The 72,089-nt window shown below is 42.0% G+C and overlaps 3 protein-coding genes across 4 annotated transcripts; 1 reads left to right on the top strand and 2 right to left on the bottom strand.

Moving 5' to 3' along the window:
• Positions 1-855: 855 nt before the first annotated feature.
• actc1a (actin alpha cardiac muscle 1a) lies at positions 856-7,011 on the bottom strand. Of its 2 annotated transcripts, none has more exons than XM_084082673.1 (8): positions 6,874-7,011; positions 4,509-4,660; positions 4,004-4,132; positions 3,270-3,465; positions 2,912-3,073; positions 2,412-2,603; positions 1,801-1,982; positions 856-1,289 (listed from the first exon to the last, which is right to left on the bottom strand). In XM_084082673.1, exons 2-8 carry the CDS (start codon positions 4,635-4,637, stop codon positions 1,146-1,148), a joined length of 1,134 nt encoding a protein of 377 aa, XP_083938799.1. In that variant the 5' UTR covers positions 4,638-4,660; positions 6,874-7,011; the 3' UTR covers positions 856-1,145. The 2 variants fall into 2 exon arrangements, with proteins under 2 accessions (XP_083938799.1, XP_083938800.1); XM_084082674.1 differs by having other exon boundaries at positions 4,509-4,663; positions 6,878-6,991.
• A 17,675-nt stretch (positions 7,012-24,686) lies between these two features.
• Positions 24,687-53,414, bottom strand: LOC311062947 (phospholipase B1, membrane-associated-like; the record flags this gene model as incomplete). The annotated part of the gene is made up of 38 exons (XM_084082167.1): positions 24,687-24,974; positions 25,783-25,857; positions 25,974-26,069; positions 26,374-26,478; positions 26,809-26,890; positions 27,258-27,352; positions 30,658-30,723; positions 30,813-30,893; positions 30,993-31,044; positions 34,296-34,401; positions 35,449-35,492; positions 35,615-35,682; positions 36,009-36,067; positions 36,160-36,220; positions 36,500-36,577; positions 36,785-36,853; positions 37,192-37,287; positions 37,895-37,999; positions 38,109-38,190; positions 38,472-38,572; positions 39,000-39,080; positions 39,563-39,614; positions 40,210-40,318; positions 41,117-41,160; positions 41,446-41,522; positions 41,895-41,953; positions 42,745-42,805; positions 42,936-43,013; positions 43,437-43,511; positions 44,605-44,679; positions 45,938-45,998; positions 46,889-46,947; positions 47,047-47,112; positions 47,872-47,952; positions 51,158-51,176; positions 51,290-51,350; positions 52,737-52,790; positions 53,363-53,414. The coding sequence occupies 38 exons, from the start codon at positions 53,412-53,414 to the stop codon at positions 24,687-24,689; spliced, it is 2,973 nt and encodes a 990-aa protein (XP_083938293.1).
• An 8,937-nt stretch (positions 53,415-62,351) lies between these two features.
• Positions 62,352-64,397, top strand: LOC311062946 (dynein regulatory complex subunit 7-like; the record flags this gene model as incomplete). Its single annotated transcript, XM_084082166.1, has 1 exon — positions 62,352-64,397. The coding sequence occupies one exon, from the start codon at positions 62,352-62,354 to the stop codon at positions 64,395-64,397; it is 2,046 nt and encodes a 681-aa protein (XP_083938292.1).
• Positions 64,398-72,089: the final 7,692 nt, after the last annotated feature.

The following is a 72,089-nucleotide window of genomic DNA, read 5'->3' as shown; positions in this document are numbered from 1 at the left end:
GGCACTACCTACAATCTCAATCATCCACTAACTCAATCAGTAGAACTCTCCTGCTGCACAGCACCCACAGGCAACAGCAGAGAGCACACCCACACCAACACAGGAGTAAAGAAGGTTATATACAACACATCCCCACACACATACCACAACCCCACAACCTCAGGGTCGTAACAACTGTAAAAGCCCAAAGAACCACAGGGAACATTCAATTCTGTGGTTATCATGTTAAGATATATAGATATAGATATATAAATATATATTGGTGCAGATGGTTGGGGTATTTGTGTCGGGTCCCAGTATGAAAACGTTTTTTATGTGCCTATAATGCAGGTTCCAGGCTCAGAAGATAGATATTCTCATTTGGGGCCTCAAAATAATCCTTGTGTTGATTTGTATTCCTGTTATCCTTTACTGTTGATATTCTTGCTCAATTTAAAAATGGTGGCATTGAAAATCAGTCAACATAATAGACTGTGAATAATGTTTGCCAATTGCCACAAGACCACTAGATGTCACTAAAACTCTTTAAACATTACAAAAAGAGCCACCTGCCTTCATGGCCTGTTCTGACAATGGTATTACGATACACATTTAACTGTTTTTGTCTTGTAATTAATAAGAAATAGCTTATTTATCTTTTATGTCAATTAGACTATGTACGTACATGGTATAAATTGTGTGTAATCAAAGATTACAAGGTAAAACAAGTGGTTTTAGGGTTTTGTATGACTCAGTTAAGTGCACAACCATCCATAAACAGACCAATGATATAGCCAATTGGTGTTAATAAGCCTACACATATTTTGTTGTGAATTATTTTCTCTAAGGTACACAGAAAGACACAGAGACATAGAATCTTGTCACTTACGCTCACAGGCTATATTTATTACAACAGTACATGTATATACAGTAAACGGCACAGTAGTACAAATGTAGACAGAAGGAAAGTTGTTTTTGGAGTGTTGTCGGTGGTCGGAGATTTTAATTTATCCTCCGACGTACGACGGTGTAACTCGGCGTCTCTTGCCATCAAGAGCCGATTTACAAGCTCACGTGTGAGCTTGTAGACACAACTCAAATTAGGGCGGTTTCTCGGCTCTTGGCGGCAAGAGACGCCATCGCACGACGGAGCGTGAAAGAGGCTTTTAGAAGCACTTCCTGTGGACGATGGATGGTCCTGCCTCGTCGTACTCCTGCTTGCTGATCCACATCTGCTGGAAGGTGGACAGAGAGGCCAGGATGGAGCCTCCGATCCAGACAGAGTACTTCCTCTCGGGGGGAGCGATAATCTAGGAAAGAGTGGAGGGAGATGGAGGTGTGAGTCGGTCATAGAAACTAGAAGTGCATATGTTTAGGTTCGGGGAGTTTATGGAGTGCAGTGCGAATCGATTGAACAGAAAAAGCTGAAGTACACGTATCTCACTGCCTGCAATGTTGCTAAATGTGACATGCGTTGACAATGACAAATAAGATTCAAACTGGCATGAATGTTGGCTGGGGTGCACTTAGTAGATTTGGCAGCAGCATGTATAGGCTGAGGCTCCATCACTATTGTCCCTTCACACCCACCCATGCCTGTGTATACCTTCAACTAAAGGCACAGTACACATGTTTAACCACTTTGAATGGAGTCCCCCAAGGGTTCTGTACTTAGCCCCCTCCTTTTTTCCCTCTACATCAAATCTCTTTGCTGAAAATAGCAAATCTAGAAGCTCACAGCACATTGTAGATCTGCTATTCTTTCTATCATGTGTTGTGTATAGGTTGTGTTGCTTTGTTGCTAATGTGGGGGCAGCTCACCTTGATCTTCATGGTGCTGGGGGCCAGGGCAGTGATCTCCTTCTGCATGCGGTCAGCGATACCAGGGTACATGGTGGTACCACCGGACAGCACGTTGTTGGCGTACAGGTCCTTGCGGATGTCAATGTCGCACTTCATGATGCTGTTGTATGCGGTCTCATGGATACCGGCAGACTCCATACCTGGAGACAGGAAGAGACAAGTCAGTCAGGCACCCAGGTTGCTCACCCACCCATCAATCAATCGATTTTTATTTTATTTAGTGCCAAATCTCAAGTTGTCTCATGACCCATTTTACATATAGTCTTTTGGAATTGTTCCACCTTTAATGACTTGCCCAAAATTGGGATGCCAGGGTTAAAGTGGTCAAGAAATGTGTGTGTATGTGTCATCAGTTCACCACTAGGTGGGGCAGGTTTTCCTGCATTGCAACAGAGCCACTCAACTGTACAGTATGTGTGGGCCTACTGTACATGACACATGATCCCACACAGTTATGACTTGCAGAATATGTCTTCCTCAGAGGAAGTAACTCTAGCTGCTAAATGCCATGTGGAGGTTCATGAAAGGGTGACAGCGGGGTGGGCTGAGGCCAGGGAGGGGTCACCCACCGATGAAGGAAGGCTGGAACAGGGTCTCGGGGCAGCGGAAACGCTCGTTGCCGATGGTGATGACCTGTCCGTCGGGCAGCTCGTAGCTCTTCTCCAGGGAGGAGGAGGAGGCAGCGGTGGCCATCTCGTTCTCAAAGTCCAGAGCCACGTAGCACAGCTTCTCCTTGATGTCGCGCACGATCTCACGCTCGGCTAAGGGGAGGAAGGTTTGAAAAGTTAGCCGACAAGTCGATAAAAGGCCATTTTAACTCTGTCAATAGATCAATTGACATTGGATTTTTCTCTGTATACATTTCTGATTCAATAATTTCAATGAACCTACTGCTCAGACATCCGTCCTTTACGACTTTGCTTCCTTCAACTTAAGCTGCCAATAAACCAAAGTCTAACTGAGTGGAAATTGTCTGCTTCCACTCAAGGAGGAAGCAGAGAACGAGAATAGGGCAATAGCCTTTTTTATGTGATAGTCATTTAGTCATTGTTAATGATTTGTGACTTACCGGTGGTGACGAAGGAGTAGCCACGCTCTGTCAGGATCTTCATCAGGTAGTCGGTAAGGTCGCGACCGGCCAGATCCAGACGCATGATGGCGTGGGGGAGAGCATAACCCTCATAGATGGGAACGTTGTGGGTCACACCATCACCGGAGTCCAGCACAATACCTATACAGCAGGAGAAACAGCACTTCATTAGAGGGAGGCAGTGTGGGAAACATAACAACCTTTCAATAGAAGTGTATACAGCAATTGGTTATCACCCGGGAAATGATGAAATGACGGGTGATGAACTACACAAAAAAGCACCTAGGCCCATGTTTGACACAATGTGTGGCGTTGGTGTACAAAGAGAAAGACTCACCGGTGGTACGACCGGAGGCGTACAGGGACAGCACAGCCTGGATGGCCACGTACATGGCGGGGACGTTGAAGGTCTCAAACATGATCTGGGTCATCTTCTCCCTGTTGGCTTTGGGGTTGAGGGGGGCCTCAGTCAGCAGGGTGGGGTGCTCCTCTGGGGCCACACGCAGCTCGTTGTAGAAGGTGTGATGCCAGATCTGAGCAGCAGAACAGAAGGGGAAGACATGAGTGGGTGAGAGCAACATGATGCTCAAATAAGGCTACTCTACTGTTAGGGCTGGGTGATATGGAAAGAAATCTAATATCATGATATTTTTGACCAAATATAGTGATTTTGATATCGTGATGATCGTGTTATGAAGAAATAAAAATAGTGAAATAGCACATCTATGGGTGGTATTTAAAAAAATAACTCAAAGTATAAAATAAGGCCTAAGAAATTGCACCCAGGAAAACAACGCTCATATAACAGTGTGCATATCGTCTCTGTCGGGTGGAAACCTCATAGGCCTATGTCCAAAACTGTTACTTTTCAGGATTCAAATTTAAAACATAGAAAAAGTAGCAGACCTACAAGCCCAAAAGGCGTCGATGCGTTTGTGTGACACATTAGTATGACGAAGAAGAGCATTCATTTACGGAAAAAACACAAAACAATTAAAATATGGAGATAAGAGGTTTCTGCCCGACAGCAACCATATAATATTGATATATTGGCCAGTTCATATCTCTTACCTTCTCCATGTCGTCCCAGTTGGTGATGATACCGTGCTCGATGGGGTACTTCAGAGTCAGGATACCCCTCTTGCTCTGGGCCTCGTCTCCCACATAGCTGTCCTTCTGACCCATACCCACCATCACACCCTGCACACACACACACACACAACAACAGTTATTTAGGACATACTCTAATACAGGACATACAGTACAGTACCTACATCTCACCCGCTCACCCCATTAAAACTATAATAGCCTACATGTCATTCACTACGAAATTAACATTAACAGCCCAAATTAACAACGCAATTCCTTGCTAAAAGCTAATAGATGAGAATATGTTTTGTCTACATATCAAACTGAAACTTTAAAAATGTAGCTGACATTCTTATCCAAAGTGACTTGCAATAGCATTCAGTAAGAATGGATTCAGTAGCCTGTAAATGGACCTTAAGTCAATCACTAGGTCACCCACTTGACACCTGTACTGTTAGTCTGTTACTGTTACAACAATGAGGCTCACCTGGTGACGGGGACGGCCAACGATGGAGGGGAAGACGGCGCGGGGAGCGTCATCACCGGCAAACCCAGCCTTGACCAGGCCAGAGCCGTTGTCGCACACGAGGGCGGTGGTCTCATCATCGTCACACATGATTGGTCTTTGTTTCGGATGGCCTTCTGCGGGACAGACAGAGAGGAGACAAGGAGGTTAGGGATGATGCCCTAATAGGGTGGGTGTAACGTTTGACACCGCAGCTATCGACATGACTTGTTGTTGATGTTTTGTTTATATATTGCTCGTCTTTTACCTGATTTTTACTTAGCTGTGTGCCATGTTTCGCACCCAAAAAAGCCGATCTACAAGCTCACAACGCATCACACTGTGACATGTTGTGAGCTTGTAGATCTGCTTTTTTTCGGTGGGAGACACAATGTGCAAATAAATCCGGCTTTAGTCTTTATTTTAAGTTTCTTGTAAAGTTTTGCCAAGAGAAAAAAAAAGACTGCAAGCAACAATACTATAGGCTACAATTCTTGAATAATGTCTGTTGTTTTAAACCTACAGAGAACACAACACAGACTTTGCAGTGTTATGAAACGATGCAGCGCTGTGTTCACACATTGCGATAGCCTTATCGTAACTCTGGTGCGTCTCACAACTCGCTGCCAAACCAAAGAGGGACATAGGCCTAGCAGAGCAGCCCTCTAGGCCACACACACACACACATCATTCTATTTTAAGCCTTGGCGGCCCTTGTCATCCCCCCCTCCTACCAACTCACCTCCCCGCCCCCCACTTCCCCCATCTCTCCCCAGGAAAGTTGGGGGCTAGTTAACAGCTGAGAACTGTTGACAAGTGCCACAGAGGATCCAGGGGTCCATCCTCAGCTGTTAGAGAATAGTAACCTCCTGTGTTTGGAGCCTAGCTGTGACCATGTGCTGCATGGTCCTCCAGCCAGCCAGCCAGCCAATCCGGCCCCTGTCTGTCTGTCTGCATCCCAACTGCTACTGTTAGCATCCCCTCCTCCCCGCTCAGAGAGAGCTGAACATGCTATGCCCATTTTCAAGCCAAGCATAGGCTATCATATAAGTGTTCCTTCACTTGAAATGGCTGAGCTACTGTACACTGTGTAAAATCCCCAGCATCGATTTAACTCTGGGAGTATAATAGAAATGGTCCTGTAACTTCTCCCCCCACAAAGATAAGCACTGATGCAATGCATGAGTCTGAAAAATGTCATGTATGTAACCTTGACAAAGGAAGGCCTTGCACTGAGATTACACAGTAAACCAAGCAATGTATCCGTTCGTAACTCTGAGAGTGTACAAATGTGACCAAATGGTTACGGGTCCATTTGGTTACATTTGTACACTCTCAGAGTTAAATTAACAGGCAGGATTTTACTGCAATGATTTTTCGTAATGCCGAGACAGCACTCTTCGGTGAACAACAGTGATAAATCAATGTATCCTTTCTGTCAGCTGTATTTTGAAGATTCCTCTCCACTATGGCCTTCCTTCTGAGTTGACTTGTCCATTATAAATGAATCCCCCAAAGAATGTGTGAGGAGCGTGGCACTCTGCAGCAGTCATGTCACGATCCCTTCTCATACATAATCCTCAAAGAGAACAGGTCACTGTTCACACATCAGCCTGAGCTGTCAGTCAATGACAACAATAGTGTTTCACACAAGGCCGCCACCATTTTGGTCCCTGTCTTTCTTCCACCTAATAGTAAGACTTAACTATGACTGAGAGACAGAGAGAGAGACAGAGAGAGAGAGAGAGAGAGAGAGTATTCTCTTTCTCTCTCCCCTCTTTGACAGTGAGCTCTCATCACCATGTAAATTTCACTTCAAGGTCTCCTCTGCTCTCCATCACTTCCTGGTTCTCTTTCACTGGTATTCAAGAAGCCATCGCCACCTAGCCTGGTAAACCCTCCCTCCAGAAATCTCATTTCCATTTGATTTCTGGATGGAAATGAGATTTCTGGAGGGAGGGTTTACCAGGCTAATCGCCACCACCACGTTCTGCTCTACCAATAGATTGCTGCTCACAATTCAAATGATCTACACAGTAAAATCCGGAGTGAGAGATTTAAAGTACTTAAAGAAGTGTTAAATTACACTTATTTGGATTTAACTGTGATAAAAAGATAAAAAATAATCAGAAGCTTCAGAATTGAGATTCTGCAGTGACACAAACAAAACGTGGTCACAAATCCACAGTGTAGCCGTCATAGATCCTACAAGGACTAGCCAGCCTCGCTGTGGCCTCTCTGTAAGTACATCCATAAAAGTAGAAGACGAAGCACCAGGAGCCTATAGTCCTACAGCACACAGCAGCAGGGACAAAATGCATTCAGAAGTCAGAAGTTGAAGAGACACTCACCAAGTTGGACTGCAAGACTGGAGTTTCAAACCGGGACAAAGCACCATCAGTGAGAGGGGCTCCTTAAATATGCCCCGGCATCCCCATGCTGGGGGCCCGACACTGGGGGGGGTGGGGGCTAGGGGGGGCGGGGAGGTGGTGGAGGGGGGCGGGCTTCTGGAGTTCACACAAGCCCAAATAAGAATAAGCGACTGGGTAAAATGGTTCAGTTAAAGTGGATCCTGTGTCAGGGACACCACTTAAACTGGTGTGACGTTGCCCAGGAGGGGGGAGGGGGGGTGTCAAGAGGGGATTATTATGAAGATCATTTCCACCATGACGTTACAGTATGTTTATATGATCGTTGAAAGCGGTGTTGGGCTGCAAGAAGCAAAAAGGTTAATTAGTTAGTAATCTGTGACATGTGAGATTCTCCCCTATAGCTGAGGAGCTCCATATAAGATCTCCAAGTGACATGCACATTTATAAGGCAAGAGGCAAGGCAAGTTTATTTGTATTTCAACAACAAGTCAATTCAAAGTGTTTGAATAAAACAGTAAGACATCAAGACACAGTGCAAAATAAACAAAAGGACATAAGAACAATAAAAAGTAAAAACAAAATAAAAACATATGAGAGTAAAATTACATTGCACTAACACCCTGTTGATCAGAGCCCCCCTCCTTTTCCCCCTCTACACCAAATCTCTTTGCTGAGAATAGACAGTTTCCAAGCTAACAATGTGTCGCTTTGCAACGTGTTGTGAGTCTGTAGATTGGCTATTTTCACCACACATTTTATTTGCCTATTATGAGTTATGACAAGCCAAGAATAGGGATGTTGGGTTGAAGTGATTAAGACAATTACGGTAGCTAACACTGAAAATAAAACAAAACAAGTTATAATTTAGCTTATGAGTAATTCAATCTAGTGTTTAATTTTAGTTTTTTAATGGCTACATTCCTGCTTAATGTGTTATGAACTGTCTCTTAATATACCCTTTTCTGAATATCTCCTGTTGGTATAATGACACTTAAAGCACATTCACCTTGAATCTGCTCACGGCAAAATCACCCTTTATGCTTATGGAATGCAACATCTCTTTCACACTCAGAGGCCCTGCCCATCATGTCCCCCAAAGATGTGCTAATATGACTAAGCTCAAACGGAGGGCTGAGGAGGTGTGTGTGTGAGAGAGAGTGAGAGTGATACCAAAGGTCACTGAAGGCGGTTGGCTTAAGGAAGCCGTCTAAGGGGCTCTCGGTGCAGTCTAGGAAGAGTGCCGTTGGCTGTTCGCCCAGTGTGTGTGTGTGTGTGTGTGTGTGTGTGTGTGTGTGTGTGTGTGTGTGTGTGTGTGTGTGTGTGTGTGTGTGTGCGTGTGCGTGTGCGTGTGCGTGTGCGTGTGCGTGTGCGCGGGCATGTGCGTGTGCGCGGGCATGTGCGCGGGCATGTGCGCACATGCGCGCGCGTGTGTGTGTGTGTGTATGGTGTTGGGGGGTGGGGGTAGGGGTGCATAAACATGCCAGACAGCTGAGAGATTGGAAGAGGCAAGATTGGGGGAGGGGGGGGCGGGCGGACAGTAGAGACTGACTTGTGGGTGGGCAGGCAGGACGGGGGACGGGGGGTTGGGTGTCGAGCCTACGTCCAGACCCTCCGTCACTCCACAGATCCCTGGGATGGCCCGTGGCAGGCAGCTACGTAGGCACGCAGCTCTCGGCTCCCATTGGCTCTGCTCTCTCCTTTTAGGGACATGGCGTGTGACAGGTGCCGGGTGGCCGTGTGTTGCTACAGGCTGTGTGAGCGCTGAAAAGCTGTGGGCGCCTTATTCGTCACATCTCCCCGCTCTACGGTAGTGCCTGCCTGCACTGAGGCCCTATCAGGCCATAGGGCTGCTCTCTCTAATGCCTCAGTTATACTTAGTTGCGTGCCGGTGTCGTGCTCAGTAAATAGCAGATCTACAAGCTCTATGTGAGCTTGTATATCTGCTATTTATGGCATGCAACACCAGCGTGCAACTAAGTATAAATCAGGCTTAAAGCCTGCAGACCCAATAAGTATGCAAGGACTCCCACCTTCATGCCCACCACCTCCAACAGTTTCAAATATTCCATTTCTAGATGTGTAATCTACCTCAGAGGGACATACTCTGCTAAGCTACTCTATTTGTAGGGCCAGAAATCTGGGTTTCCTTCCTTTTATCTATGTGCCTGTATGATAAAGTCTGCTTTATCATCAGCAAAATCTGCTTATGACACAGACAGATGTATGGGTCAATTTCAGGTTAATCCACTCCCTTTCATTATTAAGATGCTCATATTTCTTTTTTATCACACACTGATTTGACTATGCCTTCCTGTTACTTGACTTGTTATGCGTTCCTTTCCTCTCTATGCTCTCTTCCCTATTCTAACTCGCAATTTTGAGAGCTTGCACACACAAAAAAATATTCCACCCACTCTTTTACACTTAGAATCGTGTGATGTGATAATAAAGTTTATTCTGATTGTTGAGTGGCAAAAAAAAAATCAAAATAGGGAGAAAAAAAAGTTCCTGTATGGAAGTAAAAGTCGCAAAATGGTTGCACAGATATGTGTTGGATGGGTCTGTCTGGCGTCTGTGTACACTAAGTCAGGGGTTCACAAAGTGGGGTCCAGAGACCGTGAGGGTTCCTTGAAGGCAGTTCCAAATGGACCCTTTCATGTCTGTAACTCTGCAAACGTACAAATGTAACCAAATGGACCCTTACGGGTCCATTTGGTTCCATTTGAGAGTTATGAACACACATGGATTATGTGTGAGCATATCTGAACTCAGTGTTGTCCAACAGGCTTCTGAAGGCTTCTATAAATAGGCATTTTTCACAGTAATGCCAGTGGCACAGATAGTCTGTGGGCTCCATCCCTTAGGATTCCCCTGGCCTGTGATCCGTCTCCAACAACAGTTAACCACATTAACCCTGGCATACCTATTTTGGGTAAGTGATTATAGCAGAAATATTTCCAAACTGCAAAAAAACAGAAAAAATAAACTTCCAGGTTAGCAAGAAATAGCCGATCTACAAGCTCACGACACATCGCGACACATGGTGAGAATGTAGACCGACTGTTTAAAATAAGTGTAAAATATGTCTCAACAATGGCCAAGAAAACAATTAATTCCAGATCATAATCACATGCTAAGTGTCACAGGATTGCAGAGTTTGAGAATGAAACTTGAGGCTGTGACGTCTTCTATAAATCAACGACACAAAGTCAAATAGGCCTATTTGTTCGGATTCTTTTCAGCACACATATATTGCTTTGGCAGCTATTTTCCACCTAACATTATACATTATTTATATACACATTATACATTATTTATATACATTTAATCAACTTAATAAGTGTCTGGGGTGCACACAAAAGCCAAAGAGTAGACGTTAAAATGACCCCAAAGTGAAATATCCCTTTAACTTGTTTGATGTCATAATTATTACAAGCATGACACAGCCTATGACATTTACAAATACTGATATTATTTCAAATAATATTATACAAAATAAAAAACCAACAAAGAAAACTATGGAAGATAAGATGAAGTCTTTGGAGGTAAACAGTACTGTGATTGATCAACCTTACTATTCTAGTCAATGCAACACTTTTTTGGCAGGTGGCTTAACGTTATCACAAATCCATTATCAGGCTAGGGTGAATGGTCTTAAATGGGTCATGTTTTTAGGGGACATTTTGACCATTTAAGGACATGTAGGAAGCCTGGGTTTTGTCTATGACAGCTGCCAGTGTGTCAATCCCCTCACCACCACCACCAGCAGCATTAGCAGCAGCAGTGTCTGTCATTGCAGCTGTTTGCAACAAATGCTTAACAACATTCAGTGCTGCCTCAGACAATGGTTTGTTTACCATCAAAGATGTATGCAAAATCCTGAATGTAAATTTAACACTGAGAGTATGCAAATGTAACCAAATGAACTGTTAGGGTCCATTTGGTTACATTTTTTATACTCTTTGAGTTACAAATATATAAATTAAAAACAAGAAATTCTGAAATTCTTTATCATACGATACCCCATCATTTGCTGTTTTCACGTAAAGGAAAGAATATAGATAGAAAGTAAACAACAATAGGTCAGAAATGTCAAACATTCCTAATATGAGTAAATATACTGTATAAATAAGCTGCATGTTTAAAGAAAGAATTGCTAATGTAATGAGGCAGTTGAAATAACATTAATTCTTAATGTTGGATAACTGCTAAATTAACTGTACAGTGTACAGCAGTGGTTCTCGAACGTTTTCATGTCAAGGACCCCCAAATTGATATGTATTTGGCCAAGGACTGCCATCTGAAAATGTTTTGTACCAGGGAACCCCAGAAGAAAAGATTTACGTTAAAAAATCCAATATTATTCAAAATGTTTGAAATTCTTCCCAATTTGTTGTGACACGCTGCAAGCTTGTAGATCTGCTGCTATTTTTGAACAGGCAACCCATACATGGATAAAGTGGTTAAAAGGATTGTGATGCTGCAATAACAAATTTCGCAGGGGACCCCCTGGAACCCACCCAAGGACCCCTGGGGGTCCCCGGACCCCACCTTGAGAACCACTGGTGTACAGTAACTATTATACACAGCAAAATCCTGAGTGTGTATATAATACGTATCCACATGTAAGGGTTAAGATAAAGGGGGTGTATTTTTTAAGTGCTATTTTTTGGTTAGAATTGTGTTATAAAGAGTGTTTGTTCAGTAACAGGGCTCTCCCCGTCTCTCCAGCTCTTTAGTAAATAAAGAACACATTTTCAGGTTGGGATACATACACATTTTATCCAATCAGGAGTTAGAACTCATACAGGATACAGGATAAACAAGGTGAAATTGTAAGTGATGCTGCAAAACTAAAACGAGCAGACAAAATTAGAGCTGGAGCTGATAAATGTGGGTTTTAACCAATCAGGAGAGTGAAAGTTTCACTGTCCTGATTGGTTAAAATTGGTACCCCGGCCTGAACATTTATTTTCTGTTTACTAAAGAGCTGGAGAGACAGACAGGGAAACCCCTGTTGCTGATGATCACTCTATAGCAGTGACTATCTGAATATAGAGCTTTAACCTTTTAACAAAACAAAAACAAATACAACTTCCTTCATTCTTTTTTTGTAACAAAAACAGATCACGTCGAACCCTCTTTAAGACTCTGGATTTGACTGTATATATATAGTGTAATCCAGTCCTCTTTTTCACCAACCCAGCGTAAACGGTTGATGCAGAAGAGAACAGTGAGAAATAACACACCCAGCTGTGTTCTGCCCTTGAGCTGTAAACAGCTGCTGGCTCGCAATGGGTGACAGACTGCATGCTGACGGACACGTTAATCACAAATATTTTTCACTTCCAACAAGGCAATTTGCAACTGTGAATCATGCATAGGTGATGAAGAGGTTGACGGCGGGTGGTGGGTGGGTGGACGGCTGCCGTTTTCTTTATCATTATTATGAGCACTCTGATAGAGATGTACTGTAATGGACATGCTATACATATTCGCTTGTGGTCAGACAGATACATGTTTAGTGGTGGATTGAGAGGGTAGGGGGTGGGGGGCATATTCTTAACCACTTAAGACCTATGCTTTGTCTACAACAAGTACTGAAAATAGCAGATCTACGTGCTCACAAGTCCTGTTTTTTATATTTTGTATCCCTAAAACATGCACCAAAAAAGGGATGCCAGGGTTATTGCATGGGGATATCAAAAGAATAGAGGCATGAATTCCCCCATGTCACCAGCAAATCACACCCTGGGTGGATAAATACTGTACCAGGTGAAAAGCAGTCCAACAAAGTTCAGAGGTGTAATATGCACGTGGTCATTATGGTAAAGAGGAAACAACACAGTTTCAACGAGGTGTTTTGTTTTGTTTGCTTTGTTTACAATGAGTGGCCCTAAGCAACTCCATTGGCTGTTACAATTCTGTGAATAATGCGGCGTGAGGTCATGGAGTGTGTTTTATAATGTGCTGAGAGACAAGAGCGCGAAGTAGGGCTGTGAGGTTCTGCCAGCAATTTCTGATAATGTCAGCTCTATAAATATATGAAGTGCTTTGAAAGTTTCCATGTCAGCGCCCCATTGTCCCTCCCCGTGAGTGGATGTACAGGTGTGCGTGGATAACACCCCCCCCCCCCCCCCCCCCCCCCCACACACACACACACACACACACACACACACACACACACACACACACACACACACACACACACACACACACACACACACACACACACACAATTAGTCTTTCTGTTATCAGAAATGATACCCTTAAAATTAAGTATTTAAAACGTTTTATTTGGCTATAGTAAATACAAAATAAAGGTTACGGAGTAATAAGAGTGATAACTATAGAAGCTATTTGCATGAATATGAATACAGGTGAGCAATGAGATTTTAATTAGCCCTTTGGTGTGTGCTTTGGACACAAAAAGCATGAAAATCATTGGTCTAAAACGTTCAACCGCCAAGTGAAAAGTAATAGTCCAGCAGTATATGGTCGGTTCAATTAGGTCGAAAAGCTTTAATCAGTGAAAAGAACACTACATGAGAAAATAATCGCCTTCATACTCAAGGTAAGTAAGTACTCAAGGTCTTGCTGGGCCTATTATCAGAGGAGAGGGAGTTTGGAGTGAGACTAGTGAGTGTGGTTGTTTCAGTACCAATTAACATTAGTTTTTTTTCCTCTTGGACATGTCTTTTCACTCTTCATACCAGTAACATGTAAGCTTATTGTATGACATTCTGTATAGTAGTTTGTGTATATCTGTCTGTCTCTTATATGTCATCATGATTTGTGTGCATGGGGATCTCATCTTAAACAAGCTCAGTGCTTAATGAGTCTCCCAGATTAGTAGACCTTGTATTGTGAATTTTTTTGTACTTTCATGTACTGATGTTCTCATGTCTTACTAATTAAAGTCAATCAATCAATCAATTGTGAAAAAGGAGATTTTCTGGGGTATCGGCAAATGGTCTACCCTCAACACACCCACCCTACACATAAACCACAGATTCATAAAATAAATACAAGCATGTGACAGTAAAATGACCTTTAGTCTTAAATTCATTTCTCACCATAACAAATACAAAATATAAAAAATTACAAAAAGTGACCAAAAGTCAACATCTAAAAGCTGTTAACACAATGTTAAGGGAGGATATGCATAAAGCTAGAGTTATCCTACACAGAATCCTCATTGACAGCGGTTCTTACCATGATCGATTTGACTGATGGGTGTGTTGTGTTCGCACCTGGACACAATCTAAATCTTGATGAATCACATTGCATCTCTGTATTCAAATCCACTGGTTTCACCTTTTAGGATTATATATAAATCAATCAGTAAACCCCATGACATGTTCTAGAATGAAGGCATCAACTAGGAAGGTGTAACGCTCTGCCCTAATAATAGCATTGCATGCAGTAATTTTCTACATACAGCCATGAAAGTAGTGCAGCATTAGATTACCAGTTGTACAATGATGGTGATCAAGTAGGCTAAAGTCACAAAGACTAGTGTCCTCTATGGATGAATACAAGAAGGGCGAGCGGTAAGAAGATACATATACAGTTGTCAGTTTCAATATGTTTGTCTTTTGTTGTTGTTACGGGGCCAGGCTTCCAGTTTTATGACAATTATTCATCTGCCCCTAACACATACATGCAGACTTAGGTACCATTCTTTGAAACTTTGCAGAAATGTAAAGGGCCATGCGAAAAAAATGGGGCAGTGTGTTTTGGGACGAGCGTTCCGTTTTCCAGCCGGAATGGCTCGGTAATTCTCAATAGACTTATCAGCCGTTGTGGGGGGGTTAAGATTCTGGCCCGGTCAACGTAGTTAGAATTCACCATACGCCAGTGGTACAGGCTGCCCTCTAGTGGCACAAAACTAAAACTAAAACATCAGTGATCAGTGAGAATAAAGGTTTACGCTACTCTATAAATCTATAAATATAGATTGAGGCGTTGTGAGCTTGAAGATCGGCTGTTTTGAAAATGTTTGGCTCTTTCTTATATTATTTGACAATTTGGCCAATTAAAGGTAGGGTAAGTGATATTTTTGAGTATTTTTTGTTTTGTTTTGTTAAAAAGGTTAAAGTACGATAGTAATTATTGCTACAGAGCGTTTGTTTGGTCACAGGGGTCTCTCCAGCTCAAACAGAATATAGTACATTTTCAGGTAGGTGACACAATTTAAGCCAATCAGGAGAGAGCACTGGAAATGTATTTTCTGTTTAATAAAGAGCTGGAGAGACATGGGAGACTCCTTTTACTGAACAAACACTCTATAGCAATGAGTACTATCAGAATATAGAGCTATTTTACACGTATTTTAACAAAAGCAAATCACTTACCCTACCTTTAATATTAGACAATTTTTTATAGTTTTTGTGATGCAGTGATAGTGTTTTTCCTTTCTCTCTTACTTTTTTGGGGTTATTAAAAAGGTCTTTAAAGTCCTTAAATTGTCACTTCACTGACATCTGGTAATTTTTAGTAAAAATACTAAAATTGCTAAAATACAGAAAATGAATGGTCATTAAGTTCATAAGGTATAATTTCTAATTTCATGATATAAATAAATATTTTGGGTCATAATTGATTTCATGTAAGGTTAAAAATGTAAAACATGATGTGATTAAACTTTCTGGGGTGGAACAAAAGTTCGCTGTCTGTCAGTAACACTACACCAGACTATCCCTGAAATACAGTCATACCATGACAGTCATGGAGCCCAGAGTTCCTGATTTTTGATTTTCTTTTACATTGCCAACTCTCACATGTACATAAACGTTCAGGTTTCAAACATAAAGTGCTTACCCAAGTGCCACGGATGTTACAAGGCGATCCGTACCACGATAAGTACCCGTGTCTCCCGTATTGTTCAATAAAAAGCATTTTAATGCCATCCAAGGGCGTATCGTCATAGAGGCCAATGGGGCCATGGCCCGGTCTGGAAAACTCTGCTCCCCCACTGCCCCCACGGGGAAAAAAACAAAAAAATCTACATAACAACATTAGCACGCCTTTGTTTTCAAATCGGGCTTATTTGCATTCGGCCGGATAGTTAATGGGTGGCCATTAAAAAACGTTTTCCCCGTCAAACCGGTTCTCTTGCCAGGTAAACAGTTGTTTTATTAGTTTTATTGTGTTTTATTCACGTCTCTCTCTTGCATTAACGCTGATGGTAATTCTCAATAGACTGTCACTTATCAGCCGTCGTTGCGCGAGCCCCCCCCCCCCCCCCCCCCCGCGAGGGGGCGGGGGCGGGCGGTTTAAGAATCTGGCCCGGTCCACGTTAGAACCCACCATACGCTAGTGATGCCATCGCCGGCCATTTTCTTTCTTTTGTTTTAGTAATATATCAGTGTAATACACCTCCCAACCATTAGTGTCGCATAGTTGAAAGCAACGGACGAAATTTGGAGAAAATGGCTGGCGATCGGATTAAAATACTTTTTATTGAACAATACGGGAGATACAGTAAGTTTATCGTGGTACGGATCACCTTGTAACATCCGTGGCACTTAAGCACTTTATATTTGAAATCTGAACGTTTATGTAGATGTGAGAGTTTGCAATGTAACATTTAACTTAATTTAATGTAAATTGAAAACCAGAACCATAGCTACACATCGGACCCTTATTGATTGACGCATGATTGCATGTCATTGCTGACAGGTGGTGCAAACAAACCTGGTCGACTATGCTCTGTTAACATGCAGTTTATTGTGATATCGCGCTGCTAAAGTTATTTAAGACGTCTGAAACTAAGGACAAACGGTCAAAAAGACATTCTAAGGACTTTAACAAACCAAAGAACGAAGAACCTCTTTTCCACACAACAGGCCAATGAGGTATTCTGTTTTGATCTCACTTTGATGTTGCCGCTGTGTTTGATGGACACTCATCACATTTCTATTTTCTCCATGTCATTGTATTTTTTATTTATGTATGCTTTGGTCTATGTACTGTGCAAGTTGTTGATTGTGTGCTTATTTTTTTTTTTACTCCACTACATTTATTTGAAAACTTTAGTTATAGTTACTTTGATTATTATTACAAAACATACATTAACCACTTCAGCTCTGTATACATTTTGGCCATTTGAAAATAGCCCATCTACAAACTCACAATGCATTGTGAGCTTGTAGATCTGCTAAATTCAAAAGATTTCTATGCATTTGAAAACTTGAAATGGGACATTCTGCATGAGTACATTTACTTTTGGTATTTTAAGTACATGTCTCTCTCTCTCTCTCCAGCTTCCATGTCTGTCTCGGTGCTCTCTCTCTCTCTCTCTCTCTCTCTCTCTCTCTCTCTCTCTCCAGCATCCATGTCTCTCTCCAGCATCCATGTCTCTCTCTCTCTCTCTCTCTCTCTCTCTCTCTCTCTCTCTCTCTCTCTCTCTTGTACTTTTACTAAAGTAAATGTTAAAAAGTCCCAGAGACACTGCCAGGCGCGCTCCCAAAGCGCGTGCATGAGCGCACCCCGCAGGCACAGAACGGGAGCGCGGACGCACCTGTCAATCACTAGTGACTCTGTTTCACTGTGCCTGCAGAGGAGTTTGTCTCCCCCGCGACGGACTCTTTCTAGTATTATTATTATATACTCCTTTCTAATACTATATCCTTAACCTGTGTGCGTCATTGAACAACCGTGAGTTGTGCTTTATGTTTGATATATGTTTCACCATCATTATGGCTGGCATATTCTGTTTTAGTGTAACTTTGTGCCACTGTTTGTGCCATTTAATCTCTGTGGACTGACGCTATTTTGGTTGATTGTTAGGTTAATTCCTGTCATTATAGTTTACCTACATTTACCTATAATCTGCCTACATGCATAATTTATGTGTATTTATGTGTTTGGACACAGAGGGAGTTTGTAATGTCCTTACTGTAGCTCCATGCACGGATGCTCTGCTCAATTAATCACTTGTTGCTAACACCTGGCTGCAATAGGCCTCGTTAAGGGTCCCCTTTGATGTTGGTGCTGTGTATGTGGCAGCGGTGGTTAGAGGGGTGGCCTTGATACCGGAAGGTCCCTAGTTCGATTCCCCAATTCATCACATCAATCATGAATCACCGCTGAATAGCCCTTGAGCAAGGCTTCCATGCAGGGTCCGGCTGGAAACAAGTTTCGTACTTAGTCCGACACCCTGGGTAAACAACAAACTTTGCTTTGCTTTGCTTACCCTGTTTAGCTTATTGACCCATTGCCTGTGTTTTGTTTCATCATGTTTGTGACTGATGCCATGTTTAGTGCAGTATGCAGAACTGACTGTATGTACTCCTGATTTATTTCAGACCACACACACCCAATACCTGTACCTGTGCTATCTGTATGCTGCCCTTTATTAAGCCTTCAGTAAATGGTTTAAACTCCCAAGTGCCTCCTTGTGTTCTGACCGACACTCCAGAGCGAGTACTGACTTTACTATTACCAGCACCTATCCCTTTCCTTCAGTAAATTTAGAATCCCAGACTTTTACTTTTTTTTTTTTTAAACATCTGTTTATTGCAGTTTTTTTCACACATAGGTATTTTCAAAAATCGACAACAGGATTTGCACAGATAAAGGAAATATAAGACAAAACATAAATGAAATTAGAAATACAAAAACAACATGAAACAAAACAGAGACATACAAAACATAACAACAACATACACAACTTAACTAAACTGAATGACATACAAACAACATGAGGCTGATGACAGTACACATCCAAAGGGCAAAACGAACAGCATCAAGATCTAGTAAAATATAAAGGCATACAACAGGTACCACTCCGGGGGCAACACAACACTATATTCACTCAAGTCATCTCATCTAGCAACCCAATAATAGGTGCCCAGATTTTCTGAAATAGGGGCTCCCTATCAGAAAGAGTGAACCTTATCCTCTCCAGGTGCAACACTCCTCCCAGCTCCCTTAGCCACATATTGATTGTCGGGGGTTTCTCTGACTTCCAGGCCTGTAGAATTAACTTCCTGGCTAACAAGGTAGATAGTGAGATAGCCTGGTTTACAAATTTACTGAGGGCCATTCCTGGTTCCACAATTCCAAAAAGAGCTGTCAAAGGGGCAGGGGGAAGTTCCCTTTTATAAGCTTTGGAAAGAAAATCGAACAGCTGACTCCAGAAATTTTGCAATTTATGGCATGTAATGAATTGGTGAGACAGAGTTCCTTGTTCAATGGAGCACTTCCCACACATGGGAGATAATTGGGAAAAATCTTATTCAATTTAGTTGGGGAGAAATGCAGCCTATGAACAATTTTAAATTGGATTAAAGAGTGTCTGACATTAATTGAGCTGCGGTGTATATTATCGATACAATTTTCCCACATGTCTTCCGAAATTTCCATGCCCAACTCCCTTTGCCAATTGTCCCTGTAAGAATGTGAAGAAGGGCTAATCAGGGCCTGTAATATGCCATAAAATCGAGAAACCGCACCTTTGCTAAAAGGCTCAATTCTCATCATTTCTTCCAGCCAGACTTTTACTTTTAACAGAGTATTTCTATATTGCAGTATTGATACTTTTGCTTAAAGTTGTACAGTGCAAATTTCAAAAAAAAGATTTTTAGCAGCCTCTGCTGGTCATTACCGTCACTGCAGGCCGTTTGTTTATTACTGCCAGAATTCCATTCGTTTTCACCGGAAGACGGAAGTGTTTCAAAAAGCGTTCTTTTCATTGTTTTATACGATCTGTGGATCGTTTCTCTTAGCCAGTGGAGCTTTAGTTACCGTGAGCTGTGTTTTCTTTTGCTGTTGTTTTTCATTCTTCAAATCATACAATCTCTTAAAATCAGCGTGAGTTTCCTTTTTGTTAATAGCGTGGTAGTTCCTGGCCAAACAGGAAACCGACGCGGTAGTTACTGGCCAAACAGGAACCCGGTGAATTTCCGCTTCCATTTTCCGGCCAGATGACGTCATTTTCGAGGGAAAGTCAACCCCGACAGCGTTCAATAGAAAATATATTAATAAAAGGCTTTCGGGGGTGAAATTTATGAAAATTATTCATCTGCCCCTAACACATACATGCAAGACTCACATTTCTTTGAAACTTTGCAGTAATGTAGAGGGTCATTCCAAATATCACTGAAACCAATCTTACTCCAATTGGCCAAAGGGGGGTGCTATAGATTGTTTTTGAAAATGCTAACTTTAAACAGGCATAAGTCATGCCTCGTTTGGCCGAAAGTCGTGAAACTGGCTTCCACTTGTGCCTTGACTCATGAGGAACACATCTATCACTTTGACCAGTAAGCTCCGCCCTTAGATTGTCCTCAATTCTGAGCAGTTTGAAAAACACTTAAACTCAGGATTTTTCAGCTATTTGCATGAAACTGTATTATCTGTTTGAGCTCCTTTTTCACTGGTTAAGGTCCGTTGGTCCAATGGCTTCTCGCCAAAGCTACTGCCTTACAACCGCAAGGTCGCCAGTTCAAACATCACTTCAGGCAGACTTCATTTAAAGTGAATTGCAAACAGCATGACGTTATCAATGAATACATGTGCAATTGTTAAAGATGAGATGAAATGCTTATTTGAGATTATGTTTTTTCAATGTATGACATACTTCATTGTGAAAATAGCCGATCTACAATCTCGCAACGTTTTGTGAGCTTGTAGACGGCTACTTTCACTAGTTTCTGTTCCGAGGAGACTTACAATTTCTCCATCGGTAGATGGTTAGGGAACCAGTGATCTAGAGTAGTTAGCAAAACAGAGGCTTGGTTCATCAGGGTCGGAAAGAGTTATATATATCAACAGACGCTGACAGGGTTACCATATGTCTAGCTCAATGAGAAGAAAGGCAGCCTGTGAGTCTGGAGGTCACCGGTTCGATCCCCGTCCCAGATGATGTGTTGAGGTGATCATGATTTGGCATTCGTAGGCTTACGCGTAGTATTTCTTGAGGTTAAGGGTAGGCATAGTTTTACTGAGGTTAGGGTTAGTGAGGGTTTAAAATGCTCATTTATTATTTGCATGGTCTTCTTTCTCTCAAGTTCAGTCTTCTATGTTTTTATGGCTTATTGTGCGTATTACTTATCATTGCTTCTTTCTTTCTTCTCTCTGCAATCGCTGGCCCCGTATTATCGCTGCTTGCAGCTATATTTTTTTGTGTTTTTTTTCTTTCTTTCTTTCCTTTATGTGATGTGTATTGTATGCATGTGTGTTTAAAAAAGGAATACAAATTCTAAGTGACAAAAAAAGAAGGGCGAGCTGTCTGCGAAAGAAATGGGGGCGAGAGTGTTTTGGGGCGAGCGTTCAAAACCTCAAGGCACAGCCTGTATTCATATCCATGCAAAATATCCTCTATAACATGTTATCACTCTCATCACTCTGTAAACGTTTATTTTAATTTTGGTAAAATAGGGGGATCTTATTGAAAGATCAAAATATATATATTTTAGGGTATACAGTCGTTGCCTCTGTATATTGGGAGATAAGTACGCACAGAGTAATGCAATAATGATGTGTGGTTGTCCTAAAATCCCAGTGTAAACCTGGACTTGTCTCACAGCACACCACCAGTAGGCTATGTCTCTGCTAGCCTTTGAGAACCATGCCTACTGGTCTAGGCTTTAGCCACAAGTTGTTGCCCAGGCACCTGTACAGTACACTAGGAAATACACAAGATGGCAGTGGTTGACAGACTGTCAAGTAAACACTACAGCAGTAAACTGCAGTGCTGAACTTTTTGGCATTGGCACTCAGTGCTTCTCATTACATTAGCATTGCAGGGTGTCAGCTTAAAATAGATGCATTATTGAGACTAGAGATAGACTATTAAACAGTGGTTTTAATTGTTCCGTCAGTCTTAACGGTTATTAAAATCATGTTGTTTTACTCTGACAACACACTGAATATTTTGTATGTATTCAGTGGTCAACTCTATCCTATTCTCTGTTGCTCCTCTATGGCAGCTGGCAAGGTGCAGGCCTGAGTGCTTGACTGTTCCTGGTGCCATCCAGGAAAAGGCATGGAGATGAGTGAACAGATTGTTACACCTCCTTCCGTCACCCGCTACACCCACTTCCTTCTCTCTCCACCTTCTCTCATATCTCGACTCTTTCATTCCCCCATGTCTGCCATGTCTCTGCATATGTCTATGTCTGTTTGTGTCCCCTTTATAAGAGTTTGCTTCTCAGTTAATTTGTCCAGGACTCCACCCCGCTATTCTCTCACTGGCTGGCGATTACATCACCTTTGGCCGGATTGGCCACGAGGTCCACACTTTCTAAGAACTAAATTGACTCAGCTGTTGCTTCTCAGGCAATTAGTGAGGATTGGAATACAGTCTCAGTGGCAGAATGAATTCAACAACACAAAAGATAACACATCAAAAACAAAATATAACTGCTCAAAACATGCAATCAAGTAATTTACAGCACACTCACACAATATTTACAGAGAAAAATATACAACAAAAGATATAAAAAACACCCATAATCAAGATTTATCTGTAATTTTAACAAACAGGCTACACAAGCAACTCTGTGTTGAAGGACTGGTGACATTTCTTTTTATGCAAACTGTGAGAGCATTAATTCGAGTTCAAGTTCAGGGTTTATAATATCACTGCGAACACGAAACGAGAATATAAAGACATATTTGTCTCCAATAGCCTAACATACCTTGTAGATCAGAGTAGATTAGTGCATCCACCTGAGACATTTGTCGATTTTTGGGGCATTGAAATGCTAATACTAGAGGACTTGATTTCTGGTCATATGAAGATTTTAACAATGTATTATCTAGACTATAGATAATCCTTCGTAGTGTGTTTTAAAAGTTTAAAAAAGAAACAAAAATATCATTCAGAGAAGGATTAATTTGGATGGTCATCTCATTCCGAGTGCTAGGGTGCAGTCCCACCGAATTTTGATTCTGCCTATGCAGTGGATTCTGCCAATGCTTTTCAAACAATGGGAACAGAGCTATTTTGAGTTATTTTGGCCAAATCCTTTAATATTAGTCTTCTATTTACTATAAAAGTAAAAGCTATACTTAGCACAACCAGCCAAAATGTGAGAATCACCTTTTAGGAATCATGGGTCATTTCTGGTGGCCATTTTGGATTTTCCCTCTTTGGGCACCCATTCTGAGATGGTGAGATACGAGAAGTGCAGTAACAAATGTGGTGCTTTTATCCACCGCATAACCATTTGGCCATAGCCACACTTTTACACAGTAGACTAGCCTACACTAGATCAGTGGTTCTCAAACTTTTTTGGCTCAGGGCACTCCTGTAAATAACTTTTTCATCTTCGGCACCCTTGAATTACTATACATTGTTACTTTATAGAACCTTACATTTATGTCAGGTGTAAATCCTTCTCCCTATAAGATATACAGTATGTCACAGAGAAAACTTGAGAGAATAACCGTTTCCATTAGGACAGATTTGATTCACTGATTGATTGAATACTTTATTAACAGTTTGCAAAATGTACAGAGGTACAGTTATACAATAATGCTAGAAGGATAACACAATATGCCCTGAGGGCTTGTTTCTATTGTGGTCCTGTGTATTCAATTCATCAAGACAAATAAAGACATAGGCCTACAATACCATACAAGAGCTCATCAATACGAACAGTACAAGTATATTTACAGAAAAGCATTGGGGGGTTATTTCTTTTGGTAAGTTAGAACATTTTAAAGTTTAAAATAACTTGATGTAGATCTTCTATTTTTTGCGATGAGATTTGGTGTAGCCTACACTGTAGATCGAAAAAGAACGAACCAAGTAGAGTTGCAACTCGGGTATGTTTTACTAAGTGGCTACACTGAAGTGATATTGATGAATTCCAAATATTATCAAAGTATTCTGCGGCACCTCTGGACTTGTGTCATGGCACTCATTTTGAGAATCCCTGCAATAGATGATGTGACAAATAAAACAGATTCTGAGAAAAAGCACAAGATGGCGCTGTTTGACAGACTCAAAAAGTAAGCAATGACCCGGTATAGGTATACATGGATACAGCTCCAGTAGAGGTACATGGATGGACTGCAGTGCTGAAGTTTTTGGGATTGTCAGTGCTTCTCAATACATTAGCATTGCAACGGGACATTTGATTCAATGTTTCATGGAAAATAATATTATTATTTAATATAGCTTAAAATATATTTATTATTTATTATTATTGAGACCATAATTCAGATGAGGCCAATTAAAACTGGTTGTGGTTTTAATTGTTCTGTTGGTCTTAACAGTTATTCATATCATGTTGTTTTACTCTGACCACACTGAATACTCTCAATGTATTCAGTGGTCCTCTGTGGCCTCTGGCAAGGTGGTCTGGCTGGGTGTAAGATCCTTGTCATTTTGAGTCATTTTGACATGGGTTAAACTCTAGAGCCACTAAAAGATTAGTTTGCTAATTTTATAGAAAGTCTTACATTGCATCATTTAGAATCTTCTCAAAAGACATTATTTAAGCAGTTGATCTGTAATTATTTATTACCCATATGTCAGTAGTAAACATACCTCAAATGTAGCTGGCATATAGCAATTATGTTATTACTTTACCAATAAATAAGACTGAGAAATTAGATACTATACAAAACAGATTCACAATATATAATAATTACCATATAACCTTTCAGAAATTATCTGTGCAGTATTTACAAAAAACACTAAAATAGTTTACATCATAAGATTGACTGTACACAATGCTTGCTTTAAACAATACCTATGTTGTCATTATGTCAGGAGTGTGTCTGCATGCATGCATGCGTGGATGTGAGCATTTTTCCATAGACTCCATTAAAAAGCACTTGCTTTCATTTCTAATGCTTTCTCTTCATATTTCCTCTGTCTGTATGAGAAAAATAGCCAGGCAGCAGCAATTCCAACCAGTAAGCTACTGACGGACAGAACCACTGGCACCCATACTAAAGGGGAAGGAGGACACTGGGGAACAGGGCTGGTTGGCACTGGGTCTGGAGGGGGGCTAGTAATGGAGGTGGTGGTGTCTGTAGGTGGTGCAGCAGTGGTAGGGGTCACAGGTGGACTTGGCATGCTGTTCGTCTTAGTGAAGATGAAGGGCTGAGCCTAAAAGAGACAGAGGAAGGAGCGTTAAAGGTGAAATAGACAACATTCAGCCACTAGATGTCACAATTACAACACCTCTGTTACAGTGAATGTTGAATGCTGGGATCACTCAGTAATATTGTCATAATGGCTGTGTGCACCATGTTGTTTTTTTTCCTGAGCGCAGTGTATGTTTTGAATTGCACAGCATATGTAGGCTATGCTATGCTGGAAACGGCTATGCTATGCTAAGCGCGGCAAGGCACTTTGGTGGACACGGGGCCTTAGTCTTGAGTAGCCAGACCATCAGATATCTCTGCCTGCTGATACGTCTGGTGACATCTAATCTGAGTTCCCAGAAGTTCTCGCCAGCTCTCGCATACATACGGGAGGGGCGAAGGAACAGGTGACATCTAAATCCAATTAATGTGCTAAAACTGGGTGATAACAGTTACAAAATAACAGCATCGCAGAACCAATGAAAAGACTTTAGGGCAGTCCTTCATATTGGGATAGTATCAGGATTGGCTGAGGTTTGTTACCACTGGTTTTCTCTGCTGTAGAAACCCATACATTGAATTTAGATTTCCCCAGATGTATCATCGACTGAGATCTCTGATTAGGATTCATATCCATAGTATTGCAAGTACGTGACGTGACGTGACTGAGCCAATACGCGATTAAAACTCCAAACATGTTTGTACCAGGAATCTTTGCACCACACGGCATAATTGTCAGTGGCAATTTAATTCTTGAGGATACATAAATTGACACTTGGGATCTCGGTGCTGGCCAGTACATCTATAATTATTCTATGGAATCAGCATACCTCAGACGGACAATGAATCTTGGAGCGATCATAAGTGAAGTTGTTGAATGCCTGCTTCCTGCCTACTGGCTCCAACTGTTAAAATGAAAAATAAATATGTACAATTATACAGAAAACAGAGGCTACAAAAACCTCCACCTCCACAAATAGCATTCAATGCATGTTGAGACATGACATGTCCCTGCCATTACCATGTTATTCCACAGGGCAATGGCCATCTCTGCGTGTGCTCTCTCACTGGGATGGAAACAGTCCACGGAGAAGAAACTGTCGTCAGCCTCTCCTTCCTGGTAACACGAGATCACATCAAGATCAGTGATGTAAAGTAAGTACATGTACTCAGGTATTGTACGTAAGTTAAGTTTTGAGGGATTTTTTACTTTACTGGAGTATTTCCAAAGCGATGCGTTGTGAACTTGTAAATCTGATATTTTCAAAGGACCTTTATACATTTGGAAATTTGTACTTTTATTGATACTTTTACTGAAGTATCAAATGTGAGTACTTCTATCACTGCAAAAAATGTTATGTACCTGTTTTCATACACGTGTGTTGCTTCAAGTGTGAGTACAGTTCTGTCTCTGAACTCACCTCAGTGTAAGGGACGAAGGAATTGCGTAAGTATGGTTGAAGGACAACAGTGAAGTCTTCTCGCCCGTCATAGCCATCTCCAGAGACGAGATATTGAGTTTCAGCCTATATACAGTACAAACAGGAAAAAGTCTGATTAAGTACGAATACATCCCGCTATTTGTAGCACTTATTGGTAATACCTGTCAACGCTACAGTAGATTTGAAGTGCTGTGCTAGTCAATGGTGTAAAGTAACTAAGTACATGTACTCAAGTACTGTCTGCACAATGAGTACTTTCTACTCTTGTTACTTAAAATACATTTTGATACCAATACTTTTGTACTTTTACTCAAGTCAATTTTGAATTCCAGACTTTTGTATTTCTACATTGCAATATTAACACTTTTACTTAAGTAAAAAGATTTAGTACTTTTTCCACCACTGTGTGCCTACCTGGTATTCTAGATTGATCTGTTTGATCACTTCAAACTCTGGAGAGGTGTCCTCTGGATTAATGACACAGCCACAGGTGGTCCTGTAATGCAGAGACATTTGATGTCTCATTTGATTCCTCTCTAACACACCACTTTCAACCTGGCGTCTATGTTTTGAGCATGTCATTCTACGTGAACATTTGACATTTCTCCCCCAAAAGTTTCAAAAATAGCAACTATAGCTCACAAGCTTGTCTATTTTCACTACTCATCATACAGCAAAGTGTAGGGCTCAAGTGGTTTAATGGTAGCGAACTAGCCTCATCAGAATCAACTCTAAGTCACCACTGAAATGAGGGTTCATGAACAGTATCAATAGCTAAGTCATGCTCTGGCACCAAAATGACACATTTAAGACAGACAGACAGACAGACAGACACACAGACAATGTGAGGATATTGAACAAACCTTGGAATTAAGCCACAGCCCAAGGTGTTTTTCTTAATGGTTCTCACTGCATCCATCTGCAGAAGCTCGACCAAGTTGACCAAAACCCTTGGTACCTACATACACAGAGAAAGGTATATGGTTGGAACAGTGAACATACTGCACTGGTCTGCATGCATGGACTTAATGTCAACACTACTGCAGTGTTGAAATGCACTTGTGAAATATTTAACATTTATAAATGTATTCATTTATTTTAATCCCACCCAGGATGCAAACCTGCACCAACATTGCTTGTTTAGGCAGAGGATATATTGCGCTTTATGCAATACCTCTCCAAATTACATACATTTCTCAATAGAAGAGCAGGTAGACCAACAACAACCACCACAGTTGTATTAGTTATATTGAATTAACACACTCGACCATACAGAATGGGCAAAATAACATTTTATTCAACATAATAAGTTATGGATAGCAGCTTTAAATATTTTGCTGCACTCTGCATTCCTCCTTTCAGTGTTTAGGCACATCAGCTTACAGCTACATTATAACAGAGATTTAATTTGATTAGTTTCCAGTATTATTATCTTGTTCTTACATTGTTATTGTTAACACAGTCTACAGAGCATGCCACACCAACATGTCTCTGCTTGCACCTGTATGAGTGACAAATAAAACCACTTGAATGTGGTGAATCCTACATTTTGAATATGCCTGCTCAGGGTTTTATTTATGTCCTCCTCTGCAATTAAGTGTATTACACCAGATCATCCACCATGTAGTGCATTTAGTTTTATGGTTGTTTGTACAAAGTGGACAAAATCTGGAAACAAGCTTCGTTTTTTTTGTGTATAATCCACGTTGGCGTTTTTTAAATGGTGACATTGTTGTGATTTTTTAAACTGCCAAAAGTATTCTATTCTATTCTACTTTGGAAGTGTGCCATGAATACACTCCAGCATGAGACGGCATGTTGATGACATCAGGCAGTGTGCACAAGACTTTTGCCGTGATAGGTCCAGTGATTTGGGAGATTAGCCCCAGACACACACAGACACGTATATTTAAATTTATATTTAAACAGTTTTATGCAAATTTTACACACAGCCTGGGAACACATGCTTTAACCAAAGCCTTCAATGGAGATCTCTGTTGATCAATTGATTTCATGGTTAGTCTCTGTGATTGACAGCACAGATGATGAGAGGAGCAGAGTTATTACCATTATCATTAGGACTGGGACAGAAGTATGGACAGAGTGTCTCTGTGAAGGTGCAGCCAGTGAAAGAGTAGAGATGAACTCTGGCCTCCACATCATAAAAGGAGACCAGACCCTCCTCATAATCCACAAACACTCCCACTGTCTGAGGCTTCTCTCTTACAGAGAGGAGGACAGGATGAAGACCATCGGGAGCTGGAACATGGTACTCATTTCCATTCCTCAACCATATAGACCAGTAACCACGGTTGGGTCTCAGTCTGATTATTCCTTTCCTGATGATGGACTCTCTTGCCACTCCTATAGTCCAGTCAGTCTTCGCTTTTACCTGCACCTCATAGTAAAAGCTTCCTGAAGAGAACATTTGTGTTCCTAAGACAGCGATACATGGATAGAATCTCTCTTTGTTGTCTGGGAGATTCCTTTTTATGTTTCCATGACTCACTTGTTTTCCATCCTCAGACAGGATGAGACAGGGATGCGCTGTGTCTGGGTCCAGAGTTACAGCCACTGCATACTGCTGGATCCTCCTCAGCTCAGCATCACGTAGCGTCTTCATCTCTTTAATGAGTGTCTTCTCCAGCTGAGCCAAAACTGTCCTCCCAGTCCCCACATATGAAGACTGATGGACATTGACCTTTGTCCAGTCCTTGGTGGGTCTCCACCCAGTGTTGATGGATGGGAAGTTCTGGAGGAGGTGGAGGAGGTCTTCAATTTGTGTGAGCTGCTTCAGCAGAGAGCTTCTCTTCTTTAACTCAGTGATTTCCTGTTCCAACTCTTTAATAAAGCCTTCAGCCTGTTTCTCTGTTGTTTTCTGCTTCTTTTCAATGACACCGATGAGCTCAGCCTGGCTTCTCTCGATGCAGCTCATCAAAGCGGTGAAGAGCTGCACACTGTCTGCTATCTCTCTGTCTGCATCTTTCTTGCTGATCTCTACTGAGTGTTTGACCTCCTGAATCTTCAGTTGTCTCTCCTTGATCATCTGCTGAACTTCAGGCTCTGTCTTTCCTTCGTATTCTTTTTTCGACGTATGACTCCTGAACTGACGAACCATCTCAGAAATAAATGTATTGACAGTTACTTCTGGTCTCTTAGAGAATATTCTGTTACATAGTGGACACTGACACACATTAGTATCCCAGTAATGTGTGATACAGGTTTTGCAGTAGTTGTGTCCACATGGAGTGGTGACTGGATCAGTCAACACATCCAGACAGATAGAACACAGGAAGTGCTCTTCAGACAGCAGACTGCTGGCAGAGGCCATTTCTACACTAAGAATAAAAGTGTAGAAACGACTTCAAACGGTTGAACTGGGAACTGGCCAGTCGCAAGGGCGCCCGGTGAGAACTCAACCAGTGAATTTACGATACAGACAACTACAGTTCTAACGGTTTGTGTTTCTATTCTGTGTTCACACGCTCTCTCTATGGCTGTAAGGGTTGGTCCGGTCTCTCTCGTCCTTGGCTCTCTCTCGCTCTGTCTGAGTCCGTCTCTGTCACTCTATTTCACAAATGCCCTCACACTCTGTGTTAGCAGCTTTTATGTTGAGCTGTGTCAATTCTCACATCACCAAATATGACATCAGTTTTGCCCAAATATTGAGTTTTGGATTTGTTGCCCCGAAATGGCCTCCAACAACTCTGATTGGAAATGTTGGGTAACCATGGTAACCAGCTCGAGTGGCCCTTTGATACTATCAGAGAATCCACCCTGAGATTGGTCCCTGGCTGAGTCATATCAAAGACTACTGTATACAAACGGGAGCCAATGCCTCCCTGCTTGGCACTAAGGGTTGGATTGGGGGTATTGATGGTATTGACGTCAAAATTAATGACATACATACACATATGATGACATCATCGATACATTTAAATTACATCTGTGACTGTGTACCTTAATTAGCAAGCTCTTTCAGAGCCGGGCCATCTAAAGAGGAAGTGGTCAAATCGAGCTGAAACCTTGCCCGAATATGGAGTCATACGTCATACGATGAAACCTAGCACCCTATTCTGGGGCGAACCTTCAGTTAAAATTGCAGATCTATAAGCTCACAATGGTGTCGCAACGCAACCTATTGTGAGCTTGTAGATCAGTCATTTTTGCCAAAGAGAATTGGTGTATAGAGGAAAAAAGGAGCAGGTCTTAGGGAACTCAAGTCAAATACGTATAGGGTTTAAGTAATTAAACAGCACTCACCTCTTTGTACAGCATGTCCAGACTGACCTTCAGATTCTGGCTAAAGTTCTTCGGTGACAGGTTGTTCTGTGTAAGTACAACATAGTCAGAAGAACTATAGTATATCAGACAGGAATGTACAGTTTGCTGTATGGCCACCTCCACAAAACACTCACCTGATCAAGGCAATAACTGCACAGATCATTTCCTCCCACAAACACTGTCACAAGCTTCCAGTCCTTTTCAAAATCCACTTTCTGTGTGGCGTGCACATTGGGCAAGAGGGCAGATGTTGAGTGGCAAAATTCATAGGATATTCATGTATGAGATGACTCACTCATCGTTCACAATCTCACCTTATGTCCTTTCATGGCCTTGATGAGAGCTTGGACTTGTGCTGGGATGTCACTGGTGAAAGAATACCAGCGGCCATTACGTCAAGGCAGTGATGGAACAAGTATACTCACATGTTTTACTTAAGTAAAAGTATCAATGCTGCAATGTAGATATACAAGTAGAAGTCCCGTATTCAAAATGTACTTGAGTAAGAGTACAAAAGTATTGGCATCAAAATATACTTAAAGTACCAAAAGTAAAAGTACTCATTGTGCAGATTGTTCATTTCACAAGTTCAAAATGTATTTTGAAACTGTTGTAAATGTTTTGAAAATAGCCAATCTACAAGCTCACAATGTGTCGCATCGTGACACATTGTGAGCTTGTAGATCTGCTATTTTCAATTGGCCAAAATATATATAGGGCTGAAGTGGTTAGTGTGTTTTGTAATAACTAGAAGCTCGGCCCTGCTACGCAGGGCCTCGCGTCTAGCCCGCCGCCACGCCCACGTAGCGCCCGCGGCCACTTGGCAGCGCATATAAGTGGCATAGCGTCATGAGGGCCAGTGGGGCCGTGGCTCGGTCAGTGAAGACCCTGTAGCGCGGATGATATGTGGCATAGAGGGGCAGATTTGAAATCTCCAGAGGAAACGTCCGTGGGCTACCATTGGTTCAGCGATGTGTGCGGCGCCCTGCGGGCCCTCCTCCTCCACCAATGTGCAGTATTGAGAGCCCTGACGTCACAACATTTGGAGCGATGGGCACTGCACTCTGGTTGGTTAGGGTCCACCTAGGGCCCAGGTAGAAGCCAGTTAAAGCCTGCATGGGCAAACCCAGTTAGGACCCGCCTTGGTCCCACATAAACGTGGCTAGTTGGGGCCCACCTAAGGGCCAGGTAGAAGCGACTTATAGCCCGCATGGGCATAGCAGTTAAGACCCACCTCGGCCCCACATAGAATTGCCTAGGTGGGGCCACCTAAGGGCCAGGTAGAGTCGGTGGGGACCCCCCACAGGCCAATGTTAAAATGGTAGCACTTGTTCCTCAACATAGTGTGAATGTGCGTGCAAAGTTGACCACAATCGGACGCTGCATTCATGATTTGCGGCATTTTGTGCAAACTTTAGATGTGAATCTTAGCCAATCGGGATGGAATATGAAAGATTAAACAGATCCGTCTTGATCACATGACTATAGAGATCATGTGTACCGATTTGCGTGAAATGTAGATATAATCGGAAGGAGTAATGTAAAGAAATATGTTGTACATAAGGCGGCCTCCTGGTGGAGCTATAAAAGGTAGATGTGAGAAATGTAGGGGAAAGGTTTTTCCTTGACCTCTAGAGAGTGCACATACAAAGTTTTACACAGATTGGTGCAGGTATAGGTAAAAACACAAATCGGACTGTTATAGCGCCACCATGAGGCTGATTAGAAAAATCTCAAGTGGAATTTCTTGCTCGGCATAGTGGGAATGTGGGTGCAAAGTTGCACGGAAAGTGCATGCTGTGTTCATAATTTGAGGCATTTTGGTCAAAACGGAGCAGTCCTGGAAACTGTGGAAGCCATTTTTAGTCAAGCAGGATGGAAAATGAAAAATCTGAAAGAGCGTGTTTTTTTTAATGACTATAGAGATACTGTGTATCGATGTGCGTGATGTTAGGACAAAATATGTAGCAGTACTGTGAGAAAATGTGTTTTGCAAAAAGCGGCCTCCTGGTGGCACTATAACAGGGCCATGTGAAAGAAATGGGGCAGAGGTTCTGAATTGGCATCCAGGGAGTGTGTGCACAGTTGCGCTGCGATCAAGCCAACGATGCGGGAGATTAGCTATCCACAGACCGTCGGACGGACAGGGGGTAAAACATACTCTCGCGCCATCCCTTTCGGCCTGGCGGAGACAATAAAAAAGCTAAAGTGAAGGAAAAGAGCATTACTGCAGCAAAAGTAGTCAACAAACTATACTATAAAACATTGGCCACATTGTCAAATAAATTAAGAAAGAGGCAAACATGTTGAAAATAGCCGATCTACAAGCTTACAACGCCTCTCAACGTGAGGCGTTGTGAGCTTGTAGATCGGCTATTTTCACAATATTGACTTGTGGAACGGAGTCAAACAAAATTGGGGGGGTCCCCAGTTCAAATATGATTTTTTTTTTTGGGGGGGGGGGGGGTAGCCACTGCCCTAATCGGACCGAAATTATCTGAAATTACTACATGACCATAATGCAGCCTAAACGTGCGTTGCACGGGGCGGTCCTGCCATTACGTTAGTTACTGGAGTTTCTGTGGAGCTACACCAGAAGACACACACAACATACACCATCTACAATGGACTAACGGAGCAGCAATAATAACAGTTACCGCACGAACGTGCATTGTTGACAAAGTGATTGCACAGCCGCTGCAGGCATGACAGCCACGTTAGCGTTAGCTACATGCCAACTATCACAGCGTCCTGTCCGTCGTCGCTGCGACTGACTCTGATGGCTACAGCCATAGATAAACACAACAGCAAGCTCTCTGAGATGCCATTGTCTGGGAACTGCTCTTAGCGTGACACGACCAATGAGAGTGAGCGCTTTCGTTGTTGCTAAGATACGGTGCATGGCACACGGCGTCTCTGCCCCATAGCTTGTAGATCTCTCACACATGATTGGCGTAGGCTGCGTTGCCGTCGACGCTGATTGGCTGCATGTTGCTGTGACGTTGAAATGGGGTGCCAGGTCTGCTTTGTGTGTAAGCGATTTTGGGCTCATTTGGGCGCGCTTTTGGGCTGTTTTCCATAGAGCACGGCAGGGCTTGTTTCTGTCCCGTGACGGATGTGGCAAAGAAGGTGCAAAACGAACCATCCGGAAGTAAAGTGCGAGATGAAATATATAGCACTTTATGATTATTAGAGAAGGAGACAGATGTGAAGGTGGAAAATGGAATGTAGGAGGTTATATAGTTTTTCATGAGCGATTTTTGTAGCAAGTTGTGAGTGAATTGGGCCACTCCTGTGGGCGGGGGGCTGAATAGAACCATTGGGGTTTGGGAAGGAGACGCTCTCTGTTTGAGTGGTGAGATAATCAAAATCTACAAAGTAACTAGTAACTAAAGTTTTCATATAATTCTAGTGGAGTACAATAATTTCCTCTGTTAATCAGTTAATAAAATAAAATAATTGAACTTTGAGATTATTAGATTAATCGAAAAAGTGGTTGATAGAATAATCGCTAAGAAAGTGTGGCTGCGGCCCTAAAAATTAGCAGAGTTGTATGGCTGAAGAAGTAGACAACCAATGATGAGATATAGTATAGAGAAAGAAGGATCTCCACATACGAGGTCTTAGCTCCAGGCACAGCCATGTTGAAGTCCTTCTGCAATATACTTGATCCCTGACCCTTGGAGAAGCCCAGGAGAGACGGGTTGAACTTCCTCAGGATGTCTGGGAGACAGATGGCACATCAGCATTAGGACAGGAGTGAGAAACATCTTTGTGACAGTAAAATCTCTACCTGTGGAAAGTGATTGTTTAATACTGTCCCTATACTGTCAAGGTGTCAAGACCTTAAACTCTATTTACTTTGTTGACTTGGATCTCCCAGGGGTCTAGTTGGTCCCATCCATTTTCCCCTTAACACCAAATCTATTCGCTGGAAATTGGCGATCTACAAGCTCACAATGAGACTCATTGTGATGCGTTGTGAGCTTGTACTGTAGATCGGCTATTTTCAACGAATGGCAGAATGTTTGCCTACTATAACATATGCCCAGGTCAGAATAGGGATGCAGGGTCAAGTGGTTGAGCAACCTCTGCTGCAAAGGAACTGTTCAAAGGCGAATGGTAAAATGTTGTGGCTGTTACTGGAAAGTAGTCATCAAATCCAGGTAGATGTACAGTAATCAACATGATGTAGACTCAGCGACACTACGTTTGCGCATGTATCAACATTTGGCATATAGTGCTCCTAAAAAGAGCACACTTGTATAAATAAGGAATTAAAAAGAACTTGGCAGAAAGGGACTTCATATGAAAGTGGAAAATTAACATTTTGTTTTAATTCTTTGTGCTCATTGTAAACCTGACATCTAAAACTAACAATCACATGATAATGCTGAAAAGATCTTGCATCTCTGCACACTGCCAAGGTGTCAAAATGTCTCATTAAAAAATACTTAAAAACAAGATGATCGATAATGGTAAAAAAGCATAAAAGGAATGTGCCTTCTGTATGAATAACTTATTTGTTATAGCATATATATATATACACTTGTACAGTACAACAAACATTTTATTTTGTTTAGTTTTTTCTTTTCTTTTCTTATTTTGTAAAAGGGTAGGGGAAATAAGCTATGGCTTTGGTTTGGTATTACTTATGAAATCTAAACTTTATGCTACTACATTATTTACCACAATATACTAAACTAAACTAGAATAGTGGAACCTGTCAAATACGAAGCTATATAAGCAACAGACGTGGTACAAACTCACTTGGCAGTGTCGTAACATTTTCCAAAGTCTTATCACCTCCAATGCTGCAGAAATAAAGGCAACCAAATATTAGTGTCATATAGTGTGAACACCCAACCATGAAAAGGTGCATAATTTGTGTATGCATTTCATGATCTATGATGTAGACTCTATTGGCCAATTGTACCTGAACGATACTCCCTTATACTTTGTATTGACTTGGAGCAGATTTGTCGCTTTGGCACCTGTACCAACCTGCAAACAAAGAACAAGAAAGCCTCGTTCCAAGTACAGATATACAGAAGAGGACTGCCGCATGTTGCAGAGAGGGCCGATCTACTAGCACACATATTAGGACATAAAACGGCTAAGAATGCTAGGAATGGCACTTGATGTAACATGGGCGGTCCACATCAGAAACGTGGACCTCAACGGGGGCCTCCCACGGGTCACAGACAAGAAAAGTTGGCACTGCCTCAGGCTACAGGAACTGGTAGCGAGCAAACTGACACTGTGGGAGCAAACCCAAGGAGCAGCTATAGGAGGGGCGGCTAGGAGGGGCGGTAATTAGATTCACTTACTGTGGAGGAGTCTCCCAGCGCTGCCACCACCTTGATGTCTGCTGGTCGTAGCTTGTGAACTAAGGAAGGAGGAACACAATGAGTACATGAACTCACCATCACCTCCACTGATCATGTCTTTTTTACAACATATTCTTATTATCTGTGTCACCTGAGGTAGGCACAGTGGCAGATGGAGCGATGTCCGCACAGGAGAAGTCACTTCCCCAGTTCTGGTACAACAAAAGAAAGTCTCAGAAACTGCCGACGTGTGATTGAGTGATATTGTCCTGACATAGCAATCAATAGTTTTGTTTATAACCACTGTCCAGTTTCATTAAAGCCATCAATTACATGGTTCAGTGTATCTTCTCTTCTTCTGCTTTCTTTTTTAGCCCGATTAATGAAAATACACAAAGTAGCCAGATTGTAGATCTGCAATTTTTGGCACGTGACACACCATCGCATAACGGAGCTCAAATTAATTAAGTATGATGCAGTCGTATGCTTACCGGGATAGGTCCAGGTGGGGGGGAGGGGTCAGCATAGGTGTAATTGCTGTTGTGATAGGTCCGCAAGTACGGGGCTGACTAGAATCAGAGAGAAGAGTCTTATAAACATCACATCATGTGATTTGATGACCATAGAGGTGGCTAACTAAGAAAACCAAACAAACAAGCGAACGAAAAGTACATTTGCCAATGTTTATTCTAAAAGAAGTACAAACCACCCCATCATTTAAATAGCAGTAAAGCTGAGAAGGGCGCATTAATATAACAGCAATAATTAGTGCATACCTTGGATGGACATTTCAACTCGATTTTCGTAAAGTTTTGGAAGGAAACCTTTTGACCAAGAGGCTCCAACTATGGGGAAACAAGAGCGTAACTTTCAGTATGCATCAACTCACATTATAGCATTTCATAGTGCTTCTTTGGGACGGCCTGGCATTGTCAATTCATTTAAAACCATTTGCATCGTTAGTTTGTTTAGTCATACTGATGTACTACTGCCCTAATGCTAACATAAATTACAACATAATGGTCACTGACGGTCAAAACCCTTGTGGATAAGTGGTTAAGTTTTATAAATATTTAAGCAATGAAAATTAAGTAACAAGAGCTTGTGACTAAGTAGTAGAAAAACATCCATTAGATAGTCGTTTGTGAGCAAAGCGGTTGCTTGGTGTGTTGCAGATTCCCACCATGTTGTTCCAGAGGGAGCGAGCCATCAGCGTCTGGGACTTCTGGCTGAGATGGAAGCAGTCAGGTGAGAAGTAGCTGCGGTCGGGACGGCCGTCCTGTGTTAGCAGAATGTGAGTGTGAGCCTTCCTATCTACTGACTTCATTTTGAGCATTTCGAGTATTGACATCAGTGTGGGGGAGAAAACAAGTTAGTGTGTGTGTGTGTGTGTGTGTGTGTGTGTGTGTGTGTGTGTGTGTGTGTGTGTGTGTGTGTGTGTGTGTGTGTGTGTGTGTGTGTGTGTGTGTGTGTGTGTGTGTGTGTGTGTGTGTGTGTGTGTGTGTGTGTGTGTGTGAACACTTTGCATTAACCCTATTTTGGGAATTTCAAAAAAATTCATAGCAGATCTACAAGCTCATGTGTCCCACTGTGACAAGTTATGAGCTTGTAGATCGTCTATTGTTGCTTAAGACAAGTGGTTAATGTGCTGGCTTGTTTGTTTAGTCCAATTTGAGCTGTTGTGCTTATGTTGTGATGCATTGAAAATGTGTAACAATGTTTTGATAAAGCTTCTTGAACTGAACTGAATTGAATTGAACTGGTCAATTGAACTGCATGGAATTGAATTGAACTGGTCAATTGAACTGAATTGAATTTAACTGGTCAATTTAACTGGTCAATTGAATTGAATTGAATTGAATTGAATTGAAATCAATGCATCTCACCGGCAGCTTGGGAACCTCGATATCTCTGAGGAAAGGCTGGACGACCACAGTGAAGTCTGTCTTGGTGTCATAGCGGCCAGACTCCACAAGCTCATTCACTCCACGCTGAAAGAATGAGGCAAGAGCTGAAACTGTCGCATGGAGATGGAAAAAAGAGGATGATGACTGACGATGAAGATGACCACATTATGGCCTTCCTTCCAGTGTCTCCTACCTGATAATCTCTGTTCAGCTCCACCACCTTCTCAAGAGCTTTAGAGCCAGACTTTGGTGAGATAACGCAGGGACAGAGAATCCTGTCAGGAGTTATCAGGAGTTATATACAGCCTTTTATGATTGTCTCTTATTGAAAAAAAATACAAAATAACAAAGAACAAGACAGAAGAGAGGAAGACCAACAAATTGTTGTTTCCTGAACTTGACATAGCCAAGTACAAACCCCCGGGGGACTCCAGTCAATGAAGTAAATAATAGGGTTTAAGTGGTCAGCCAACACTTTTTCACCAAAGCATAACATAATCTTAAAGCGAGAGCCAATGCATTTGAAAGTATCTTTTGATTAGGTATTGAGACTTACTTGACCAGCCAGGTGGGACAATTCACAGTTGGGCCATTGTGCATTTCTCTGAGCGGGATTATATGAAGAACCTCCACAAGGTTGACCAAGGTCCTGGGAACCTGCCACATTTACACATTTAGAACATCTGGAAAACGGAATTGCAGCATTTCTGATAATCCATACTGTACTGTAGCATTTGTTCTTCTTACTTCATTATGAAAAATATCCAAGGCATCACGGATGTGTCGCACACTACTTTGGGGAGAATAAGAGTTCTGTGGGCACATAAAGAAGAAGGTTGAGCAACGTAGTGTCAGGGTTTGATTTGACCAATTAAGTCCTATAGAAACATTTTGCCAAATTTCGGAAAATTTGCACAAATTAGGGATCCCATGGGTTAATGTGGTTAACATATTTTTGGAGAGAGTGGAGAGACCCCCCCCCCCCCCCCAGCAAATCAGCAAACTCTGCTATTGTTTCAATATTTTGAAAATAATAATCAATGACAACTATATTAATCTAATATTAAACAGAATTGCCACTCACTGAATTGTAGCAGTGGTCACAGATGTCGTTGCCACCAACAAAAAGTGTGATCACCTTCCAGTCAGATTCAAAATTGATGCGCTGAATGAGAAATGATTGCATGTGAGTACATTGTTATCATATTGCTAGTATGTAATCGCTATACAGTGGTGTCTTTTGCAAGATTGATGGACTGAAGATGTGCACAGCGCTGTCAAATGAATTATCATTTTACAAGAAGAATACTGCCTTGTCTGGCAGATGATGAGATAGGATGAAATGATACCTACAGAGATAAAGGGATTTACAAATGATGTCTGAGTTGCACAATGGAGGCAATGGACAGCAATATAGAAAAAACTTTGAACAGGCGTAACTTGGACCTTGTCTGAATTGCTGTCATGAAATGATGAACATCACTGATAACTATCAGAGGCTTGCTCTTCCCATTAGATTTTTCTACAATTACTGTAAACTTTCGTTATGGTACAGAAGTGACACAAACTGCACTATATCAGTCACTGGGCAGCTATTAAGGTGTTGTTAAGTGTAAAGAAGTAGAGATATACTGTACATGTCCTTACAGAGTCATTCTTCATCCTTGCTACCAGGGCTCGAGCCTGCAATGGCATGTCCCTTAAAAACAGACGTAAAGGAAAATTACAGATCCAGACATTTGAACCAGGAAAACAAATCCTCAGGAGTCAGGACTTATTTGTGTGTTATCCTTTTAGCCCAAGTGTATGACTGTACCCGTACTGTTTGCATTTCTGTCTAACAAAGTATTCAGTCAATCAATCAATCAATCAATCAATCAATCAATCAAACTCTATTCTGCTCCAGGTTTCAGAGTGACTGATTCTATGAGAAACACCTTCATGGTCAAGTCATTTCATTTGAAAATTGTCGATGAATTTATGTCAACCTACTCACAATTTGGGGACATGTATGAGATAATGTGTATATCAACTTTGTTTCTTGTCATAGCGACAGACAGGAAACGGGGAGAGAGAGAGATGGGGAGAGACATGCAGCAAAAATCGTCGGTAACGGGAGATGTGCAGTCAAGCTACGCTTCAACCTAGGTGCCTGGACCGCTGGACCACGGTCCAGACCATTCTTTAATATCGCTGAACTGAAGTGAACGCTATTTCAAAGCTGCCGAGAGGCAGTGGTAGAAGAAGGAAGTGCTCAGATATAGTTATATAGTTAAGAAAATGGCAGGACTCACATGCTCTTATCTCCTGCCACAGCCTGGTTGAGAAAGGCCTGAGGCGTGTCCTGCTTACCCATACCTACTGAGTAGCCGGTCAGTAGAGGGTTAAAATGCTTCAGGATATCTAACAGAAAACAAAACAGTGTAAAGATCAGCATCCACAGCAGTCAGACCAGCGTTGTGGGACATGTCTGATATCTTATATACAAGGGGCTCCCAAATGTTTCCATGCCAAATACCCTTATAGACCCTCCAGAAAAATGCGATTATGCGATCGCAGAATTTACCGCATAATCAGCAAAATGGCGCATAATTATGCAGGGGTAACGCTTTTTCAAAAAGGCTGCATCGCATCGCATAATATGTGCATCGCATCGCATAATATGCGCATCGCATCACATATTTCGTATTTTACGCAACTTTTCGCATATCTCGCATATTGCCGCATATTTCACAACTTTCCGCATATTTCACAAATTCCCGCAATTTCACCGCAAAAAAATGCAAAAATCAAAGATTTTAGCCCGCATAATCAAGAGTTTTAGCCCGCATAATCAAGGATTTTTGCCCGCGTTTTTCTTGAGGGTCTACTTATAGCCATCGCCTCTGGCTTGCGGGCCGCCCCCCATATTGCGAAATGGCTTAAAGAATTGAAATGAAAATAGGGGAAATAGCCGATCTACAAGCTCACAATGCGTTGCATACCAACGCATTGTGAGCTTGTAGATCATCTATTTTAACTAATACAAATTGAGGATTTTTAACAATAATGACATGCTCAAAATTTTAATTGAAATAAATGTTCATGTTTTTATATAGTGTTTTGTTTTGATTTTATGATTATTGACACCCCCCCAGCTGCCCCCACTCTGAAAACCATGATAAAGACACGACACAAACAGGATACAGACAGGAGACTCACTGGGCAGAGTGGTGACAGTGGTAAGGTTTTCATCTCCACCGATGCTGTGAGGGGAAAACAAAATAGATTATAACATGGTTAGCTTTATGAATGGTTTGGTTTTGGAAGCTTTCAGGCATTAGGGCATGCTAGACACAGGACCTTAATGGAAACAAGCCCATTTGGCTTATAAGAGAACCTCACTGAATTTGAATGTATTATCTATGATGTTATCCATTTTATCAATATAGTTTTACACTAGAATCAAAATGGGGGGCAACAAATATTTTTGCTAAGCCAAGAGCAAAATGTTCAAGTTACAAGGAAGGCATTCCAGTACAGTACTGTACCTCCAGGACAATCCTCTATACTGGCGCAGCACATCCAGTATGTTGTTTTGGTTGGTGGCTCCAACGCCATTGCCTGCCTGCCAGTCAGAGAGGGTCATGTTACAGAAGGAAGATCATTTCTGTGTCTTTGTTCTAACATAATATTATCCACTTTCAACCTGGTGTGCCTATTGGGCATGTCATTATAGGCGAATTCTTTCCAAAGACGTACAACAATATTGAAAAGAGCAGATGTACAAGTTCAAAACAGGTTGCATCGCAAGCTTGTAGATTGAATATTTTTGCTATTCGTCCTTTGGCAAAGTACATAGGGCTTAAGTGGTTAATATTGATTGATGGACTAATGGGAATGCCACCGAGGGTAGGCATACATGTCAAATTGTGACTGTAGTCTCTGTTGATTATATACTGTATCAGGTAAAGCAGGTCACAAATAATGTTGAACTTACTGTAAGAGAGTCTCCTATAGCACCCACTACTTTGATATCCCCTGGCCTGAGGGTATGGACTGAGAAAAACAAAGAGAACGAATTAGCAGGACAAATTGGTGGTACATTGATTCAATTTATATAGTGCTTTTTGTAGTATTTTCAACCACTCAAATGCACTTTTAAAACGTACTTAACATTCACCCTTTCACATACCACAACGGCAGAACACGGTTACACATTAACATGCTGCTCATCACCAGGAGCACTTAGAGGTGTGTGTGTGTGTGTGTGTGTGTGTGTGTGTGTGTGTGTGTGTGTGTGTGTGTGTGTGTGTGTGTGTGTGTGTGTGTGTGTGTGTGTGTGTGTGTGTGTGTGTGTGTGTGTGTGTGTGTGTGTGTGTGTGTGTCTCTGTCTGTCTGTCTGTCTGTCTGTCTGTGTGTGTGTGTGTGTGTGTGTGTGTGTGTGTGTGTGTGTGCGTGCGTGCGTGCGTGCGTGCGTGCGTGTTAATCTTGCAAACCGCTAAAACTCTCAGCACCAAACTTTTAATGCATGCTGCCAGTAGGGCACATACAGTAAGTACCTCCACAAATTCTATTCACATTATGTTTCAGACATTTTTTTAAATTATTTACCTTTAATTTATAACGGAAGTCAATGGGACCGGTCGGGCTCCATGTCTGGAGTCATCCGTCATAAATACGTCATAGACGACTGACGTCATAAATTACTTACGTCACAGTCCGAGACCCACATTGGAGCCATGCCATTTCTATGTGGATCTCGAGATCCACATGATTTGATTAGTTCTAATTTGTCTATGCATTAGGATCCATTAGTTGGCACGTGAATGCAGTAGCTAGATTCTTACCTGTGGTGGGTGGCGAGGGGGAGGGGCTGAGGTCTTCACAGGGCATGTCCGTGCCTGTGATCTGAAGGCACATGAAACGCACATCAACAACAGTCAAAACGACAACAACACAGACGAACAGCGTCGCTAGGACCTCCATGTGGCTCTGTCCCTCATGCTACTGTCAAAGAGATATGCTGTAGCCTACTCACATTGTGAAGCAGAGGAGAAGCCTCATTGTGGTGGTGATAGAATGGAGAGTTCCCCTCTGTTCTGAGGAAGGGACGGTCCTGGAGAGGAGAGAGAGCGTATTGTACAGTATGTGGAGGAGGGACATGAGAAAGACGGTATGGAAAGTGGAGGAAACAAGATTCATGCTTAATGTATGTGAACACATTGTGAGCTTGTAGGCTAGTACGTAGATCTGGTGTTTTTAGCGTGCAACAACGTTCTGTCTATGTAGGACAAAGTTTAACCACTTTAAATCTGGTGTCCTCATTTTAATATGTAATAAGTGAACGTTTAATAAAGATTTCCCCAAAAAAACTATTTTTGAAAAAAAGCTATTTTTGTTATTTTTGTATAAAATAGAATAGGGTTTTAAGTGGTTAAACTTTGGTAACTTTTATCGAACCATATTAGGGCCACAGACTGATGAAGTGGAACAAATCAAACTTGTACTGTATCAGCAAGTAGCAGTTATGTCTTCTTACCTCACTAGGGCAAGGCACTGAGATGATCATTCCATTGTCCTCTGTGTTCTGTTGTTGGACACTTGGAGGCTGCAGCTGAGGGGACAGACAGTTCATTCAATCGCTTGCATCAACAAGTAGGAAAGGACAATGACTGCGTGTGTGTGTGTGTGTGTGTGTGTGTGTGTGTGTGTGTGTGTGTGTGTGTGTGTGTGTGTGTGTGTGTGTGTGTGTGTGTGTGTGTGTGTGTGTGTGTGTGTGTGTGTGTGTGTGTGTGTGTGTGTGTGTGTGTGTGTGTGTGTGTGTGTGTGTGTGTGTGTGTGTGTGTTGATTGTTTGAAATCCTCAATGTTCATTTAATAATGTAATAATGACAATGTCAAAATGAAACCAATAGGCGCTTAATTCATGTTCCATTTGTGGATGGTTCCATTTGTAATGTTTTTTGTTTTTTTTACGGCATCTAAAATCAAAATAGTCTGTGAAACAAACATTTTGAGTGAAACAGTATTTGGCTAACAGGGATGGTTATGATGTGGCAGGATAACTTGTTGTAACTTAATAGGTTAGATGATTATTTTGTGACGTTAATTCATTTGGATCATTTATTGAAAGCTGCAAAAAAATATTTACAGTTAAGGATAGAGTTAAAATTATATTGAAAACAGATTTCATTTGAGAATTATTTATATTGTATTGGCAGCTCACAGTCAACAGTTAAGAGACTCCATGTACTATAATACTTTGCGGCTAAAACAGGATGTAAGAAAAGCCTGGGATTCTTTTTCAGTGCATGGTTGAGCTTGCCAGAGAGCAGACGTGAATGTCAAGTGAATGCCAAATCGTTTCTGTTATGTTTTGTATGCCACCTTTTTTCTATACAAAGCAAAGCTTGCGTTTCATATTCCGACATCCTGTAAAGTCATTTTAAAGGTGGTAAATCTTGATTTCATAGGTGAAGGTTCTCTGAGATGCTCTGAGACATCTCTATTCTCGTTCACTTATACAAGTAGCACCTTCACTTATACAAGCTGTCACTTTGCAAATCAATAAGGTACAATAAGGATTTTACTCTCAACTTCAACCCCACCATTGTGTGAATAAACCTAGTATGTCTGGTTGCCATAGCGACGTGACATACCGTACAATTTACATAATAAGAGAAAAGCAGGATGAACAGTAATCCTTACCAGGTTAGCCCACATCTGTATAGTGAGTTCATCAGTGTGGCGTGATGCTTGAGACTCAGTGGGAACTCTCCCATGCTGTTGAAAGAGCATGAACAAAAATGTCTGTTAAACTCTTCTCTTTTTGAGTGGTGCCAACCACTCCTATATCTGACTTTGTCCGTGTGTCCGTCCGTATGTATGTATGTATGTCCAATAAGCAAACATTGATGACAACATCAATACGGGGCTCATCAAAGGCACCACTCTTTTCACACAGGGTGTGATTTTTTATGATCTGTGTAATTCACACTCTCTGTGTTAAATTAACACCGATGACTGTACTGTGTACAACAAGGTAACCTAGAGGCGTGCATGCTGCATACTATAGTTCAGCTGCTTGGTTCATCGCCTTTCATTTAGGGCAGGGGTCTTCAATCTTTTCAGCCCAAGGACCCCCTAACTGAGAGAGAGATGAAGCAGGGACCCCCACTACATATTACATAAAATTGTAAAGCTTTTCATAGATATGTATTTTCAGAGATTTGACGACTTAAACCGTCAATACTTAGTAAACTTTCACTCTGCACTTGGTCTGCTCTTTTTTCCCCTCTTTGCCGAAAATAGCCGATCTACAAGCTCACAACGCCTCGCAGCGCGAGGCGTTGTGAGCTTGTAGATCTGCTATTTTCGGCTAAAGTTGTCCTTAGAATAGGAATGCTAGGGTTCAAGTGGTTAATGTAAAAAACAATGAGCTTATCACACAGAGATTTGGCGGACCCCCTGTAGCAACTCTGAGGACCCCCTAGGGGTCCCGGACCCCCTGTTGAAGACCCCTGATTTAGAGTATTTGACAGCATGTTTGTTTAGACGTTTTCAGCACCCTCTGGTGAACATTCTTTGTAGTCAACGAGACATACCTCTATACTTCCATATACACAGACAGACAGCCTCGATACAGTAGTTTCACACGTGCTTTGCATTGGCAAATCATAAGACAACATAGCTGTTATGTAGCTGTTATTTCCATCCAATGACACACAAAGAATTCTTACACCATCATAGTACAAGGACATTTTCCCTCCAGAACAGTCTTTTGTTTTGCACAATGCAGATTCCAGATGCCTGCATTTCTGAATAAGTAGGATGCATACAACACACAGCTCATTAATATGCTGAGTTAAGCTGTGCGCTGTAATAGCCTATGCATATACACCAACAATATTGGTTTTATCATATTATGATATGATATATGATATATGATATGATATGCATAATTACATACAAACAAACAAACGTGTAAAGTGCAAACAGTAATGGGGGGGGGGGCGGATGGGGTCAAATGTCAGTCACTCACAGCAAAGGAGGCGGGGTCTCTCATAAGAGGCGTGTCCTGCAGAAGGACAGTGAAGTCATCTCTGTCACCAAACCAATGTCTCTTTTCAAGGTGTTCATCCAGAGACTCCTATGTAGAAACAGGTTTATGATCTATCATCCCTGGACCAAGGTACTTACCAAGGTAATGTCCAAAACCGTTTTATTTAAAAAAATATTTAAAAATGTAGAAAATAGGCAGCCCATCTACTGTACAAGCTAATAATGCGTCTCACAGAACCTCAACGCGTTGTGAGCTTGTAGATCGGCAAATTTCACTATTTTTGTTGTGACATTCTTGTATGATGAAGTAGGGCATTAATTTAAGAAAAAACATAAAAACTTGAAATATGGAAAATAGAAGGTTTCTGCCCTACAGCAACGGATTGTAATAAAGTTATTATGACATTGAAGGCAGTATTGACACACCTGTAGGACTTCAGTGAGCACAGCCCTCAGTAGTCGCACCTCTCCTTCACTCTTTGTTTCCATGCATGGACATTTCCTGCACAGTCAAATCCTTTGGTGTAAACTTTACTCTGAGATACAACTGGAAGCATACGTCTTTAGTCTTTTACATTAAGCAAACTGAACCCCAGCAGATGTTTTCAAGATGAGCTTATGGAGTGTTTTGCTTTGACGGTGAATGACAGTGATAAATGTATCAGCCAGGGTCACAATGTTGCTGTTGTCGCTAAGATATCGTGGCTTTTTTGTTTGTTACTTTCTTAACCAATAACAGTTTAAAATACAAATCTGTTTAAAATATGTGTCTAAAAATAAACATATTTAAAATGTTCATTAAAAAAAGGGTAGGAAAAAAAACAAAAAACAATCTCATGAATAATTATGTGCAATAAATGAACCCTGGTGGGTGACAGGGTTTGAAAAGAAGCTGCTTTATTGTGACTACTTATAGGGACAAAAAAGTCACCTGTTCTGGTGAGTGTACTCTCCATCCCACAGGGCAACACTAATAATGGTCCTCTTCAGCTATGGAGGCAACATACACAGTTGTCTGCAAGTAGCAAAAGTGTGAGGAATGGTAACACAATCACTAACAACATGGAAGAAAAATACAAAAACACAAACCTGCGAGTGCAGCAGCTGCAGAGAAGCATCCACCTGCTCCACTGTGGCTCTGATAGAAGACCTGACCTGCACGCACACGCACACACACACACACACACACACACACACACACACACACACACACACACACACACACACACACACACACACACACACACACACACACAGTTACACACAGTTACGAAACTCAGACGAAACTGTCAGCACCTGATGGAAAAGGTCTATCTTCAAATTAAATTCAAGTAAACTTCTCAGAAATTGAGAAAAAAAGGTAACTGCTTTTCTCCTGCCAAAGAAGAAAATAATTATGTCTGTTAGATTTTATGATGAATTAACATAATTTAGTTGCCAGTGAGAGATGGAATTGACCCTGTTTCTGTGAATTACCAAGAAACAGGGATGTTTTATTCTCATTTGTGCTACTTTTAACATTACCATTTTTACAATTTTAACTGTCCTGTACACTTAGGCTACTGTTGTGATACTGATGCTCTCCTCTATTAAAGATTGTGACTGGTGTGATGATCACTTTGCTTGACCACTATGCTTGTGGTCGTCTGTGTATGTCTGTCCTCCCAACTGGTTTGTTTTGTCCTTAATAATTTTGTGCTTTTGTGTTCCTGTGTAAGAGGAGGAGGACCACACATGGTCCTTATATTAAAATGGTTGAGAATCATTGCTGTAGAACCATGCCAAACCAAGACAGGTATGCCTCATGCAAATTACCCTATGACCAACCCCTGCAGACAAAAGGTTGACTGACGTATCTTTGCACAATAATCACAAGCTGTAAGTAAAATAAATAGGCCCTGTCTCATCTCTTACCTGTTGTTCCTCACAGGCACAGAGCTGATCCACCTGAACCACAAGGAGCACCAGCTTCCAGTCTCTGTCTTCATCAATGGCCTGCATGAGACAGATATACAGTCACATACTGTATGACTAAACCATTCTATTTTATATACCTGTAAGGCTTTGCCATGATATGAAATGTCTGATATGTGTGTGCGTGCGTGTGTGTGTGTGTGTGTGTGTGTGTGTGTGTGTGTGTGTGTGTGTGTGTGTGTGTGTGTGTGTGTGTGTGTGTGTGTGTGTGTGTGTGTGTGTGTGTGTGTGTGTGTGTGTGTGTGTGTGTGTGTGTGTGTGTGTGTGTGTGTGTGTGTGTGTGTGTGTGTGCGTGCGTGTGCGCGTGTGCATGTGCATGTGCATGCGTGTGTGCGTCAGTGTATGTTTGGTTCATTTCTCCTCAAATTGCACCTGACTGCACATTTTGGCTACAACATTTATTTATTTTCAGTGACACTGGCGCAGTGGCGCACAACAAAGTAAAAATCAATGTTTAAGAATCTGAAACACAAACTTATCCTACCGTATATTAGAATTGGCTAATCTATATTAAGTCTGAGTCTTTCTTTCTTTCTTTTCTTTTTCCTTTATTTATTCAGGGAGGCCCATTGAGAGCAAGCTCTCTTTTTCAAGGACGCCCTGATAACAACATATAAAATACATACATAATGAGAAACAATAACAAACATTTGAATCACATTACGCATGACACATTATGTCACAGATGCAAATAAACATAGTGTTACATGAAACAGGTGCAGTCACTATGTAGTGTGTCCTCAAGAAGCACCCTGAATGTCTCTATTGAGACCAATCGCACCAGTTTCAGAGAGTCCTGAAGTTTGTTCCATTTGTGTGGAGCATAATACATGAAAGCAGTCTTTCCTTGTTCACTTCTCTTACGTGGAGTCACTATGACTCAGACATAATCCTGTCACTATAACTCGCAGTCGGACATAACCATTCAGAAGCAGGCCGCTGCCCGTCACTGTGGCTCAGACATAACCGTGTTACATGCCCTTATGGGCATATACTGATGACATCAGATATCTCCACATGGGCATAAAAGGAACAAGGACTGACAGATACAGAGATCTCCATATGGGCATATCGGTCAGAACGGTGGTGCGGAAACAACTTAAAGGGGGAAAAACACTAAACTAAACTAACTTTGATATGTCAAGTTATCCCTTTGAAAAGGAATTTAGCCACTTAAATACCTGATTGTTCCGCAGAGAGAATGACACCTCTTCTGCCTGTTCCAGCAGGTTCCTATGAATAGAGGGATATTATTGATCCTCTCAAACTCCATTTGTCAGTAGCCATGAATAAAACATAAACAGCAAGCATATTGTCATTTATAAGAATATGTTGTAGGCATCTGTACCTGTGTTGAGCAAATTGAGGTAAGTACAGGCTTGTTTCGTCCAAGATGAGAGCAGGGTTGAACAGGGTCATCATCTCTGACAGAGGGAGAAGAAAAATAATTTAAAAACTCGGCTCCAGGATTTATTAGCCCACAAAAAATGTATTGTCTATTCACAGACAATACATAGACTTGAACCCCTTTGCAACTTTCAAAACGTGCTTCCAAACCAATAAAATTGCCAATTTCTGTTTCATTTCACCTGTATACATACCGGCAGTGCTCTTTATTGAACATAAGCTATCACTACAAACACAGTTGGCAGCAGACTTGCGTCCGGGAGAGTGTATTAGGGTTCATTAAAATGATACCATACAGTAGTAGTCTAAAAGCAGCTAGTATCAGCCTCTAAGTAAAGCAGACAAGTAAAGATAGACATTCTGGTCAAATTTGTTGCATCTTCAAATCCCGATCTCAAATTCCCTTTTATATATGTATGCTGTATTCATTATTAATATAAGATTTAACAAGAACAAATGTATCAACGTGTCTTATATAGGCATTTAACTTTCCACCAATGATGGCGATTTCCACTCTTTTCACACAGCTACAACAGGCTTAGCGCTCCTATTCTGGGGCAAACTTTCAATACAGATAGCAGATCTACAAGCTCACAATGCGTAGCAACACTAAGAGATGTTGGGACTTGGGAAATAGATTTTGAGTGGAGGGGAAAAGGGGCGGACCTAGTTCCTAAAGCTCTGGGGGACCCCAGTCAACTTGTATATAGGGTTTAAGTGGGTAAAGGTCTATTAAATGTTCTTTGAATATAGCTGGTGTGTAGTATTAAAAATCACACCCTGTGTGAAGGTAGCGGCGCCTTTGAATACATTATGTCATCGATATGTGTTTATAATGTGTTTATAGCCATGTGTCATGTGAAGCTTGACCAATCACTTTGTTGACGGGTCTGACCAATCAGAGCGTCGACGACAGATAAAGTTAAATTGAGGATCTAACTTTAAATAACTTACCTAGAAGGAGACTTTAGCCAAATAAAAATATATACAAAAAAAAACATGAGGAAATAAAAAATAAACCTTGACATCATAGTGATGTCATGAATAGTCCCCTTGCCTGACAAATCACAACCTTGACGGGCCTGACCAATCAGAACCTTGACGGGCCTGACCAATCAGAACCTTGACGGGCCTGACCAATCAGAACCTTAACGGACTCTTGGATTCTCGATCGTCTCTATCAAACCATTCTGTCGTAACGGATGACTGGGTCCCGAACTCAGACTTTCTATACATTCACCCTTCATCTGTTCTTGTATCTTTCTCTTTCTATTCGTCATATTAACTTTAAATAACTTACCTAGACGGAGACTTTAGCCAAATGAATAATAAGATGAAGTCATTGTCATCGTTTATATAGACATCGAATTCTATATTCATGACATCATAGTGATGTCATGAATAGTGACCAATCACAACTTTGGCGCACCTGACCAATCAGAACGTTGACGCACCTGACCAATCAGAACGTTGACGCACCTGACCAATCAGAACGTTGGCGCACCTGACCAATCAGAACGTTGACGCAAAAGCCAGGCATAGAGGGCTAATATCCGCTCTATACCTAAAGGTATAGAGCGGCTAGCGCCGCTAAAAACTACACTTGTACTATATCTTGTAATCTGTAGGCTTATTTGTCTGATATTTCTACAGTATCTACCACTAATAATCATAATGTAACTGAGCTCAAATGTGTCCGTTATGTATGTATTAGTGAATGTTACAGGTTATCGACAACATGGATGAATGTTTTTTAGCATACTGTATGTTCTGTAAAAGACAGAGATAAGTTTGGGACATTACCATGGAGTCTCCATACCACTTTGGACAGCCCTGTGCTGCAGAGGAAGACAAGGTCATGGTTTTAATAAATCATTATAGGCTTTATTTGTAGACGGCCTTCGACAGAAATATTGACTGCATGGCCGAAGCTCTCTGGCCCTTTGCTCACCTCTGCATATCAAGTCCAATGGTGGAAAGTACAGCCACATCCGAAGGCTTCACACTGTCAACTGGAGAGAAACCAAAAGATTTCATAGTACTTTGTGGAAAACTTCTGTAGTTTGATTTGGCCTAACTTCAGTGGCAATACTGAGAACAGTATTATAAGGAAACAAGACCAGGAGACCTGGTTCTGCCAGACCCAGAATAAATTCCTAGTACGTAACACACCTACAAACCTCTTTTATGCCCATGTATGGACGAAAGGGACAGACCGGTCCCTTGTATGCCCATGTATGGACGAAAGGGACAGACCGGTCCCTTTTATGCCCATGTATGGACGAAAGGGGGACAGACAAAGCCTCATGTAGGCCGACCCCCTGGGTCTGGCAAAAAAGAGCAAGATAACATAAAGCAAACAAAACATGACACGAATACACCCAAACCGACAGGTTACGGGGCAGCAGTGGGTCAGGGGTAGAGTGGCCGGATGGAAGCCGTGAGGTTTTCAGTTCGATCCCGGGCTCCCCCAGAAGAGTTACTGTCAAAGTGTCCTTGAGCAAGACGCTGAACCTTGGCCTTGCATGGTTTCTTCCGCCATGTGTGTGTGAATGGGTGAATGTAATGCACAATCTATGTAAAGTTCTTTGGATAAAAGTGCTATATAAATACACTATTTACCATTTTACTCCTGTTTCATTTGGTTGGTTTGTTATTTTGCATGAACTAGACTTGACCTCTTGTTTTCTGGACTGTATCTTTGTGGGGAGTAAATTCACATATAGGCTACAGTAAGTTCAAGTTAAGTTCAGTGAACTTAAAGGATGGATCTCCATGTATACAATGGGCCCCCATATCAGTAAAAGAGCAGTGATAGTGACATAGAGACAAAGACCCCGAATTATATTGACGCTATTAATGTTATCAACTGTCAGGACGTTCTGCTGATAAAGTTGGAAAAAAGGGAGATGCCGCACACTGTCTTCAAAAAATAAGGTATTGCGAGTATAACGTTTCAGTTTAATTGACCTCCATCGGGTACTGTACCCCTGTACGACATTGTGTGCAATTTTTCTTATCTCATTCATTGGCTGCCTGCTCCTACGCACCTGTCCCAGTAGGTGTGATAAAGTTCCCATAAAATCAGAATTAGCTATTTTTTGCTATGTTTACATGTATTGTATATTAGACATTAGAGAACCAGATACAATTTGAAGGAACATGGGTGGAATATTGCATATCCAAACTCACAAAATCACTGGTGTTACTATGCTCAAAATTCATAGCAGTCTTGCTCTTCTATATTTGTAGAACTCAGTGTTTAATTATCCATTTGTAACTTTGAGAGTGGGTCAGACTTTGAAAGTCTGACCCAAACCTGGTGACCTATAAGCACACTTTCAGAGTGAAAGGAACACAGAGGATCTTTATTGAGATCAGCTGTCCATGTCACTTACCGGTAGAAGGAGGAGGCTGGGACGGGTACATCTGGGAACAGGGAAACGAAGTTCCTGGGAACACATTGAGATAAGAAACAGCGCACAGGAGGTTATTAAGACATCAGTGTAACAATGAACTCCTACAGAATATTAGTATTAACCCATTCAATCCGGGAATGCATCTGTGTCACTTTAGATTTAAAGAAATAGCAGATATACAAGCTCACAGCGTGGCAACAAGTGCCACGCTATAAGCTTGTAGATCTGCAATTTTTTTTAAATCTTGATTTTTTTTTTTTGCAAATCTTTGAATATATATATTCTTTTTTTTAAGCGATTATTTGTAACTCAAATCTTTGCTTCTGGGGGTCCCTGGAACAAAACATTTTAAGATGGGGGTCCACGGCAAAATACAAATCTAAAAATATTTTCTAAATCCTAATGGTATGTTGCTATATCAGTGGTGCTCCAACTTTTCCATGTCAAGGACCCCAAAATGACATGTATTTGGCCGCGTACCCCCATCTCAAAATATGTTGTTCCAGGGACCCCCAGAAGCACAGATCGAAATAAAAAATGTTCGCTTTAAAATGTATATATATATATTCAAAGATTTGCACAAATTGTCCACGAACAGTAGATACCTGGTGTCCATGTGAGCCCCAGCAGTGCAATTATCACCAGCGGTGGAAGCATCCTTAGAGTATAGCGGTGTGTTAGAAATTGTCCCTGCGAATCTCTTTTCACTTTCTTATTGCTCCGTCGCCTTTCCCAACTCCCCTACTAACCTCTGTGTGATTAGCAGTACACCTGGCTCAGGTATAACAATGGGTCATAAACTCGCACGAGGGGCAGGGACTGGCCTACCGCTCAAAGGGCACGACCATGTCACTTATGGGTTAATACCACACAGATAGACTCAAATGGACACTTTTAGTCATTTTTATGAAAGACAGGACACGCATTGGACTTAATCAACAGAACAAATATAAAACCATAAAAGTCAATCAACACTACATTAATGCTTTTATCCCTGATGCTGATTATTAAATAAACCTTTGTATCGGTTGAAGTAACCCTGACATTATGCTATAATATATTGTATTCAAATGGCTTTATCAAGTCTGCTATAGAGTTACAAGGGAAAGCAAGTTCATTATAGTTCATTTCATTTAGATAATTGAGAAATTACAGTATGTAATCATTGATCATTATCTACTCTGGGCTAAGATAAGTCAAAGCAGCTAAGCTGTTTATGAGTGAGTTTAACTGACACAATTCAAAGACAAGCCAATATGGTAACTACTAGCTATTTATTGCAGAATAGGTATACATTGGCCTCTACATTGCAGTTAAATAATAGGATGAGAGGTTTGATGTCTTTACCGTGCCAACTCAATTCATCTCAACTTAATGCGCAAACACAGACTGAAGGTATAATAAGCAAAGATGTTTCAAAATCCCTGACACAATAACCGGACCTCGTTTAGTTTACCTTGGCGTGTGTGACCCGTGCCTATCTGAATAAAAAGTACCTGAAGGACATTTCCCTGTATGCTGATATTCTTCTGTTTTTAGCTTGACTTTGAACCAATAAGGTGAATAATCATGCAAGCAGTGTGTAAGATGTAGGCCCAATGTGAATCAGTAGATAGGGCTGCAACTACAGTATCAATAATTTTCTTAAAGATTATTCCATTAATTACTTTTTCAATTCTATATTAGAATTGCCTAGAGGGTGGGTGGACCGAAGGTGGTCGGTGCACAGTGGACATCACAAAAATAACATCAGAACTTGCGGTCCGAACCGCACCAAACCTGTCACAAACACTGTTCAGGGGCCTGCCATGAGAATAGCCAAACCAGGGGCCACAGGCACACTGCTGCTCCGATCTCCACCAAACTTGGCACAAACACTGTTCAGGGCTTTACCATGACAATAGTCACACCAGGGGCCACGTGTGGCACCCAGGGGCCCTAAGGGTCCACAGGCGCTTTGTTTCTGCAATTCGCACCAAACTTGGCACAAACACTGTTCAGGGGTCTGCCATGAGAATAGTGACACATATAGGCTACAGTAAGTTCAAGTTAAGTTCAGTGAACTTAAAGGATGGATCTCCATGTATACAATGGGCCCCCATATCAGTAAAAGAGCAGTGATAGTGACAGAGACAAAGACCCAGAATTATATTGATGCTATTAATGTTATCAACTGTCAGGACGTTTTGCTGATAAAGTTGGAAAAAAGGGAGATGCCGCACACTGTCTTCAAAAAATATTGTATTGCGAGTACAACGTTTCAGTTTAATTGACCTGACACCGGTCAAGAGAATAGTCACACCAGGGCCATGTGTGGCCCCCAGGGGTCCCATGAGGGGCCCGAGTGGCCACAGTTGGGGAAACTTGGGGAATTACAGACGTCATACCGCCACCTTACTCGATGGATGATTTGAGACGTCATACCACTAACTGTACGTGGCCACAGGCGCACCAGTGCTCCCATCTGTACCAAACTTGGCACTAACACTGTTCAGGTGTCTGGTATGAGCAGCAGTGTTTAACATTTTAAGTGACCATTCCTCTGATCAGCGCAATATAGGACTAGATTTGAAGGCTGCTTAGCGGCCTGATAATGTAGTTAATCAAAAATAATCAAGAAATGCTTTCTATATAGCCTTAGCAACAGCCAATAAGTGTATAGCCCTTAGGTAGAAGGATGAACTCCCACCACCTACCTCTTTGTGGTTTAGAGAACTAACTTCTTGTATTCTTAGTGAAAGAATTATGTATAACCTCAGGCAGAAGCCTGAGGACTTTGAGGGAATCTGGCGTAAACTGACTTCACTGAGGCAAATGATGTGGAAGATTGAGAGTCTATCCTGGACGATGTCTGCCCCTAGGAGTTGCTAGTGCAGCAACAGAGATGGCCCTCCCTTCCACCCTTGTCTCCGAAGTGTTGGGGAGGAACTGGCACCATCAAAGAGAACCTAGTCTGTGATTTGTTTTATATCTTTTTATTGCTCTTAGATTATAAAAAACGTGCACATGACATCAATTTATGTTTATGGAGTGTCATCAGAAGAACAAACTGACTAGAGAAACATGCCTTTTGTTGTTGCATAACGTGCAAGTGTTTTTTTATTTATCTACTATCTCCTGATTAGAGAGGTGAGGGAATGGCCACAAGGAAGGTCAGAGGGAAAATAGAGGCCAACCTACTGAATCAACCTGTTTTATTCTATTTCTTTGAATAACCGTGTAGACATTATTTTCAGTTATATAAATTAGGCTTAATGTTCATTTGAAACAGCCTCTCCTCCTTTCAGAAATAAGATCCCTGGGGTTCTCATGGTGTAATAATTTAGATGCATTCTAACCACTTGAAACCTTGCATCCCTATTCTGTATCATGTTGACTCCGAACTTGGGCAAGGTTTCAACACAATCACAGCTCCATTGACTTACATTATAAAATGGAAGTTAAATATTTCAAAAGATACAAAACTTGTACTTCTGTGGCCTATAAGGTCTGGAATATAGTAATTTGAGGGGCAAGGCCACTTTGCCTATGTTATACATTTTTGGAGTGGACAAAGGTCAAATGCAAGGGCAGAAATGCCATCAAATAAAACAATGATTTTAACATAACTGATTTAATATTATAGTATAACAATCAGTGAAATAAATTAGCTGTATGTTTCAACTAGTCAATACCCGGGGATGTGCTCACTCAAACCATGTGCAGGACTTTAGTTGGGACTGCAACTGGCACTGCAGACCCCGTGGCAAAAATACTAACAGCTTAAATTTGCAAAGTTACAAATCATCTTTCACTTACTTTTAAGATATCAACCGAGAACTGCCACACAACTGTATAAAAGTCCCAGTCCATCGACTGGTCATGTCAGTCATATGTCAGTTTTGTGATTAAAGATGCTGCGCTTAAAGCACTTTGACCACACAACTCTAGATATTAGTGCAAGTCTACAGTATATAGGCTATATGTGCCCAGTCTGCTTCTTTCTACAGTATGTGTTTGAATCGAAGTCTATAATAACTTTGCACCATAGAGCCAGTTCTGTTTCTTTCTGCATGCTAGGAAGGTAGTTTAAGGTACTCACATAATACAGAGGATTTCATGGCCTCATGAAGAGAGCACAATTAGACAATTGGAAACACCTGCTGCCAATCAATTAACATTGGCACTGCTCTCTGGGTCACTCATAGCTCCACCCACAGCATCTTACTTGAGTGAGAGTTCACAAAAATGCTAGTAAAGAGCTTAAATTTGAGAAAAGTGGGGCATCAAGGACACTTGTGGCCTCAGGCATGTATCATTTTTTGAGGGACAGAAGGCCAAACGGAAGGGTGACTGTGGCCATGGCCTCCATGAAATTTCTGACCTGGTCCTCGCAGTGCATCTCAACGTTTGTAGGTAAGTTTGTAGATCACTCTCGATTTTATATCCTACATTTGTTGAGTGACATTCAAATGATTTTGTCATTCCGGTCAGTAGAGGTTCGTAATTTTTTTATCACCCACTCTTTTACACCTGTAATCGTGTGAGGTGACAAATGTGTCTGTGTGAGAACGTTTATTCTGATCTTGAGTGGTTTGTATACCTTTTCTCATTAAATAGGATTTGTTTCAGGTGAGCACCTAAGCCAATCGCAACGTAAAGACTTGGACGGGAATGGCTGCCATGCATGTAGAGTTGCTGATTCAAGACAAATTTGGAGTGGTCTCTTATTTTATCCAGAGCTGTATTTGGCAAGTCTGTGATCTAACAGAATTTACTCTTGGACTGTGTCAATAATTCTGTTTAAACGGGCAATTTGGGTTAGCTTGATAACATTGTTTCTGTGTGTTTGAGCCGAGAGATTGCGGCACACACAGAACAGCGCGAGTGGGGGCAGAGTGACACTGAGACAGACAGATCGATTAACCAATAGAGGCTCCTCCTTTTTGCCCAGGAAGGTACATGTGTGCATCCATTCCAGACTCCTGATATACTGTAACAACAGAGGTTGCCTAATTGCAGTCTCTTATCTCCAGTCAAGGACAATTCACTCTTGGAACCCGGCCAAAGCATACTGTCTATCTTCACAGAGCTTAGCTTATCTCTGCGCAGTCTTAGCTTGACTGAACGCTTTGTTCATTATAGCCCCACACGTGACAATGCAATACAGTCATCGCCATGCTGGCTTGTGGTGGACATTTAAAATATATATATATATTGCCACGGACATACAAAATGAGTGGACAATAATATTACCAGAAACAGATAAAGAGCTAGCCCTAACAGGTCTGTAACTAAGAGAGTTCCATTTGTGCACTCACAGAGTTATGGTGGTCCTTTTTGAGAACCACTAGTGCTAGTGGACTCCTAATGATAGTGTCATAGTAAATCAGTGGCATACATATTCTGAAGAAAACCTGGAGACTTGACATTAGTGGCAGCGGTGGCCTAGTGGTTAGAGGGGCGGCCTTGATACCGGAAGGTCCCTAGTTCGATTCCCCAATTCATCACATCAATCATGAATCACCGCTGAATAGCCCTTGAGCAAGGCTTCCATGCAGGGTCCGGCTGGAAACAAGCTTCGTGCTTAATCCGACACCCTGGGTAAACAACAAACTTTGCTTTGCTTACATTCAGTAATTGGATCTCATGATCAAAATAAGATCATTATGGTGTGTAAAAAAGAAAATCAAAAAAATCCCACGGACATGGCCACGTTTTTTCCACGGACACATTTTGTCCGTGTATGGGCATATTGATGACCCCTGATGCAATACTATGACAATCATGAATCACCGCTGAATAGCCCTTGAGCAAGGCTTCCATGCAGGGTCCGGCTGGAAACAAAAAATCCCACGGACATGGCCACGTTTTTTCCACGGACACATTTTGTCCGTGTATGGGCATATTGATGACCCCTGATGCAATACTATGACAATCATGAATCACCGCTGAATAGCCCTTGAGCAAGGCTTCCATGCAGGGTCCGGCTGGAAACAAGCTTCGTGCTTAGTCCGACACCCTGGGTAAACAACAAACTTTGCTTTGCTTACATTCAGTAATTGGATCTCATGATCAAAATAAGATCATTATGGTGTGTAAAAAAGAAAATCAAAAAAATCCCACGGACATGGCCACGTTTTTTCCACGGACACATTTTGTCCGTGTATGGGCATATTGATGACCCCTGATGCAATACTATGAGAATCGTTGCATCGCCTTGCTCATGGACAACAGGTTTCCAAAGGCGTGGGAGTCTGGTTAACCAGTGTGGATTTGAGACTGTCCTGCATTGCTTATTGTGGGGAATAGGAGTTTCTAAGGCAGTGGTTATCAAACTTTTACATGCCCCACAAATATCCATTGCCCCATCGCTATTGCAGGGGGAAAAGCCTGGAATTGTACTGCATCCCAAGTGCATTAGACACAAGCAAAAATAGTTTGGATGCATAATGTTGTCATCAATGTCATGTATATGAGATTGTAAAGCATCTGGCGTACATTACCCTTTACTACAACGAGTGGAGGACGGAAAACTGTCAGGTATAGAGGAAGACAAATGCATGATGGGTTCTTCCGAACAAAAGCAGTACTAAACATTAAGAACAAGCAAACGTAGACCAGAGTGTACTGAAATGGCCTGGTATCACCAAGGTCCAGTAGCAGAGATGTGCATACAGTAAGATTTAACTTACATCTTATACCATGATATATGTCTGATCCAAATGTGGCCACGAAAGTGGCTTTAGCCCAGCACGTTGTGTCCTATATGGTGTGAATAATATTTTATTTGCATAGCGTTTTTCAAAACAATGTTACAAAAGTGCTTAACAGATAAGGTTCAAATTAAATAACAAACACACAGCCACCAAGATCCAGGTAAAGTACAACTACGATAAGGTTCTATAAAAGGATTAAGAACTGCCACGAGACAGGATAAAATTAAACAAACAGACAATAAAAGACAATTAAAATGAACACATTAAGGAAATAAAAGAGATAAAATAGTTAACATGAATAAACATAGAAATAGGAGAGCATTGAATTTAAGCAATAAAATAATAAAACAAAAGGAGTAATAAGAAATGGATCATAAAATGGTTGTCTTGTAAAAGTACTGTAAGTTTTGAGAACATTTTTTAAAAGATCATCCTGACTTAGCTCAGGCAAGTGTTCTTATAGTGAAAGCATGGTCACCCTTAGATTTGAGTCAGGATTTTGGAACAGTGAGCAGAGCTATGCCAGAAGACTGCAGACTTTAATCGTTATCAGCAAAATTGTAAAATCCATTTTAAAACATACAGTCAACCAGTGGAGAGAGGCCAGGATGGGTGTGGTGTGGTTCCATCTAGTTAAAAGTCTTGCCATTTTGGACTAGTTGGAGGCATGAAATGGTTTTCTGAGAAAGTCCAGAGTACAAAGGATTACAACAATCTGATCAAGATGAGATAAAATCATGGATGACCCTCTCAAGGTCAACTGAGGATAAACAGGACTTGATCTTCAAATGGTCCTTAGCTGGAGGAAAGCTCGGCTGTCAGAGTCAAATATCACTCTCAGTATAGAAGCACCCTGTTTAACATGTTGGTAATGCTGCCAAGATTACGCACTGCATAGTGCTGGTTATGTCTAATAGCCCTCAACCAGCAGATTTATTGTCTTTAAGCTGGAGGAAGTTCTTCGACATCCAGCACTTTATTTCGATGAACAAGGATAGGTAGGTAGGTGGGTAGGTAGGTTTATTCAATTCAATTCAATTCAAATGAGCTTTATTGGCATGAGTAAACATAGGTTTACATTGCCAAAGCAAGTGTCAAAAGCACAATAAAACAGTTAAGAGAAAAAAAGGGGAAATATGCACATTGGGAGGGGTACAGCATTGTATATACAGAGCTATGTCATATTGCAACTTGGAAAAACTGGCTTAATTCATGAAGAATGAGGCATTGTAATGACATACGCAAGCTTTGGTTCCATGTAAGTCAGCCTCCGAGCAGACTTGAGAGAGCAGACCTCCCGCAAAATTAACAAACAATTAAAGATTAGAATTATTATAAGAAAATAACTTTTTGGCTGTAAGTGAAGACGGTGTGCAGGATTTCTTTTTTCATGAATGAGAAAAGGAAATGTCTTTCTCTTTTACTTGTGTGAAAGTTTCCTTTTTAACCACTTAAACCCTGTTAGACTTTGTTAACTGGAGTTGGCTCGTTTCTTTTTTCCGTCCTTAGCAAATATCTTAAATTTGCCCAAAATAGCCGATCTACAAGCAAAGTGTTGCATTGTGACGCCTTGTGAGCTTGTAGATCTGCTATTTTCACTATATTTGTAATAGGGCTTCATTCATAATCAGTGTTGGGATTAATGCGTTACAAAGTAGCGTGTTACTGTAACGCCACGACTTTTTGCTGTAACTAGTAACGTAACTAGATACTTTTTTCCAGTTCGGTAACACATTATAGTTACTGACATTTTAATGTCCGCATTACTCGTTACTTTATGTGAAAAGCGCAGGCAACTTCAGAGGATTAAAGGTTCATATGATTCGACTTCTATTCTCACACTAGCTGTTCTGCTATTTTATATAAATTAAGCCTAATTTATTAGACTGTGCAATAATGTAATATTGTGTGTGAGGCATGTATCTTACCACATGGTTCACACTCGATGATCAGTTCTCTTGCACGCTCTTCAAAAGAATTGGCCTCCTGGTGGCACTATAAAAGCTGATTTGAAAAATGCAGGGCAGATGTTTTTCTTTGGCGTCTAGGGAGTGTGCGTGCAAAGTTTCGTGCTGATCGGCCCAGTCATTGGTAAAAACGCGAATCGGTCTGTTATAGTGACACCCTGAGGCCGATTTGAAAAATATAGGGTGGCATTTCATCATCAAATATATGCATTTACATGAGTAAATGCATATATTATGCAGAAATGCAAATAATACATAAAATGTGTCATTAAAATTGGGAAATATTTACAAATTTGAAAAGGAATTCAATTAAATAGTCTACAGTACATTATAGACTAATCACACGGGCAATTGTCATTGCACAAGGTTATGCATCCGTTGACTGGCATTGCAGACAAGCCTTATTTTGTTCACAAAGACAATGAGAAAATAGCATTTGAGAAACACTTGAATTAACATTACTGTCAACATGGAACTGCTTCAGTGAACCAAAGGATATAGCCTAGGCCCGCTGGGATTTCTCTAGTGTGAATAGTAGATTGCTCACAACTACTCATGACGACACGGTGACTCTGACCATTATTTTTGAGTGGTGCCAACCACTCCTATATCTGACTTTGTCTGTGTGTCTGTCCGTATGTCCAATAAACAAACATTGATGACAACATCAATACGGGGCTCATCAAAGGCACCACTCTCTTCACACAGGGTGTGATTTTTAATATAATGTTTACAGTCTATGGCTGCACATAGTTCCAACATCGCAATGTGATTGGCTGAGGCTATATGTACGTCATGCATCAGTCAACCAAGTGGTACTAATCAGCGAGTTGAGTGATCACTGTTCATTTTCTCCCTATACACGATTAGGTAAATTAACAGAGGAAAGGTGTTGCTCACTGTCCAGTGTAAATCTACATGTCGTTTACATGTCAGAGACAATCAGGGAATTGGATCTGTCGAAATGTCCGCCCTCCTACAAGGAAAATTCACCTCTGGAGACTCGTCTGTTGGAAATCTCTGACGTCTTCCAATGTCAGTACATAGACATATATCCAGACCGCAAACCTTTACTGCTCGGCTCCCTCAATGAGTGTGGGGTCAGGAAGTTTGTGTCTACCACCCTTCGGCCCAGGCTGCTGCCCTGCCAAGAGCTCTACAGTTGGGAGGGCTGTGCCTCCTTTATAGCTGACCACCTGATACTGGAACATCTGGATTCCTCCATCAGCCTGCCGACATATCTATTCTCCCCCGCCTTCGTGTTACAGAACCAGAAGGGTACGTGTTTTGACTTCTCCACACTGCTGTGCAGCTTGCTGATAGGCGCTGGTTACAATGCTTACTGTATCAGCGGATATGCAGATAAAGAGATGTGCCTGCTCAACCAAGATATGGAGGATTGCCCCCTCCTGGTCACAAAAAGACAGGTGACGAAACAGGAGGAGGTCCGTGCTGCACTGGTGGAAGGGCAACAGGATAGGCGACGATTACATCGAAGTCGTGAAAGGCGCCCTTCAGAGCCTTTGCTGGTCCACTGCTGGGTGCTGGTGTTATTGGGGAGCCGGAATGTCGAAGAGAACTTCTTCATTGATGCACTAACTGGGAACAGCTACTCCACAGCTGACGAGCACTTTCTCGGTGTAGAGAGCGTCTGGAACCAGCACAACTACTGGATCAACATGCAGGATGGCTGCAGGAATATGGTGTATAACCTGCAAGACATAGATATGTGGGAGCCCTTGCTGTACAGCTCAGCCAGCGAAAAGCTGACACTCAACGTGTCGAGAAAGGTTGAGGAGGATGTGGAAGAGGAGGAGGAGGAGGATGATGATGAGGCTCTCAATGCCAATAAGGATGAGGGCAAGGCTAAACATTTAAAGGATTTTGTGATGCCCCCATCCTGGGTCAGCAAATTCAAAGTCTCCAAGAAAGATATTGACACACGCTACCCAGGGGGAAAGAAGGTGACCCACTACCGTAAAGCCAAATTGGAGAGGTTTACACCCTATCTGCTTTCAAACGGACTGGTCACGTGTCTCACCACTTTCAAAGACTTGAAATGCACCCAGCCCAGCATAGTGAAGGAGTGGTTCCAGCACAGACATGACCACTTGGAGCAGAAGGAGAGAAATCTGAGACCGACAGACAAGAGCATCACGTTCGAACGCTTCACACCTGGTCGTAGCTTCTGCCTCAAACACCATAGGTATGTGACTCCAACTTCAGAGACAACTCAGGAGATGGAGTTCTATGGGCATGTGCGCTCAGATGGGCTGGTAAGGAGGGTGCAGCTGCCAGGGGAGATGACAGAGATCTTTGAGGACAGAGATGACTTCCTCTACTACCGCTTTGTTGTCCCCGGGCTGGGTAATGGACCAATAGAGAAAGTGGTAGATCGATTCCATAGGAATAGATTGAAGGTGGCCAGTGAAGATGTAGCAGAGAAAGTGTTCCTTCTGGTTGATGAGCGCATTGAGGTGACCTATCACTTGGAAGATGAACGCATTATCCCAGAATTCAAGAACTTTATCAAACTGCAAGAACCAAAACTAAACATGAGTGCCTACACGTTTCAGATGCCGCTGGATCTGATACAGGAAGAGGAGATGGTTATTAAAGCAATCAAAGAATCTGAGACGGAGGTGAGAGAGATCCTATCTTCCCGAGAGAAGGAGGAAGAAGGCATTAAGCTCATATTATCTGTTTACAATGACAAGATTCCAGAGACCCAGAGACCCAGAGACCCCCAAGAGGAAACGAAGAGTCTCTTCTCAGAGTCTCAGAAGCAGTTGAAGGAGATGGCCCAGAATATGACGCCATTGGTGGCAGAACAGTGTCAGGGGCAGGAGCAGGCCCAGCTTAGTGGTCCAGGGACTCTGTCCCAAGAGAGGAATATGGATCTACAGGCAATGGAGGAGTGTCAGGAAGAGGACAAGGCCCAAAAGGAGAATATGTTAACATTGGTGGAGTGCTAGGAGCAGGAAGAGAAGGCTGAACTTGGCAATCCAGAGACTCTAACCCAATATGAAAAATAATAAATTAAATTAAACAAGACAATAAATAATAGGTAACAATTCTCAGTATTGGTGTGTCAATCAATAAATATTCACTGTATCTAAAAAGGCACACCGATTGGCTGTCAGGACGCAAATAAGGAAGTGAACGTCACTATCTTTCATGCATTCGCATTGCCCAGTTCGCCTCATTCCCTGGCGCCATCCAATGCAGCGTCACGTCAACTTGCGTCTTTACATTGACTTACTTTGCAATCGCGCTGCACAGAAACATATCTTCACCTCCTGTGTGAACACACCTTAGGGCTATGAGGCTACAGCATATAGACTTAGAAAATAAATAAATCAATACAATTTAAACATGTGTCTCGAGATCCACATGAGAAGGGCATGGATCCAATGTAGATCGCAGAGTTCATCTATGACATCAGTCATAGATGACATATTCATAATGTGTGATTCCAAATTTGGGCAAGGTTTCAGCCCGATCATCGCATTGCCTTCCATTACAAAATTAAAGTTAAATATTTCAAAACGTATAACATAATTAGTGAAGATATTTTGGCCTACTGGCAGTGTGCAAATGAAATGTGGCGCTAATAAGTCCAGCAGTTTGTGAGATTAGCTTGGGACACACAGACCGACCCTCTTTTAGACAGCCATCCACCTGCGGAGCCATGCCGTAAAAAAGGGAAACAAAATAGGGTCTAACAATGGCGTGGCCTCCCGGTGGATCTCTGACGGCATATTGATGACGTCAGTCTTTCTCAAAGATGGTAGGACAGTGGACTTGATTTAGATTTTTTTTTAAACAAGATAATAAATATTCAGGGATGTACGTCCTTGGTCTACATACAAGAGTGCACTAAGAAATTTGGCACGGATCGGTCCAATGGACTGCGAGATTAGCCGCAGACAAACAGACACTCTTCTAGATAGCTTGACCCCTAGGTTTCACTGAAAAACACATGTGATACACGCAGAGCAGAGGTGTAGCAATGCATAGCCCTATCCTCTTTCATCCAAATGGTCACTTCTGACTACAGAAATGCCATGATAGTGGCATATACTTAATAAATATGCCGATGGTCAATTTGCTAAACTCAAGGCTTCCAAACGGGTGCCGTCAAGGTGATTATGATCATTATTTTTTATATGGCATGCAAGTAGTTCCAACCCCAAATAGTGATTGGCTGAGGCTATGTACGTCATGCGTTGGTCGACCAAGTGGTACTAATAGACAAGTTGATTAATCTCCGCTCATATGATATTAAGCAAACCACTAAAGGAGAAGTGTTATTCACTGTCCAGAACAAATTTACATGTCGGAGACATTCAGGGATTTGGACCTGTCTCAATGTCCCCCCTCCTACAAGGTCAACTTGCCTCTGGAGGGTCGTCTGTTGGAGATCTCTGACATCTTCCAATGTCGGTACAAAGGCCTCTATCCAGACCGCAAACCTTTACTACTGTGCCCCCTCAATGAGTGTGGGGTCAGGAAATGTGTATCTACCACCCTTCGGCCCACGCTGCTGCCCTACAAAGAGCTCTACATTTGGGAGGGCTGTGCCTCCTTTGCAGCTGACAGCCTGTCACTGGAACTCCTGGATCCCTCCACCAGCCTGCCGACATACCTGTTCTCTCCCACCTTCACGTTACAGAGTCACAAGGGCAATTGTTTTGATTTCTCCACACTGCTGTGCAGCTTGCTGTTAGGCGCTGGCTACAATGCTTACTGTGTTAGCGGCTACGCAGATGAAGAGATGTGCCTGCTCGGCCAGACTATGCAGGAGTGCCCCCTGCTGGTCACAGAAAGAGAGGAGATGGAACTGGAGGAGGTCGATACCGAACAGCTGGAAAGGCCGCAGGAAGCTCAACCATTACAGGAAGAGCCTGAAAGGCCCCCTTCAGACCCCTTGCTGGTCCATTGCTGGGTGCTGGTGGTATCGGAGAACCGGAAGGTAGAAGAGAACTTCTTCATTGATGCACTAACTGGGAAACGCTGCTCCACGGTTGACGCGCACTTTCTCGGCATAGAGAGCATCTGGAACCAGTACAACTACTGGGTCAACATGCAGCAGGATGTCTGCAAGAATGTGTTGTATAACCTGGAAGACTTAGACATGTGGCAGCCCTTGCTGTACAGCTCAGATAGTCAAAAGCTGACACAGAACGCGGCAAGAAAGGCCGAGAAGCTCCGTCAGCAGCAGCAGGAGGAGGAGGAGCTCCGTCAGCAGAAGGAGGCGGAGGAGGAGGCGGCCCGGCTTGCCAACCCACAGCCTCCGGCCCCAGAGGACAATGTGGAACCATTGGCGGAGGGGCAGCAGCAGGGGCAGGGGGGAGCGGAGAAGGCCCAGCTTGACGATCCCAAGACTCTGACCCAAGAGGAGAATGTGAAGCCATTAGCAGCATCGGAGGAGAATGTGGAGCCATTAGCAGCATCAGAGGAGTGTCAGGAGCAGGAGCTTGGCAATCAAGAGACTCAACAAGCAAATATAGAGCCAATTAAGGATGAGGATAAGATTAAAGGATTTTTTCTCAAAGATGTTCTGATGCCCACATCCTGGGTCAGCAAAATCAGAGTCTCCAAGCAAGCTATGGAGACACGCTACCCAGGGGGAATGAAGGTGACCATGTACCATAAAGCCAAATTGGAGAAGTTTGCACCATATCTGCTTTCAACCGGACTGGTCACACGTCTCACCACATACAAAGACTTGGAATGCACCCAGCCCAGTGCAGCGAGGGAGTGGTTCCAGCACAGACATGATCACTTGTTGGAGAGGGAGATAGAGCTGGGCCACACACACAAAAACATCACGTTTGAACGCTTCACCACTGGACGAAGGTTCTGCCTCAAATCCCATAGGTATGTACATCTGTCTTCGGGTATAGGGCGGGAGCTGGAATTCTTTGCGCCTGTGCGTTCCGACGGGCTGTTAAGGATGGTGCAGATGCCATGGGGGATGACAGAGATCTTTCAGGACAGGAAGGACTTCCTCTACTACCGCTATGTTGTGCCCGGGCTGGGTTTGGGACCAATAGAGAGAGTGGTTGATAGATTCCACAGGAACAGATCGAAGCTGGCCAGTGAAGACGTAGCAGAGAGAGTGTTCGTTCTGGCTGATAATCGGGCTGAGGTGACCTATCACTTGGAAGAGGAACGCATCACTCCTAAAGTCAGGTACTTTATCAAATTGCCAGGGGCGAAAACTAAGAGTGCCTACACGCCGTCTGACTCGTGTCAGACATCGCATACTCTGATAAAGGAAGAGGAGAAGGTGATTCTAGAGGTCAAAGACTCTGAGATGGAGTTGAGCACCATCCTATCTTCCAGAGAACAGGAGGAAGATGGCGTTGAGCTAAAAAGTTCAATTTTCAATGAGAGGATCCGAGAGAAGATGGCAGAAGAGGAAAAGAAGGCAACGGAGCGTCAGAAGCAGCTAGATGAGAAGGCCCAGCTTGACCTTCAAGAGACTCTGACTGGAGAGGAAGAGAATATGGAGTCAATGGCAGTGGATGTGGGTCAGAAGCATAAGAAGAAAGCCAAAAGGATCAAAAAGAAGAATATGGATGCGAAGACGTATCAGGAGTACCAGGAGCAGGAGGAGGAGAAGGCCCAGTTTGGAGATCCAGAGTTTTGGACCCAAGTGGGGAATATGGAGCTGTACCAGGAGCAGCAGGAGGAGAAAGCCCTGTTTGGAGATCCAGAGGCTTGGATCCAAGTAGGGAATATGGAGCCACTGGATGCAAAGGAGTATCAGGAGCAGCAGGAGGAGAAAGCCCTGTTTGGAGATCCAGAGGCTTGGATCCAAGTAGGGCATATGGAGCCACTGGATGCAAAGGAGTATCAGGGGCAGCAGGAGGAGAAAGCCCAGCTTGGAGATCCAAAGACTCAGATCCAAGAGGGGAATATGGAGCCACTGGAAGCGAAGGAGTATTATTCTGTCATGAACATTGATCCTTGAACCTTGAACTTGAACCTTGAATCAGGAGCAGCAGGAGAAGACCCAGTTTGGTGATCTAGAAACACTGACCGAAGAGTAGAATGTGTAGTTGGTGACAGAGAGTCAGGAGCAGGAGGAGACTCAACAAGAGAACATGAAGCTATTGCGGGCGGAGGAGCATTAGCGCTGTGGACATGAATGAGAAGAAGGCAGAGTGAAGCAATCCAAGAGACTCTGAGCCAACAAGTCAAGTAGCTGATCTACAGCTAAAGACAATATTCATCATTCTATATTTTATTTCTTGGCATTTTTTTAACAGCAGAACACATTTTTTGGCGTTATTTTTATTGCGTTATAAGATGAGTGTAAAGACACAGGAGCTCAAGTAGAGAGAAAGAGGGGAGACAATTAAGAGTCAGAATTGAACCCTGGTCCACGCAACCCATCAGGAGCATGTGTCGTCAGCCCACCAACCAGCCGGGCCACCATACACCCTGTTTGGCCTTTTTGTTATTGTTTTTGTTCAGTTGTCCGTCCAAGTACGATTTCCGAGTTTTCCGAGTCCAATGCTCCACCTCCATTAATTCTTGGAGAGGTTCCATTCATCTCCACAACCTTAAAAAAGCCAAATTGCCGCCAAACTATAAGCAGGTGGAGTTTTATTTCACGTGACATGCTGAGCCAATAAGCCACCTCTACATTCCTTTCTACTGGCAAATGTGAAGTACTTGGCCAATAAGTTCAGTTAATAAGTTAATAAGTTAGGCTATGCAAATTTGGGGAGTGCATGTTCCAACAAACCAGGGATTCGAATATTATTTGCTTTACAGGCACAATTTAGTCCTTGGGCCAGACCAGATGTCGGTACCATTTGAGTGAGCAGATCCTTACCTAAACTAAATTGTTTGTAGGGTCAATGTAAGTAAATTAATATATGATATTGATAGACTTTCCATAGTCAAAATAGCTGTTTAAACCGGAATTTCAACTCCTGGTGGGATCGATTTCGGGTCGATTAAGACGTTTTAGGGGAAACTGAATACGTTGGATTATTCACAGTATTTACTTGAGTTGAAATAACTTGAACTCTTATAAATTGTAAGATATTTATGATGACATTTATCCAAATGATACAGATTACAGAATGTACATTAGAATTGAATTTACATAACCCTAACCCTAACCCCTACAATTACATGCAATCCATTGCATTCTTGAGTGAGGACTTGTCACCATGAAGTATGATACAAGTAAAACAGGTAGAAAACATGAGTCCTGGAACAGGTTTTAACCACTTGAACCCCACCATCCGTATTGTGGGGAAAGCTTTCGCTTAAAATAGCTGATCGACATCCAAGCTCACAACGCGCAATAAAACAACAACAATATTAAAACTACATGTAGAGCAGTAAACATTTCTGTACTACTTCTGCAGCACGTTGCAACAGGGAGACTTTCAGGCATGAGCATCTTGAACTTCCACTACTCTGCACTGTTAAATATAAATGATCTCATCATCACCCTCATCCTCATCACCTGCTCTGTCTTCATCTTCTCCGGCCTCTACATTCATCAACTCCCAAGCTCTTTCTGCTGTGAGTGTGTGGGTGGGTTGCTACATGTACTATCATAGCCTTTGCAGAAGCAGTAGCTGGTACAGGCCAGGTCTGAAGCTGGCATCATAAGACACGATGCATAATTCGCAATACAGATTTGTCTGCCAGGAAATCCCGCCCCCCCCCCCCCCCCCCCCCCCCCGCTCAGACCACGTGAATGTTACATATATGAAACTGGCTATGCCACCTCCAAACCCAAAGACACGATGCCAGCACTTTTAAACCCATTTGAATGAATACCCTATATATACACACAGTATATCAACAATTCATATATGAATGATTATGTACAGTTCATTAACATTCATCCTGAAGTGTGTGAATGAATGTTCAGCAATGTAGCTACATCCTAGTAGTCCATGAGAAAAAGACAACATTCAGACTATAAAAGAACAAGAGTTTGATTAACTTTGCATTAGTTCAACAATAATGATGTAATGTGGTACATGAACATGTTACTTACATGATTGTTACCGACTGTACCGTCTGTGTATTGCCACTGTGCACAAATGTGTCCACCAGAGGGTGCTGGAGCTCAACTATGCACACCTCAAGGTTTCCTTATTTAAATACCACCAAAACATATAGGCTATAGGCTAAAGCTTTTAAAGCATTTGTACACATATACAGCATTTACTGTAAACAGTATTTGAATAGTAAAATACCCAAATAACATACACTATAGTCAGATATAAATTAAATAACGTGCTTGCATGCATGCACACACACACACACACACACACACACACACACACACACACACACACACACACACACACACACACACACACACACACACACACACACACACACACACACACACACACACACACACACACACCACACACATGGAATTAGAAAAGGGGTGGGTATATCATTATTAATTGGGAATCATAGGTTGCTTTTATGCAGTTGAATCTGCTATTTCACTTGAATATCATTGGCTATCCAGTGTTTGTGGTTTAGTTAACTTTTGTCACATCGTGAGCTCTCTCTCTATAAATGGAATAACCTTTTGTATCACAGCCAGTCAGGAATCAAACCTGCCCATTTGGTCTGAGTGATATCGTATCTGATCTACAAGCTCACAATGTGTCACATGATGAGCCTGTCGACCTGCTATTTTTGAAAATGTTTAAAAAAAAAAGAAAATATAAAATAGGGCAAGACAACACTTATGCCATCATGATATTACGATATCCAAAATCCCAGAAGATATCTAGTCTCATATCACAATACTGATAGAATATGGAGGTATTGCCCAGCCCTACTGCCCATCCCACTGAAACAGCACCGTTACAGAAGCATTCCACACTGCTCCGTCCAGTACTGTATCGGTATGCAACTTGGATGGCGCTAAATTGACAGTGTGGCCATCGCACTGCTTGGTGTGAGCACTTGCTTATTGGCTCATGCATCGCTTTGGTGCGACTCACAGTGCTCAAAGCCGCCGCTTTTGTTTGCCAACATTTAATGCCAACAATTTTTTGGAGTTGCCATGGTCCACAAGTCCACATTCCTCATCACGGTACACTGTACACAAAAGGCTGTCCCCAGTAATCTCTCAAGATTCTGCTGCAAAGCAGTGTCTCTTTACCGAATGGATTCCCAGATTGGTGTCCAGTGTAATAATGATGCATGGGAAGGGCTGACTCTGATGCTGGTGGGGACACAGGGCCTAAGCTGACCCCACTGTCGTTACGGCCACAGATTCAGGCAGCAAAGGTTGTGACATCTGGTATACCGTATGGCGTATGCTCTATATTAGTTTGCCTAAATCATTGTGCCATGAGCAGCACTTCTTACGTTTGGTTTCTACATTAGTTTGCCTGAATCGAGCATACATATAGTGAAATGAGGAGCACTTCTTACTTTTGGTTTCTGTATTAGTTTGCCTATATGTGTCACATCCTGGGTCTGTCCCCCGCCCTTTCCCTGTTTCCTGGGAGAAGGGGGGGGGTGACAATATGCTTAAATCCAGCATACAAATAGACGGTTAGTGAAAGGAGGAGGAGCACTTTTATATTCAATGAGCTCTGGTGCACATTTATCTATAATGGCGCACGTATGTCAAATTAAATTTGACAGTG

This window comes from Gymnoscopelus microlampas (assembly GCF_963454915.1).
Source record: "Gymnoscopelus microlampas genome assembly, chromosome: 16".
Taxonomy (NCBI): Eukaryota; Metazoa; Chordata; class Actinopteri; order Myctophiformes; family Myctophidae; genus Gymnoscopelus; species Gymnoscopelus microlampas.
Note: the sequence above shows the minus strand (reverse complement) of the source record. Positions and strands in the feature narration are given on the sequence as shown.

Bases quoted from the DNA above. Each gene is read 5' to 3' on its own strand.
- actc1a (XM_084082673.1), bottom strand. From the start codon at position 4,637: ATGTGTGACGATGATGAGACCACCGCCCTCGTGTGCGACAACGGCTCT. The intron at 2,604-2,911 runs GTAAGTCACAAA...TCCTCCCCTTAG, and splicing joins CTACTCCTTCGTCACCACCG to CCGAGCGTGAGATCGTGCGC. The intron at 1,983-2,411 runs GTGGGTGACCCC...TCCTGTCTCCAG, and splicing joins GTTCCAGCCTTCCTTCATCG to GTATGGAGTCTGCCGGTATC.